Source organism: Magnolia sinica, chromosome 4, assembly GCF_029962835.1.
Source record: "Magnolia sinica isolate HGM2019 chromosome 4, MsV1, whole genome shotgun sequence".
Lineage (NCBI taxonomy): Eukaryota > Viridiplantae > Streptophyta > Magnoliopsida > Magnoliales > Magnoliaceae > Magnolia > Magnolia sinica.
In genome coordinates, this window is record NC_080576.1 from 104,964,607 (window position 1) to 105,036,695 (window position 72,089).

The window sequence follows — 72,089 nt, forward strand, 5'->3', positions numbered from 1 at the left end:
TGAATTTTTGAACTATGATATATGATCCCCTATACTCTTACAAATGAGGATTTTAAGAAAAATAAGCAAAAGTGAAGCTGTGAAACTTAAACACTGCCATAATTCTTGTCAAAATCTCCAGATTGGTGTGTGTGCAAAAAGATCTAAACAATCCAGCAAGTGGGTCCCACTACAGATGCCCTGTCCCAAAAATATGACCCACCACTCGTTAGGTTGGCAATAGTGTTTAAAATAAATGCATCGCCAATGGAAACCTGGCCAGGATTTTGAAGCCCTTCATCTTCTTTTCTTATTTCTGTTTTAAAAAAAAAAAAAAAAAAAAAAATTATTTTTGTTGACACTAGCATACCTGATAAGTCTCACTGGTCTGATTTTGGGACAGTTCATATCTGTAGTGGGACCCAGCTGATGGACGGATAACATAGTGCATGGGTGTTCACACATTGTGGCTTGCAGATGACCTACCTTGTATACTTAGGTGGACTAAGCAAAGCTAATACAAACACATCTACATTATTTTAAACAGATGCTTTTTATATTTTTGGCAAATTAAGCCAAGAAACACTCTGCAAAGCTTCAAATGGCCTCACAGGTGAAAATTGGACACACGTGCAAAACTTGATCAATGGTTCAAATTCCAGTACCATGTGTGGCCCAGATAATTACTGCGATTACCTGTGTATTTGATGCATGGAATTGACACAGCTACGAATACCCATGCAGTCCAATCTTACATACCGTGTGACTCCATTTCAACCTAGGTTTTTATGCCCACGGGCGCAAGAGTCGGAATTGAACCCTTACTCGGCTAATTAAGTCAAAAGTCGACTCTGGACTGGACCTTGGTCCGAGTTGCTGAGCCTTAAAAGCCATGGTTTCGATGCCTGTGAGGCGCTCTACAAGGGCACTCGCACAAGGTGTCCATGACAAATGAAACATGCATATGAGGTATGCAAGGCCATTTGCATGGCATAAGATAGCATTTAGTAGGAAATCATCCATGATGTGATATCAAATGCTAGATTGAAAATCCTGAGGTATGAAAACATGGAAATCATCCATGATGTGATATCAAATGCTAGATTAAAAATCCTGAGGTCTGAAAACATGGAAACATAAACCGCTCCATTCCTCAGAGATCATAAACCATATTGCCGGGGGGGGGGGTTTGCGAAAATTTGAATATGATAAGAAGGAAACCCCTTCGATGCTAGATTTCTCTTAATTGCCAGTCTTTCTAGAACCACAATATTCAAAGAGAGATGATATTACAGCAGGACTCCTCATCGCTCCTCGTCAATGTGTTCCGTATCCATTACGATACGCCCGTAAAGGCTGATATGTATAGGTAACGGCCATGACCGTTATGTGATACAGAGATGAAATAGGGCAGTTAATATTTTGGAACCACATCTGCCATTACAGTGGCCGTACAGGCCGTTACAAGGCATAACGACCGTTACCCCTATCACGGTTGAAAAACAACCACTTTTTTATTTCTATTTAAATCCATTTTTCTCTTCTTCTTCTTCTTCTTCTTTTCCACTTTTCTCATTCCAAAAACTCGCCTAGATCATTTTATAATAGATTTCGATCACTCTTACTATATTTTTTAAGATCAAAACTATAAATTGAAGTAATTTGAGTGAATAGAAGCTCTGAGGGGCCTTTTTTAAAATTTAAAAAAAAAAATTGAAAAAGTAGTATTTATGACTTTTTTTATGATTTATAGTTCTAATGCTTGATTGTGATTTGTAAACATTAGAGACAAAATCATATTCACAAATTCACTAGATAGCTCGATACAACACTCTCACCAAAGAGTGGACCATTACACTACAATAAACACATCCAAAATAAAAAAAATAAAAAAAAATGAATACAATATTTGAAATATTTACATTATTTTAAATTTTCTAGATATTTTTCAAAATTTTTCGAGCGAAAGAAATTTTTCAACACTTACGGAGGTCATAACGGTTGTTACACCTCCATATCGGCTGTTACAGTCGATACCCATATCAGTAATGGTAGTGACCGTTATGGCCACCGTTACCGATACAGAATACCTTGCTCCTTGTAGACGTTCTACAAAGTATGTGATAATCGTGGCAAACGTATATTGTGATTGGGACCATCGAGATAGTGGCCAACATGTGGATGGGCCATAGGCTAACAATTGTAGTGACCAGATAAATCCGACCATCTGATTGTGGCAAGTTTTTTCCTGCTGAATGTGGACAGTTACACACTTCTTGAATTAACCATCCATCATTGAAAGCCAATGATACATTTGGTTTTCTTGCTTTTTGAGCCTCAGTCCATCCCCATTGTGGCTCATGAAATCAACAGCTCCATTTGGTTGGGACACAAGTTGTGGACCATCATAAAGCACATGAATCATATTAACAACTCCTCGGAGTTTGCACATGGAATGTCTGCTAAATACAGCTCAAACACCAAATAGTAAACAAGGACTGGAAACAGTGTAGCATGGGCACCAACGGTGGAGATTTCATGAACCTGCATCGTTATTATTTAGAATGATTTATGTACCTTAATGAATGGTATCAATACGGGAACTTGATAGGATTGCGTTGCATCGCCTTCTGAATGAGCTCACTGTGTTCTTGAATGTGAACTTGATAGAATCCGGTGGCCGTGGCAGCAGATGGGGCCCGCCCAACATACTTGATATCCTCCCAGGTCCCTCTGCCCAGTGCCTTCATGGCAGTGCAAAGACGAGGCAAGATGTAATTGTATGCTCCCATGTTCATTGGCTCTTCCTGGCACCATACAATCTCTGCATCTGAAACACAAGCAACAGCAAAAGATCAACATTGAATTCGGTGCAGCTACAGGAATACTGGCAGAAAATTACTAATGAAGTATTCTATTGTGCTTGATCTGCAGAAACAGGCTAGACTTTTTACTCGAACCTGCAAGGGTTGGGGCTCGCCTTTTGGTAACCTAAGCCATTGATCTGATGGGCCCTATCATGGAATGGGTCATGTCCTAATATACCCCCTACTAAACAATCCTACCCATCTCATAAAAAAATGGGCAACTACAACCAAGATCCATATTTAGGCCCGGAACAAGTCAGACAGGATAATCTACCATGAGGCCCACCACATTAACGATTTGGATTGCCAAAATGTGGGCCACTAATTTAGAGTTTTTTGGCCCGAGAAAATACCCAATCAAACAATGTATATTTCCCCATTACTAACGCTGTGTAAGGAGGATTTATGGGGTCCTCGGCAGCAAAGACACAGCAGACATGGAAGGTTTTGTTCATTTGGGGACAAGTTTAAATGACCCAAAGTGTTTATATTATGTGCCGCAACGTGGATATGGGATATCCAAAGAATCTCCACAATAGAATATTTCAACCCTTTTATCATGGACTATATTTTCCTTAGAATGTGGACAACCTCGTTAACCTTCTTTTTTTGGGGGTCAATGATCGAAAGGTCAGGATCTGCTGATCTGAAGAATTTTGAGGGCAACCCTCTCACCTCTACATCTCATTGCATCTCATCAGATCAACAACCTGGATCACAGAACCATGGCCTCACATGTACTGACTCATCTACATTAGAAACTGTACACCTGCTGATGAGCAGGACCATATAATTCCTCCTGTAAAAAGAGTGGGTTGAGCCTAACATCCTAGCCGTTGAACCATAAGGGCCATAACGGCAAGAACACAGGTCCAACCCAGACCACATAACACCAATAAAATAAGGCTGAGGTTTAGAAGTGGGGTCCCCCAAGGTAACAGGTGGATGTGTTAGTGGTTGAATGATCAATGTTATTAGACATTCAGAACAATAAAAGCTTCTTTATTTTGACATACTTGGATACCGCTTCAGCTCTCTCTGGATAAGATCATACGGGAAAGGGCAAAGTTGTTCGACTCTGCAGAGAGCAATGTCCCTGCCATCAACTTTCTTCCGTTCTTCATCAAGCTCATAATAAATCTGCAAGACGATAGATGAAAATAACATGGCCAGTTCATTCGGAATTTAAATCAAACAGGTGGGGAAAAAAGAAAATTCCAAGATATGTTTTATGTGAGTTGTGCATTGAGTACTCACTAGAGTAGGATTCCGTATCCTGCTCCTCCAATGCTTGCAAATTTAGGCAAGATCCGGTCCATTCATCAGGTGGCCTCACCGTGCACATGTCATGCCAATGTGTGAAAACCAGGCCTGTCCAGTCATCAGGTGGCCAAGTGTTTTTTTTAAAAAAATTAAACATGGGCCAATGGTCAATTATTTAACCATCCATTTTCCATTACGTGTGGCTCTTTGGCTATCCAATGATCACACCGACCTATTTTTGTGCCATGACACACAATGGGCTGCAACCAATAAACAGGCCACAGTTCTAGACTAAACACCACACTGGCAAATGTAGGGAGAGCAGGACTTGAAATCCTACTCTTGAGAGGAGCTCATTGCATTACTCATTCAATACAAGAAACTTAGATATTCACAATCATACAACAAAAGAGACACTTTACCTTCCCAGAGCACAGAACCAGGCGTCTGATACCCTCCTCGAGATCAGAGTGGAGATTCTGATCCTTGATTAGCCGTTTGAAACGGGTCCCTTGCTTGTCGAATCCTGGGTGGCCTTTGACATCATCAAATTCAGATAGATTTGACTTACAGTCCTTGTGCCGAAGCAGATTCTTAGGGGATATCACAATCAGTGGTTTACGGAATTCTCTGTGTATCTAAAAACATTACAGTACAATGAGAAGAACAAAATTCATCCAAAATTCAAACAGATCAAAGCATGACTAGCACTCAACCTGGCGCCGCAGCATGTGGAAGTAATTCGCTGGGGTTGTGACGTTCACGACCTGCCAATTGCACTCTTGGATCTGTTTTCGCTGTGTTGGTTCCATCTCAGGTATAACATATGGATTGTCATCACTCATCTGCATTTCAGTTTTCAAGCATATTGGAGCCTAGATTCAATTGCTTATGCATAATAACATTTTCATACTGCTTACAAACCAATGACATGGGCAGTATCAAAAAGGCACAATAAAAAATAAAACCAAGAAAGCAATGCTGGGCAACTGATAGTGTTTAAACTAAAGAGACTGCATTGTGGAAGAAATGAAGTGGAAGAAAGGAGAGAAGAGAAGAGAGACCATTTGTTATATAAATAATAAGCTCAATCAAAGATACTACCAAATCTTAAATGATATACACCAACATATGGTGCATTACAGAGCATGAAAACACTGTGCATGTGCACTTTCATATGTACTCACAAGTTTGTGTAATCTAGCATTGCCCCTCGAGCTGGAGCATGTATATCACACACGCCAAGGTTGCTGATGATTCCAGAGACTAGGGGAGAGGCTGACTGTACTTCCAATGACGGTGGGGGCTGATTTTTTAATTGAAAGCACCTATGAGGGCTTGAACACATTCCAACAGCAATTCCGGTGGCTGGATGACATTCTGCAAGCACTTTAATGGTTGGATGATGATCCGACAGGACCTCTGGTTGCTGGATGACATTCCGGCAGCACTTTTGGTGGCTGGATGACTTTCCAACAACGCTTCTGATGGCTGGCGACACTGACAGGACCCTTTTTTTTTCCCAGACAGATCTAAAGAGGCCATTAGATCTGCTGGTGAGGGACAGTCATTTACAGCTTCATGACAGGGTGAGAAAGGAAAACGGGGGAAGGGAAAACGACAGAGATTGGAAGGAAGAATGGGTGAAGTAATGAAGCTATCAGGGCTCTGATACCATGTTAAACTGAAGTGACTGCATTGTCAGAGACATGGAGCGAAAGAAAGAAAAAAGAGGAGAGTATTTTTCTTCATCTCTCTCCCTCTACAAGCTCTTATTTATAGACCATTTGTCACAACTGATAAGCCCAATCAAAGATACTACCAAATCTTAAAAGATATACGCCAACAGAATTGATGGACAACTGAAAGCATAGACCATTTGTGAATGGCACATAAACCAAATATCTCCAATGAGAAATTCCCAAATCTTGAAATGATGGCCAGTAAATGGATAGATAACAAGAAGAAAAAGAGCATATCATTTAGTGCATATGGTGCCCATCAGTGTGAAGTTTGACTGATTTAGAGTCATTTACCACGTATAAAAGAGCATATCATATTCTTCGGGCCAGAGATCAATACTTCTCAGGCAATGCATATTGTCTTAGGCTATTTAGAACTAGGATATGAAAACTCATACTCATACCTTTTGAATCCGGGTGGTGGGATTTGAGACCTTCACAACTATTCTCAAACCTTGCAAGTTAAAGCAAAGTCTGAGGATGCCCACTATCAGATTTATGATCTCAAACCTCGCGAGTTAAAGCAAATTCTTAGGACGCCCATTATAAGATTTATGATTACTGCACATCAGAATTTGTAGAACATTGTCCAATAAGCTTATTTGATTGATATGGGATATAACAATCTAATGATATTTGTTGCTCATGATGGTTTTAAGTTAGGGTTCATAACTCAACATTCCAGTCCAGAAAAAGTTTATTTGATTGACGTGGGATATAACAATCTAATGATATCTGTTGCCCATCATGGTTTTAAGTTAGGGTTCATAACTCAACATTCAAGTCCAGAGAAAGTCTTATCTTCAAGGCATGGGTTCTGGTTGTATAAAAAATCCAAAGTATGCCAACCCTTGAACCCTAGACGTTGTGGACACACCAGCAAGTGTGCACCCACATGTGCGTGCATATGAGAGAGAGAGAGAGAGAGAGAGAGAGAGAGAGAGAGAGAGAGACTGACTGTGTGGAGGCTGAAATTCTTAAGGGAGCATCATCTATGACTATTTTTATTTTTATGGCATTTGCCTTCATCTCTATAAGAAGTGGAATTTCTCAAATCTTAAAGTTGAAAGCTTCTCTGAACATAGTTCGTCTTTTATCTTCTGCATGTAAGTCCTCGGAAATTATGTTATTATTGGGCTCAAGTGAAAGATCTTCTTTCTCAGCTACATTGTGGTGTAAGTCATGTATATCAAGAAAGCAATCAAACATCAGATAGATGTGGGATTGGATACTAATTTTTCCACAATATCTAGCATTCCTTCCAGGGTTGGAGTTGCGATATGATGGGGACATCACAGGCACGCACACGCACGTTGCCCCCCCTACGCAGGAAGAAGGAGAGCTCCACTGTCGATCTAGATCGATGACGACGTCCAGAGAGAGCTCCCTAGCTAGAAGACGGAGTTTTGGTTCCTTGGAGTGGGCCCGATAATCAAGTAAAGCCCATCATGGGATCTCATGATTGGGGCCCACTAGTCGGATTAAGTTCATATTTTAGGTTTTGCTTATTTATGTTGTTTAGAACATCATGAACGCTTTAGATTTCATTGTACGCTTTAGATTTACTTCATCGCCAAGTAATAGGTTACGCACATGGCGTGAGTTTAGGGGTATAGGGTTTTCCCTATAAATAGGCACCCCTTATAATTCTTTTGAATTCAATGAAGATTAATAAAAATTCTTGCATGGTTTTTCTACTCTCTGAGTTGTGAAGCCTAATTGGGTGCGAAGCCCTCCCTTCATCGAAAGGTTAACTACCGTGGTGCGAAGCCACATCAATCCTGATTCGCCCCCATCCATCGTCATCTCTACTACCCATCTTCTACCATCCCTTCTTCTCATCTCACCCCATCATCTACACTTCGAATCAATCATCTATTGCAACAATTCTCCTCCCCACAGCAGAATTTCAAAATCTAGCCCTACAGGAGGGCTAAAACTTCGGCGAAGCACCACGCACAAACCGTACATTAGATCGAGTTAAGATTTGGGGGTTTTGGAGCCCATCCCTGGCCAGCCAGGGCCAAGGTGGTCTTTTTCTGAATAGTGGGCCCCACACATGTGCGGCCGGGATCACATGCACGTGCGTTTGGGCCATTATTGTTGTCCACGCGTACGGTACTTCTCTGGTTCGTCTCTCTCCTCTCTTTCACTTCGCTTTCATTGAAAATCCCTAAACCTAACCCTAAATTACTCAAATCTCCAATTTTATGCCCCTTTTCTTACCCTAGGATTCCCCGAATTGGAATTTCTAAATCCCTTGGATTAAGGACTGATTACTATGCATGTGTGGATGATTATTTCTTATCTTTGAGTATCGTTTGGTTCATAATTTTTATTGATCCAGCCCTATCATGTATATGCCTGGACCCGCATAGATTCCCCTTAATTGAATGTTTGGACATTCATGTGGGACATGGAATTTGTGTAATTGTTTCTGAACTAACGTGATCTTAAGCCTAAAATCTCACATATCATATTTAATTTTCATGTCCTACATCACGATATTTACGAATAAAGCAAGTCTGCCTCAGCTGAGAATTAGATAACTGTGGAATTTAGTCGCGGGGAGAGGGGAATTGAGTTTTACTACTCATCACAGTACAAAATTAATGCACTCCATGGCAATTCTTAACATATTACAAAGAGACAGAGACGGAGACGGAGACGGAGAAGGAGACGGTGACCGGGGGGTGATGCAATACAACTAACCACATGCTTTAAAAGCTCGAACTAATAAAGCATGGCAAATAAATCCATTTATCTCATAGCCCCGGCTCGACTTCCCATGGGTTAGGTCCTCGGCCAAACCCCCCTTGTGGGCCTCACATCACATGGGTTCCGCCTCACACGAGCCACCTTACTCGAGCCCGGTGTGAAAATGTCCATACATTAATCACCTCCGGTGAGGAGTCTCGAATACGAGACCTCCCGCTCTGATACCACTTTGATGCAGGACAACTAAACACTTACTCTAAAAGCTCAAATTGATAGAGCGTGGCAAATCAATCCCTTTATCTCATAACTTAGGCCTCACTTCCCCTGGGTTAGGTCCTTGGCCAAACCCCCTTCGTGGGCCCCACATCACATGAGTTCTGCCTCATACGAGCCACCCGGCTCACAAAGGTGGGGCCCACCTCACATGGGCCACCCACCTCGAGTGTGCCCCTGCATCCCACAGGCCACCCTACTTGAGCCCAGTGTGAAAATGCCCCTACATGGGGGGGGGCCAGAGAGAGGGTGTAAGTACATATCTGAATTTTACTACTTATCACACTGAAAAAATAACATACTCCATGGCAATTCTTAACATCTTAACTGAGAAAACAAATACCTGAAGGAATCGCTCCAAGCGTGCACTTGAATGCTCGGGACCCTGACCATCATAACCATGAGGAAGCAACACAACAAGCCCAGTTTGGCGAAGCCACTTCGACTCTCCACTGCTCAAAAACTGATCAAATATCACTTGGGCACCATTTGCAAAATCTCCAAACTGAGCTTCCCACAAAACCAATGAATTCGGATTTTCCATGGAATAACCCAACTCAAATCCAAGGACACCAAATTCTGAAAGAGAGCTGCAAAACAAAAACAATCACATTTTTACATATCATAGTCATAGTTGTACCAAACCATAAAGCTCTATTTCTAAAAAGCAAACTACACAGAATGCGTCCAAAACAATAATTGAACAACTCATGGAAACAAAAAGAAAGTATAGACATTAATTGTTTCTTGGTGTAACTTAGATTGGATTTTAATAGGAAACAGAGGTCCCAAAAAAATCTACAATAATATATTTCTTACAACCATTGTGAGAAAATGCTCAAGGGAAACAAATTGACAGAAACATAACTAGGGATATATTAATTCAACACAAGCATTCATAAAAGGCATGTGCTTGAATAATATTCAAGCATAGAAATAACTTGAATAGTCAAACTTCAAGGACGTTAAAAAAGATACCAATACATACTTTGAAATAAATTAAAAAAACATCACAGAAAACAAATGCACATAATAGGTTTCCTTTGTATAGGGTGGCAATATATGGACTGCCTGACGTTTCAATATAAGCCAACCATAAATAGTTGGGGCATGGCTATGATGACGGTGATGATATATGAGACCAAAGGAATAGAGCAAATTTCAGTGTTCCAAAACCTCATGTTCTCTGTTCAATGCCAACACTATTGCCTAAATATAAAAACGGAATGACGGATCAACAAGAATACAGGGTAACCAAGTCAAACAGAGATCAGCAAACAAGTAAGCATTCAAGTTCCACATGCGCCTAATGCTGGATGTATGCATTAAGGACAACATTTTTATTTTTATTTTAAAAGTTCTTTACGTGGTAGGCAAACATGTTTCATAATTTACCAAAAGCATAAAAAAGAATCTTGTAGTAAAGAACAAAGAAGACAAAGAAAATAAGAATTGCATATCTAGGAAAAGATCAAAATGTACCATGCAGAAACATTACTGAATTCACCTGTTGCTTACAGTAAACATCTCCTCATTTTGGTTCAGCATAACATGGTCCAGAGGGCAGTACTTCTCCCCAGTTTCCTGGTCATGAATTACAGCATGCCGATGACTAAAGGTGCCTCTTTCAACATCCTGACCACTCAACCTAACATGGTTACCTTCCACTAGCAGTGTCGCAAAAGCAAGTGCTTCACCAACTGCCCAGTCAATGCCCTCCCCAGTTTCAATCATTTGAGCACGCTGCTCAAAAATTTTCTTCACAGCTCTATGGGGCTTGAAATTTTCAGGAAGAGCATTGATAGCTTTGCCAACATTTTTCAGTATATCCGGTTTTACCCTATGAAATAGCATACTATTGTCAGAAAGAAGTTCAAAAAACACAGAAAAATGAAATCAAACAAACAGGCCTGTCATACCCAGTGTTCCGAATACGTGAAAGCTGTTCTGGAGATTTAAATCCAGACCAATAATTAGCAAGCCAATCCCTTTTTGTCGGAACATAATCTTTGCTGTTCACAAATTCTTCATTCAGAATGGAGTTAACTTTAATGAGTATCTTCTCAATATCTTCTTTTGAGACCTGCCCTGATTCTAGAAGTTGGTTTTGGTAAATGTCGAGAGCCCGTGGATGATTTCGAATAACCTGTCCGTATTTGATACCATTTGCACAATGGTGAAGAAACATATCCAAGTAATATTGTTGAAAACAACATGATAACAATGAAATTAACCATTGGACAAAAAAACGGAAGATAATTTTAGTGTTGGCAGCTATGGAACAGTAATTTCCAACAGCAGGATTTAGAAAGACTGCCGAATCGGGATGGGTTCAGCGATTTGAGCTGAACCCATCTGCTTGTGTTTGGGGTGGCATGGAAAGTGGAAACCGCTTTAAGTGGAACTTGATTTTCCCACTTTTCATCCCCAAATCTAAATTTAGTCCTCTTTCTTGTCCCTATTGGGATTTGGTCAGAGGGCACCCCATCCTCAACTAGAAGCAAGGCCCAAACCATAAATGAGGGTACGACAGAACCAGACAACAATTGCATTGTATCCTCAAGAGGATTAGAACAAAATAAACAGATGGCACAGAAGACCAGCTTTCAACTACATGTGATAATCATAAGGGACGTATACTTCACACTTAGTTTCTTCTTAACAATACAGACAAGAAAGCTAAAATCCCACATGGAGGAGAGGGGCACGCACCTGATACATTTTAGGTTGTGTGAAAGATGGCTCATCAATCTCGTTGTGCCCAAATCGACGGTAACAGACAATGTCAACAACCACATCAGAATGGAACGTCTGGCGCCACTCAGCTGCAAGCTCACAAACATGAACAACAGCTTCCACATCATCACCGTTTACATGGAAAATAGGAGCATTCAAAGCTTTGGACACATCAGTACAATACTGAGAAGATCTCCCAGACTTTGGATCAGTCGTGAAGGCAACTTGGTTGTTCACAACAATGTGAATGGTTCCCCCTGTCATATAGTTGGGAAGAGCACTCAGATGCAAAGTCTCATATACCACACCCTGACCCGCAAAGCTTCCATCCCCATGAATCAAAACACCCAAATTTCTTGTCCTTCCCACGTCATTAGAGTAGTACTGTTTAGCTCGAGCTTTTCCAACCACAACCGGATCAACAGCTTCTAAATGACTCGGGTTTGCAACTAAAGAAAGATGGATTCTCTTGCCCCCTCTGGTCGGCCGATCATAAGAAGTACCCAAATGGTATTTGACGTCACCTGTTCCTGTATACAACCCATCCTCCCCATCAACAGGCTTCGTACCGCCGCTAAACTCGTTGAAAATCTGTCGCAGCGGTTTCCTAACAACGTTACCCAGCACATTCAATCTCCCTCTATGGGACATCCCAATCACAATGCTCTCAACCCCAAGATCTGCTGCTCGATCAAACATCTCCTTCATGCCAGGAATCAATGTCTCCCCGCCTTCGAGACCGAACCGCTTTGCGGCGGTCCACTTTGTGGCCAAGAAGTTTTCAAACTGCGTGCTCCAAATGAGCCTATCCAAGATAACTTTTCTTCGGTCGTGATCATACTTCCTGGGCTCCACAGTCTCAATTTTGTCCCTCAACCAATTACACTTCTCGCGGTCTGGAATATGCATGTACTCATACCCAATGGTCCCACAATAGGCCTGCTCAAGGCGTGTCAGGATCGAACGGAGGGTCTGAACAGGCCGATTCTCAGATAGAAATCCAGACATCCGCCACACCCCAATAAAGAATTCCCGATCCAGATCAGCTTCTGTGAATCCATAGAGACCTGGGTCCAGTTCATCAGGAATCTCATGTTCCTCTAATCCTAATGGATCAAGCTTTGCTTTCATATGCCCATTGACTTGGTAAGCCCGCACAAGCAGCAAGAGACGCATGCTTTCTTGGATTGTCTGCCCAGAAACTCCAGGGGAAGTTGCAGCCTGCCCAACAAAGTTTCGAAAGAAGTTGTCCCAGGACTCATCAACACTGCTGGGGTCCACCTCCCAGGCCCGCTGTAGCTCTTCAAGATAGACACTGCTAGTGCCATCAAGGAAGTTATCTGTGAGTTTCGAGAGGGGCACGGGACGAGGTACCGGAGCCGCTGCCTGCGCCTTCTGGCAAAGGACCGTGGAATGCAAATGACGGTACTGCAAAGGAAATGGGCGAACTCTCTGTGTCGAGTAGGACGAAAACTGAGCTAGATTTCGCCGAATGGCCAACTTTGCTACACTGGAAGCAGACCGAAACCAGGCCATCATGACTGATGATTGATCTTAAAGAAATGATATAGTTTCTCAGATTTCTGGCTTCTTCAGATCAAATTCAAACTGCAGACATTTTTAGGATGTGGATATCTTTTTCCCCGCCAAAATTCTTTTGAAAGCTTCAAATACTAATCCTAGCAAGCAAAAAAAGAAAAGAAAAGGGAAACTAATCTTATTTCGAACAAAGTCAGAAGATTTTTCTTAATAAAATAAAACAATCAAATATCAATAAATAGGAGATCTAAACGTTGGACATCTAAATGGACATTTAGAAAACATTGGTAAGTCACTTGTTTGTAATCCTTACATTTGTGGCCCACCCAAGGTTCGGAATTTCCTCATTTTTGACCAAAGTGTATAGTTCAATAGACGTATTACAATCATTCTATCAAATATCGCCCGCGCGCACGCACCCATGCATGCCCGCATGTACACACACACACACATACAAAAATTCATGAGCATTTTTTGACACGTGACGTGTGCACAAAATCCGAATGGTCCATTGGATGAATCACCTCATAAAACCTCTAGAGCCCAAAAGTTAGCCTGATCTAAAAACCTGGTGGACCATAGCAAAGCGAGAGGTAATTTCCTCCTTCGATTTGCCTCTCACTTCATTGTGGCCCACTAGATTTTTGGATCAGGCTAAGTTTTGGGCAAGTAGGGGTTTCATGAGGTGACTCATCTAGTGGACCGTTTGTATTGCATATACACATCATGTGAGATGAGTTATCAAAAAGTGCTCACGAGTTCCCGTGAGAGACTCTTCTCAGGTACACAGTAATTTGAGATATAAAAGCTGATTTAGTTAATCATCCAGCTCCTGTGAATATACTGAAAAATTCCAGTGCATTCCAAACGGAAGATTTGGATTCCAGTGCATTCCAACCAAACACAACTGAGGATTCGAAATAACCTTGATTCTAATTAATTGTGGTTTGGATTCCAATGCATTCCAAATCCAAACTCCCAAACGGGCCATAAGAGAATCCGCTTCATTCAACCACATGAGACCCTATAGCTAGAAATTTTCATAAATAGGAGAACTTTTCTTTTCACTGAAATTTCTTGCTGATAGAACATTTGAAATTAATTGCTTCTTATTTCTATAATCATCAAAAAGCTGGATTTTTTTAAATCCAGCAATACTTCCAAAAAGTAATCAAATACATAAAACCCCAGCTGTAGAATTTCCAGGAAAAAAATAATAATAATAAAATCTGAGGGCCTTTCCCACCAAATTTCTTTCCATGCAATTGGTTGTTACTTTCATTGATATCATCATCGAACCGCTGAGATTCTTTTCCAAAAATAATAATAACAACAATAAAGAAATCAAAGAAATTAAACCCTTACCCTAGAAATTTCAGAAAACTGAGAAGTTTTCCATCAAAACTTCTCTCTGACGGAAATAATCATTTATTTCCTTCCCCACCGATTTTCTTTTTTATTAAAAAAATGTAATTAATTGAAAAAAAAAAAAACAGAACATGAAACCCTAACCCTGGAAATTTGATATTTTCCATCGAATTTCTTTCTTGAATAAAAAATAAAAATAAAAATAAAAAAAAGAACTAATTGCCATTTTCATTTCTATAATCATTAAGCAGCCGAAATTTTTCTAAAAATTATTATTTATTATTATTTGTAAAACGTTCGTTTGCTGCACCAAATATCATGAATCTTCACGATTAATTAGTCGAATTTGATCCAAAATTTCATCAAATTTCATGATATTGTGCAACCAAACGCCCCCGAAAATTAAGTACAAAAAAGAAGGAAATTCAAAAACCCTCTACTTCCATTTTCCGATGCGTACCTGAAACTCGAGAGCGTTCGATAAATTTCTCCGGCAGAGATTCGTCAGCACTCAGCATTTTCACCTACACTGCTGTATTAATGCGAGCTTTTTGGAAGATGCAGAAAGCATGGGTCCCACCGGTCACGTGGAATACGTATGGTTTGACACGTGCTGTTTCCGCTGCGATTGAATGAAAAGGAACTTGTAATCTCAGCCGTTGAAAATCTGCTCTCTGACCAAAACATAGACCCACGTACATAAGATCGCGGGAACACTTTTTGGCAAGATAAGTGGCGTACTAGTTCTAGAAGGAGTTCGTAATGCTGTCGCGACAAAACTTCAGTGTCTGTTGCCGGCCAGGGGCCTACAGTATGAGTAGTTTGATGATCGGAACCGTCCATATTGCAAGATCTACGGTTTAATAAGATCTCTAAGAAATTTACTCTAAATGGATTTTTTTAGCCTTCACTTTTTGGAGATGATCTTAGAACAATGAAAAGAACTTTCAGTGGATCTCATTCACTCTAAAAATCAAAGGATAGGATCACTGATGAAGAGTAACTGTGGGAAAGCAACATAGTTGTAGCAGTAAAGAGAACATGGACGGTTCAAAACGTCCGATCATCTCAGCAAGTTGGACCGAATGGCGACAGACTGTGGATTCCAAGTCACGATGTATCCCCGTTTGTACTTTGCAATTGCCCATATTTTTACCAAAATAGCCCTCGCAAGGAATACCTTTTTAAGCCGGATAGGAGGTTCTGGGTTGAGGAGGTTTGGATGAAATTGCACTTCTGCAGCATCTGTCCCATCGTACTACGTTGCTTTCAACGAAAGTTTGGAACAATGGATGGTGTAACCCACAAAAATGATGCTCGGACTTATCTATTAGATGATCTGATCCGTTCGTTCAATTCAGGGCATTCTTGGACAGTGGAGGGCATTGATTTCATGTTCATCCTTTCCTCTATCGCCCCGATACAAAAAATGGTAACCTTTCTCTGTTTGACTTTTTTTCTGGTGTGGTACGTCTCAGATACCTTCTTCCCTGATTCCCGGGCCTATGCATTAAAATTATTTTCCAGGTGATGGTTGGATGGAATTTCAATTGAAATGCACAGTGAGCCTCACATTATCAATCCATGAACGTACATGTGGGTTAGACCCACATTCCAACCTATCTCAAGGTTTTCATACATGTTTTGATGGGAGTAGAAGGCCACCAACGTTTCTACCAAATAGAGGGAGAAGGATCCTTGCTCTTGCTCCGGTGGCAGACTCTCAGGAGTTTCAACACCAGGTCAAGGGTTCGAGTATCCATAGCTGGTGAAAGCCCACTATGGCGTGTGTGGGGGTGTGTGTGTTAAAAAAATAAAAAATAGAGAGAGAAGGAAACCACAGGTGCCATCAAATAAAGAGAGAGAGAAGACCACCACCACCACCACTATTGAACAAGGTAGTTAAAGCCTTTACTTACACCTTCGTGGAATCCACTATGACAATCCTTTGGTGATATTTTGAAGTTTTTGGTAACATATTAAAGCTTTTATGCATTTCTAGGATTGATATGGAGGATAGAGATAAGAATACTTAAGAGGATCCATGGTGCCCATGGGGGATCCATCTCACTGGTGAGGATCCATGGTGCATGAGAAAATGGAAGTGCACGTGAATGTGCATGTGCATGTCAAAGTAAATTTAGATGCATGTGAGGGGGTAGAGGGGGTCTAATGAGGGGTGGAGTCCCATGTGCGACCCACGGTGCTTAGAGAGGATCTACCGCACTAGGTGAGATCCACACTACCCAAGGGAAATCCATATCCATCCACCCTCACATCTTCATCCACATCAACATCTTCAATTCAACATTCATTTTTACCTCCACAACTATATTAACATAGATATCCACACCCACGTTTACATTTTTTTAATTCGCATCCGCATCTCCATCATCATTTTCATATATTTATATTCAACATTCACATTTGCAAGTGCAAGTGAATGTGCATGTGCATGTGTATGTGTAAGTTTGGATATGAATGTGGGTGTCATAGGTGCGATTCACAGTACTTAGGGGATCCACCACTCCCAAGTAGAGCTAGGCAGGACCTGATTCGATCCAGCAGATCCGACTCGTCCGACTCAATCGGATCCGACTCTACCCAAACAAAATGCCAGGGTCACGTTCAGATCGAGTAGACTCACCATAATCTGAATCCTGACCAAGTCGAGTTCGGGTTACGCAGTAATCCGATCCGACCCAATCCGAAATCCGATCCAGTCAGATCTAATCCGATCCGAAACTCGACTGGGACCGAAATTAAGTAGTATAAATTAAACTTTTTATTATTTTTTACCTTTACCATTTCATCTACCCTAACCCTACACACGCCGGTGCCGCACCGAACCCGATCGAAATCCAAGCCAGCCAACCAGCAGCCTAGCACCCGATCTTTACCGGTCATCCTCGTCCATTCATCAGATATATTTATTTTTTAAGCTTTTTTCTTGCGTTTTTCAGCCTCGAGAGCTCGGTTGCAGGCCGCTAGTGGCTCGCCCTAGCTCGGGACCTCGAGTACAAGCCGCTAGTGGTCCGGCCTAGCTCGGGAGCTCAGGTACAGGCCGCTGGTGGTCCGACCAAGATTGGTACCTAGGTCGTGGCCCGCCCTGGCTCTAGACGGACGCGGATTAGCTACTCAAGTGACATTATCATGTTCTTTGGGCCCCACTATGATGTATGTGTTGTATCCACACTATCCATCCATTTAATGAGATCGCTTTAGGGCATAGTGGTCCCCCTAGCTTGACCTCGCTGGTGGACCGCCTGGCCCGTTCCAAATTATACCTAAATCGATCTGACTCAGTTTCTCTGACCGAGTCAAACTCGGTTCGGGTTAGCCCAACCAAGTTTCGGTTTAGGTCCAACTTAACTTGATCCAGTTTTGCTAACTCCTTGCCCGAACTGTATCTGACTCGAGACCGAGTCCAGCAGGCCTGACTCGATCCGAACCTAGTTCGACACAGTCAAAGCAACCTAGTTAGATTGAGTTGGGTACGATTGGGATCAGGCCACCAGCGAGGTTAAGCCAGGGTGGACCACCATGCCCTAAAATGATCTCTCCAAATGGATGGATGGTGTGGATACAACACATACATCATAGTGGGGCCCAAAGAACATGATGACGTCACTTGAGTAGCTAATTTGCGTCCGTCCAAAGCCAGGGCGGGCCACGACGGACGTCCCGATCTTAGTCGAACCACCAATGGCCTGCACCCGAGCTCCCAAGCCTGGCCGGACCACTAGCAACTTGCACCTAAGATCCTGAGACCAAAAAAACACAGGAAAAAAAACCTTAAAAAATGAACATACCTGATGAATGGACGAAGATGACCAATAAAGATCGAGTGTTGGGCTGTTAGCTGGACTGGATTCCGATCAGGTTCAATGCGATGCTGGCGCGGGTAGGGTTAAGGTAGATGAAATGGTAAAGGTAAAATAAAATAAAAAGTTTAATTTATACTACCTGATTCTGGTCCGAGTCGGGTTTCGGATCGGATCCAGCCGAATCGGGTCAGATCGAATTACTATGTAACTCGAACTCGACTCAATCGGGATTTAGATCAGGGTGAGTCTACTCGATCGAACCCAACCCTGGCATTCGGGTCGAGTCGGATCCGATCGAGTTAGATCCGCCAAATCGAGTCAGGTCCTACCTAGCTCTACTCCCAGGTATGATCCACAGTGCTCAAGTGGAATCCACCCCTCATAGGTGAGATCCAAAGTGTCTCAAGTGGGATCCATCCCTCTGAAATGAGTTCTAAAGTGTCCCAAGTGGTATCCACACCCACATTCATATATTCAATCAATCCACTTTTACATTCACATCTTTATCTAGATCCACATCTTAAATTCAACATTCACAATCACCTTTACATTCACATCCGCATCCACACTCATATTTTCATTCATTTAATTCTCAATCCACATCCACATTTTCATTCGTCCATATTCAACATTCATATCCACTGTTGTATTTCATATGCATTTTCATATTTTCATTCACACGATTCAAAATCTTCATCCACATTCACGTTTTCATTAGTACTTCTTATGCATTTTATAAGTGTACTTTTATATGAATATTCATGCATAACCCCAGTCATTGATATCAAATCAGGAGACTCATCTCCAAAGAAACAAAGAAGTCTATCTCAAAACCACCCATAAGGAAGTCGAGGATAAGGAGATTCTATTTGAAAAAGAAAAAAAAAATCTTTGTATATGAATTTCAGTTTTATATTTTTAGGAGTAATGTAATTATTTATATGTATCATTCGTGTGGTCAGTTATTTGTAAAAGTATTGTGAATTCTTTATAATGAATAATAAAATTAATGAACATACTCATCATTTTTTTTAACGATTGTTAAATTGAATGAATATAGAAGATAAGGTACAGTTGATGGCAATTAAACTGGGATGCTCAACGTCAAAGAAGATAAAGAAGTCTATATCGAAGTAAACCACATGAAAGATAGGGATGGAGACATTTTATTTGAGAAATAAGAATTCATTTTAGTATAGGAATTTTAGTTTTCAATTTTCACAGGATATGTAATTAAATGTATATGCCATTCAAGTGGTCACTTTTTTTATCAGTGCTGTGAAATTTTTTATAATGGATATTGAATTAAATGAACATACTCATCATTTTTATATGCTTATTAAATAAAATGCAGATATATATGAATGTACATATGAATGATGAATTGAATGAATTTAGATGTAGATGTGCTTGTGATTATAAATTTTGAATTGAATGGATGAAAATATAAAACTATATGAATGGATGTGGATTTGGTTGTGAATTTTGAATTTAATGAATATGGATATGGATGTGAATGTTAAACTGCATGATTGAAAATAGAAAAGTAAATGTAGATGTAAAAATGGATGTGAATGTTAAACTATACGGATAAAAATGTGAATGTGATTGTCGATGTTAGATCTAATGTGAATGATGAATATGTAAGTTTATGTGGATGTAAAACTAGGTGTAAATGATGAATTGAATGAATGAAAATGTGAATGTAGATGTGGATATGGAATTGAATGAATGCAAATTTGGATGAGGATATGGTTATGGATGTGAATACAGATGTGAATGTTGAATTGAATGAATGAAGATGTGAATATAAATGTAGAATTTGAATTGAATGAATAAAGATGTGGATGTGAATATTAAATTGAATGAATGAAAATGTGTTTATAAAAGTAGATGTGATTTTAGATGTTGAATTGAATGAATGAATATGTGGATATAAAAATGGTTGTGGATATAAATGTGGATATGAATGTGAATGTTAAATTTAATAAATGAATATGTGAATGTGGATGTGAATGTTAAATGTTAAATTAAATTAATAAAAATGAAAATTTTAGGCCCAATTTTTTGCTATCAATTGATATACAAATAAGAAGATTCTAAATATATTTTAAAGTTCATCAAATTATCTTTCTAATAAGTTGAAGATCACCCCAATCAGACTTGTAATGAGAGAGTTATTACCATTTTTTATCACACTCGCCTTCTTTTTTTTCAGGCATGTTCTATGGTATAATGAACTTTTGGCCCCACTTTTGAATAATTAAATGACATTTAAATGAGGTGATTCCAAATCTATTTGAAAGTTCATCAAATTATCTTTTCAATGAGTATAATATCACTTAAATCGAACTTGTAATGAGGGAATTATAATTGCTTTCATGAAAAGTATCATAAGTGGGATCCCGGTGTTCCATGAGCGACCCATAGTCGTGTTCGGTCAATTGAAAGCTCAATCAATTGAGACCCATTGTGGATCTCACCTGTCACGCTTTCCACAAAAACAATCATAACTCCCTCATTACAGAATCGATTTGAGTAATCTTATACTCATTAGAAAGATCATTTGAAGAACCTTTAAATAACTCTATAATCATCTCATTTGCATACTATTTGATTGCTCAAAAGTAGGATCCGAGGTCCATCATGGCATATATCATATCTGTAAAAGAAAATGAGAGTAATAAAAAAAAAGAAGGTCATAACAATCTCGTTCCAAGTCTGATTTGAGTGATCTTATGCTCATTAGAAAGATAATTTGATGAACTTTAAAATAATCTCATTTGGATATCATTTAATTACCAAAAAGTATGCCTAAAATTTACATTTTTATTTATTTAATTCAACATTCACATCCGCATATTCATTAATTCAATTTAACATCCACATCCACCTCGACCTCCACATCCATATCCAGATCTTTATTCATTCAATTCAACATTTACAGTCACATCTACTTTCACAATCATATTTTCATTCATTCAATTCAACATTCACATGTACACCTTTATTCATTCAATTCAAGTTCCACATTCACATTCACATCTTCATTCATTCAATTCAACATTCACATTCGCATTCGCATCCGCATCCACATTTACATTTATTCAATTTCATATCCACATACATATTCACATTTTTATTCATTCAATTCATCATTCACATCCACTTTTTATATCCACATGCACTTACACATTTATTATTCATCCATTTCATCATTTATATCAAATCCAATATAGACATTCAATCAATATTTTTATTCATATAATTTAACATTCACATCTATTTTCATATCTACATTCACTTTTATATTTTCATTCATGCAAATTCAACATTTACATCCATTTCCACATCCACGTGTACATCCATTTAATTCAACATTCGCAACCGCATCCACATCCATTCATACGGTTCTACATCCACATCAATTCAATTCAAAATTTACAAACACAACAACATAAATCTAAATTCATTCAATTCATTGTTCACACATACATACACATCCACCTACATTTTATTCAACAAGCAAAAAATAAAATAAATGATAAGTACATTCATTCAACTCAATATCTATTTAAAAAATTCACAACACTCATACAAAAAAGTGGCCGCTCGAATGATATATACATTTAATTATATATCTCGTGAAAATCGAAAACTGAAATTCCCACAGTAAGATGAATTCTTCTTTCTCAAATAAATTCTCTTTGTCATCAGCTTCCGTGCAGTTTATTTCGATACGTATTTATTTGTCTTCTTTGACGATAAGCCTCCCAATTTACTTGCCACTACTTATACCTTAACTTTCACATTTTTATATTCAATTGTATATGGACATTTACATTGTTGAAGACAGTCGAAAGACATATTAATATACAAGGTAATATTAACATATTAACATATTAATATATTAACATATTGAAATCTGGGAACTTCTTCCTACATATTAACATACAAGGTAATATACTTAATTAAATGATAAATAAAAAATATTGAATCCACAACTACATCCACCTTCATTCAATTTAGCGACCATTAAAAAATAATTAGTATACTAATTTAGTTCATTATTCATTCTAAAACCAATCACAACATCTTATAACTAATTAGTTGTACGAACGACATATACAAATAATTACATAACTCTCGAAAACATAAAACTGAAATTCTTATACTAAGATGAATTCAACATCCACTACTGCATTCCACATGCACTTTTATATTTTTGTTCACACAATTCAAAATTCATGACCACATTTACATGCACTTCCACATTCCATTCATACAATTCAACATTCACAACTCACAATCACATTCACATGCACTTTTACATTTGCATTCATGCAATTCAATATTCACAACTCACAACCACATTCACATGCACTTCCATATTTGCATTCATACAATTTAACATTTACAACCACATCCACATACACACCATATAATTTAACATTTGCATCCACATGCACTTTTACATTTGCACTCATACAATTCAATATTCACAACTCAAAACTACATCCACATGCACTTCCATATTTACATTCATACAAGTTAACATTCACAATCACATCCACATACACACCATACAATTCAACATTCACATCTACATGCACTTCCACCAACTCAATATTCACTTCCAATTCCACATTCACATGTATTTCCACATTTACATTCGTGTAACTCAACATTTACATCCACATACACTTTCATATTTTCATTCATACAATTCAAAATTCACAACTACTTACACTTCCACATTCACATTCATATAATTGAATTTGAATTAATAAAGATATAAATGTGTGTGTGGAGGGGGTCTGAGGGGAATGGATCCCCCTGAGTAGTGTGACTCATACCTAGTAGGGTGGATCCCCTGAGCACTGTGGATTGCAACTAGGTCCTAGGTATGATCCACAATGCTCATGGGGATCCACTCCATTAGGTGGGATCCACACTGCCCAGGAGGGATCAACCTCCCCTTAAACCCCCTTCACACCCGCATTCACTTCAACATGCATATGCACATCCACATCCACTTACACTTACACATCCACTTACAAATATGAATGTTGAATATAAATAGATGAAAATGTTAATGTTAATGTGGATGTGAGTTGACAAAATACAAATGTCGATGTTAATATGGTTGCAGAGGTGAAAATAAATATTGAATTGAAGATGTAGATGTAGATATATATCAATATGTGAGGATTGATGGATGTGGATCCCCTTGGGTGATTGGGCTCTCACCGGTGAGGTGGATCTCCTACCCACCAAGTGAGATCCACACTACCCAGGGGGATCTCCCCTCTCAAACCCCCTCCACAACCAATTTCATTTCCACATGCACATCCACTTATACTTGCAAACGTAAATGTTGAATATAAATGGATAAAAATGTTTATGTGGATGCGCATGTGAATTGACAAAATACAAATATAGGTCTGGATATCGATGTGAATATGGTTATGGAGATGATAAGGAATGTTGAATTGAGGATGTGGATGTGGAAGAAGATGTGAGGGTGGATGGATGTGAAATCCCCTGGGTGGTTTGGATCTCACCTGGTGGGGTGGATCCCCCTTGAGCATTGTGGATCGCACCTAACACGGTGCTCATAGGGGATCCACCCCACCGGGTGAGATCCACATTGCCCAGGGAGGAACCCCTCCTTAGACCCCTTCCACACCCACACACATATTCAAATTCACTTACACACGCACATGCATATGCGCATTCATGTGCACTTCTACCTCCACATGCACTGTGGATCTCATTTGGGGGTGGATCTCCTGTGGGCACTGTAGACTCCATACATATTCTTACATTTACTCACCACATCAGTCACCGGAATAAAGAAAAGCTTCAATGGTGGTGGTCCCTGTTGGGGATTTGTGCTGCGGAATCACATAGATCTAAATCTAGAATAACAATCCAATGGGACCAAACAATCACAAGAGAACACAAAGATTTAACGTGAAAAATCCTTTCGAAAAAAAAACTATAATACAAAGCGATATAATTCCACTATGCAAGCATAAATTACAAAGAGAGGACTTACCCGATTCGAACAACCTCGAATTTCAGCCTTGCTACACCCTTTGATAACCTTATAAGCATTTAAAATACCTCTAGGAAGCCTTAGAATAGCCATAAGGACCCATATTTATATTTTAGGAAACTCCACTTATACATTGTAACGTTCTGGATTTTCACTGTTTTGGATTTCCAAAAAAATCCTTGAATTTTTTTATAATTTACTTATATTATCACTTACTGGCCATTAGCACTCAATGTTAGTTTATACACAGGTGGTACCAGTAAAGAACTGCACAAGTCTGATTAATCAAACGTAAGAATCCAACGAGTCCGCCCGATCACTTAAACACCGAATTTAGCCACATGATTTGCTCACACAGAGCCTAAATCTAACCGACCTACCACTAATTAATCAAGACAATCATAACTAAATTAAAGGATCTACTCGAAGCCGAGTTAGTTAAGGCCCAGATCTTGACTAATAGACCAAATCAACCCCGTTATAAATAGTTAGCCTAAAACCGATGGTTTCGAGTAATCATGACAAAATCTCTACTTTCACTAGTTATAAATAGGCCACACTATGAATATAATTAATTCTAATTCTAATAATTGCTTACAAGAAATCTCAATACCTAATTCATTCTAAAAATACCCAATTTTTTGAACAATCTATAGACCGCTCGTTAGTGGGCCACTAGTTCCAAAACTATAAGATAATATCTATCTTACTGGGCTCAACGTCCATCGCGAGAGTCGGACCTAGGTAGTGTCAAGAACTGCTCAAATTGAGCCAAAGGACGAGTGGATGAGAAGTGCAAATACCCTAAAAGAAGAAGCTGAAACTTAAGTGAATTGGGTTGTCCACTCTTATGCAAAGTTGAGAATTTCAGACCGTTAGTTTATGACCAAACTTCACACGTAGAGTAAGGATATTTTCCTGCTCTTATCCATATAGCCGCTGCCCCGATTGAACATCAATGACCGTTGAACAGACTTCTAATCATATCTGTCGATCGGCGCATCCAAATGGCAGGTCGATCATGCCTATACGTACATCATCATTAGGGCTAACTATCATACAATGTATATTGACATGTACACCCCATAATGGGCCCTAGAGATTAGAAAAACCCTCCCATAGGGCTAGTATAGTAAAAACCCAACCATTGGGGTCATTTACACCAAATATAGCACTATATAAGGGCTTCATTTGGGCACCCCATCTCTCTATACGAATTTACATCCTCCAAGGGGGAGAAAGAGAGAAAGAGAAAGAGAAAGAAGAAGAGTAAGAGTAGGGTGGGGAAGCTTTAGTGCTTCCCTTCATCGGTTTCCTCCAATCAAAGCGCTATCCTCGATCACTTTCCTCTGCCGAATATACCTTATTTGCGATTTAGAGGTAAGAAACAAACCTACTTCCTAACCTAGGTTCTTTCTAAAATGGATTACATGAATCTAATATAGTTTTTGGTGTTTATATAAAAATTTGTAATTTTCTCCAAATTCCTAACCATAGGAACCTTGCATCCACCACCATAAGAGTAAGATTCCCAGGTAATCACTATTCCTCTCCATATATGCGTTTTGTAAGCTAGGCCCTTGCATGTATCTTAACATGCAGGTGCATTTGACTCAGGACCTCGGCAAACCCTCCCATGAGTCCAACACCCCTAGGAAGATTCCGTAAGCCATCGGTGACCTAAAGGTGCGGACGAATATCCCTAGGTAGCCAAGTACCAATTTTAGAATAAATTTAATGATTTTGAATGCTAGAGTGATGTGCATGAGTGATTTGGGGAAAAACCTAGCTAGAAACCTATATATTAGGTCCACCAACATCCAAACAACGATAAATTGCTATTTTTTGGTTTTCAACATGTTTGAGCATAGAATTGGTGTTGCATGATCATCCCATATTTGATTCTTACATGATTTTTCCTATAACATGTATGATTGTAGGTCTCTTCGATAATCCAGTACCATATGCACACACGTCTAACTCATGTTATTAAGAGTAGTTGCATTTATATTAACAACCTGAAACTTCATGCTCGACGTATTGTGCGCATGATTTCACTTGTGATAGAAGATGAACTTTTAATTGTTGAAGTGTTATTGAATACAACCTATTCTCTGGGTTGGTCAGGAACTGAGAATTGTGAGGGTGGACCTATTGGTTGGACCGCCCTGTGACCAGATTGACTAATTTGGGCGGGCACGAATGGGCGACAATAGTGGGACTACATGGGTTGCTTACACCCGATGTCGTACGTTATGTGCTCGTCTGAACTTGGGCAGTCTAGTCCATCGACTGACCAACTATGCTTGTTAACCATGTTTGCTCACGTCTGTTTGGAACCTGGAACACCCCTCGCCCACTAACGCCTACTGATAACAGCTAGAAACTGATCCACAGTCTCATGAGCCGGGCATGGTGGAATGGGATATTATGTCCGAGCTGTCGGCCTACGTTGGGGTGATGAGCCTCCCCATAGTAACCATGAGCAATCCCACTTCCCAGCACTTCCCACGTGCTTGTAATCGGGGGTGAGGACTGCGATGGGATCAAAGATTACGGGGTCTTGGCTTCGCACATTGAGGGGTCCTGGCCTCGCAAATGGATGAGGGCATTGATATCGTCGGGGTATACCAATTTTTCTAACCTACTGGATGAACAAAATTAACTAAAAACTTGGCTAATACATTATTCACGCATCGCATTAGCTAGGATTTGGAGACTCGGCAGTTGAGGTCGCAATAAGGGAGTATTGGTCATACGCGACCGTGAGACGAAGTCGCTCGAGGGAGTGTTGTGGGTGAGGTCATGCATCATACATAACTCATGCATACATATTAGCAAAGGCTAGTTAGTGATTTACGAATGTGTGCTTTTCATTAAATTCATCATGGAATGTTATTTGATGTAACTTATGGCTGATGGCACCCATTGAGTTAGTTACTCACTCCCACTCTGGGACGATATTTTAAAACACCAACCAGACCCTTTACCAGATGCAGGTGAGGCGGAGCTCGATGAGCTGAGCGGGGTGAGCATGGATGAGGAAGAGGAGCTTCCTACTTCCAGCTTATGAGCGGATCACCGTAGACTGTGCAAGTTGATTATAGGTTGTTGAGCTGTCGATCTAGCACACCATTTCTTTTAGACATTTATTTTATAAATTTTTGGGCGACACCTTGTGCGACCAATTTGCTATTCTTATATACTTGTAGTTCTTAGTCGCATTTATTTCAGCAGATTAGTTGTGGTTATGGTTTATGTTCCAGTTGATTCCTTTATTACTCATTTAAACTGATTTATGTACAAATCACCATAATTAGGATAAAAGCGACACCCGAAAATTTAGAGGCCGAGTTCCTACACGGCTCCTGAAAACTCGGGGTGTTACATGCACTGACCTGGAATAGTCCGAAAACCGCCTCAAATTTACGCAGTCCGCACACCAGCTACGTAACCCTCAACTAGTCGAGCCAAGGCCTCGACTGGTCGAAGGGCACCCTCGACCAGTCGAGCTAGCCCCTCGACTGGTCGAGCAACCCGGAACTCCAAAAAAACAACGTTGTTGGACTTCAAGTCGAGCTGACCTCGACTGATCGAACAGCCCCCTTGACCGGTCGAGCAGCGCAGTAAAATACAAGATCTAAGACATCTGTTTACAACAATCTCTACCATGTCTTCAATCTTCAACTGTGTAGCTCCTTGACCTCTTCTCTTATCTCTATATAACATCATAGCTTCTTATACACACTCCTTCCTTCTTTTCCTTCATTGCCAAGCCCAGAAAAGTTGCACATAACTTGAACTTCTTTGCAGGAACGACCTTGGAGATCATGTCTTCCGGATTCACACAGGTATGAATCTCCTCCGGAGTTACGCCTCCTTCCTCAAGAACCTGTCGGATAACATAGACATTCAACTAATTGCTCCACCCATTAGTACAAACGAGTAACCTGAAGCTGACTTTCTGAAATCCACACTGCCTGCATGATCTAAATTCACATACCCTTTCAACTTTGTTCTTGTCTTCCCAAAAGTAAAGACGTAGTCTTCTTACCATCTCACCGCTACCCAATATTGCTTGCCGGGGTACTTGCTCACAACACTGATGGCATGTGAAATAACTAGTCTAATTCAAACCATGGTATACACTGTCAACTACATTCGAATAAAGCTTATAAGATATATCTTACTTTATCTCATCTGTTTTGGAACATGTCTTGAGGAAAACTTTGAGGAGAAATGCGTAGGGAACGCTCTCCGGCTTTGTTTGGTCTATCACATCCTTGGTCAATACCTACCCAAGGTATTCTGCCTAAGATAACCAAAGCCTACTCCTCTTCCAGTTTCAACATTAAGAACCATCTTTGCAGCCCCCCGATTCTTCATCCTAAATGCCCCACTTAACCAAGTCTTCAGTATATTGATATTAGACATATCATAATTGGCGAGCTATATATCATCAACATACAATACCTGACCCACCATAAAGGAATCAAACTTTATAGCACTGCCTAGACGACAGGCCGTACCACAACCTCCTGCAAATTCTTTTTCTCAGCCCCTTTATCTTCGCAACCGCTCTGGTTTCTTCATGTACATCTGCTCTTCTAATTTCTCATATAGAAGTGCAGACTTCACATCCATCCTTCTAACTCGCGATCGCATTGGCCAATCAACTTTAATCACGAATCTAATTGACACTTACTATGCCGTTGGTGCAAATATCTCTGAGAAGTCGATCCTTTCTCTTTGAGTATTACCCTTCGCTACCAACCTCGCTCTGTATCTATGTTGTATCCTCCCGAAGATCCACTTGCATCCCACCACTTCTCGGCCCAATAGAAGCTCCACCAACTCCCATGTGTCGATGTGGTACAACGAGTCTATCACATCACCCATAGTTACCTTCCACTTCTCAGCACCAAGCTCACCTAAAGCCATCTGAATAGAAAACGAATCCCTTACGATATTGGAGTTGTCCATGTACATCGTCGATATCCTGCGATTATGCCGTGTGATTCTTTTCACAGGTGGCTACTCCACCTGCTGTATCCCTGTCCGCGCATCTCAGCCTTCCTGCCTTGCCCGCTCATGTGGTCATGCCCAACATGTCACACATGTGCAGAGGTGGTGTCACGCCCCAAACCCGAAAATCGGATTCACAGGAATCTCGATCGCCAAATTCGGTGCCGACAGCTTCCGTAGTATCCCATTCTCGGCTCCTAGTATCCAAACGCTAGATTTCCGATCCTGGGATCCTACAAGGAGGATTTTTTTTTTTTTCAAAGTACATTTAACTCATAATAAGCATAACTATAAAATTACCCAATTCACAAAGGCAACATTATCATCACATATCCACTAATATAATCATTTGAGTACAATGCTAAAAGGAAATACATAAATCAAAAATCAAGCTCCAGAAGGTCGCTGCACGCTTCCAAGCTCAACACTGCGGCAACCTAACATCACCTGCACGCATCTATCGTGCATAAGCTTATAGAAAGCTTAGAGGGTGGTGTAAGTGTGTGCATAAGGTAAGTGTCAAGTAAGCAATATCAGAGTAATCAGAGTAAGAGAAAGTACTGATAAACCCATAATCATACTATATCAGAAACACTAGCAAGATCATAAATCATACGAAATCAGAGGAATGCGAAAACATGCTGATAGGCTCATGAATACCATCAATCTTATCCAGGCTATGCGACGCAGAAATATAATAAAAACAATATCATATACTGATGAAGCAATGTAGATCAACTATGCAATGCGAGATAATACGCCAGATGTCGGCGATGCAATGCAATATACAAATCCTGATGAGTCCACGAATACCGTCAGTTGTATCTAGGTCATATAAATGCATAAACATAGTAACCCGAAATGCCACTTGCGTCAGATGTAATGCGATATGTGGTGCGAATGGAATGACCATGCTGGAGTGTGAAGTCGGGATGATAGTACGTAGTATCGCAGGTCACGGGGTCCATCACAAGGGACTTCTATCCAAACCAGTCCCATACCTAAATTTGGATAGTCAGACTCAATGTGATAAACTCCTGATCTCAGGTTAGTCGCGCGCCCAACCGAAATCCTGGTCATGCGAATGTACACGTAACAAATAGTTGCGCACCATCCGCCCGAGTGGATAGTGAATGAATGAATGAATGAGTATGCAATGCCTACTCAATAAGTCCACATATCAGTACGGTTCCTCTCTGGAAAATCACCGGGGTCTATTACACTCCAAACCAGATTGCCGCCCCATCGCGCGCAACAAGGTGAGTGGAAGAGACCTCACTATCCGCCTGCCAATATCGGGCCCGGCTCGTCGATAGCGGACCCATTCCTCGAGCTGGTCAGACTCAGCCTAGCATTGCCCCCTCCTCTCGGGCAGGTAAGGCCGTACCCCCTTCCAACCGACCACGACACAGTGGGAGACGCGGCCTAACGGTATACGGCCCTCATGCGCTCATGCATCCACTCGGTCTAGACGTTGGAGCAACCTCTGGAACCAAGAGGGTTTAGGGACTTTCACCCAGGGATATCTATAGCACCCCATGTAGAACAGATTTTTGGTGTCCCATCTGGCCATCCACAAAATACCTGTGGAGGCTATGGCCCTGATGTCGCTAGGGCGTACGGTGGTCATGTCACATAAATGCGAGATGCATGAGTCACACAGTCCAATCATGCATCAATCTTGCACATGTCGTGCTCTCATGTCGGGCACTCCGCCTATCAGGAAGCCTCATGAACAACTTACTATACAGGATATGCAATGGTCAATCACATCTCATAACAAACATGCAGATGATGCATATGGGCATGTATCATGATACTATGTTGTCATATACTCATAATCGGTATCAAGAACCGGTATCAACAATCGATCTCGACAATGTGGACAATTAACCAGCATTACCCTCAAGGAATGACCCACATAAAGCCTAATATATAGTAGACTCATGGCTTCACACAAGGACCTAATATATAACACCATGGGCCTTACTAGGGCCACATACACAACAGGTAGGCCCTGCTCATGGGCTTCAAATACATGAAATGTGAGCCCTACACATGGGTCACGAATACATCAAATGCGTCACACATCATGGGCCTAATACATATCACAATGGCCTTGCCCATAGGCCACAAATACACCACAATGGGCCTTGCCCATGGGCCATGAATACATCGCAGTAGGCCTCGACTACGGTTTGCATATACATCATATAGGTCTCGACAATCGAAATTGACACTTGGAATCGGCCTCAACAATCGGAGTTGGCCTAAACAATTGACCTTGACAATCGAAATCGGCTATAAAACTTGGCCTCAACAATCGGGATCGATCGATAATCAAAATCGGTAAATCGGTCACGATAATCAGCCTCGATCGCTAATCAGAATCGGTAAATCGGTCACGATAATCGGATCGATCGATAATCAGAATCAGCAAATCGATCACGACAATCGGATCGATTGATAATCAGAATCGGTCACGACAATCGGATCAATCGATAATCAGAATCGGCAAATCGGTCACGACAATCGGGTCGATCGATAATCAGAATCGGCAAATCGGTCACGACAATCGGGATCGATTGATAATCAGAGTCGGCAAATCAGTCACGACAATCGGATCGATCGATAATCAGAATCGGCAAATCGGTCACGACAATCGGATCGATCGATAATCAGAATCGGCAAATCGGCCACGACAATTGGGTCGATCGATAATCAGAATCGGCAAATCGGTCACGACAATCGGGATCGATTGATAATCAGAGTCGGCAAATCAGTCACGACAATCGGATCGATCGATAATCAGAATCGGCAAATCGGTCACGACAATCGGATCGATCGATAATCAGAATCGGCAAATCGGCCATGACAATCGGGATCGATCGATAATCAGGGTCGGCAAATCAGTCACGACAATCGGATCGATCGATAATCGGGATCGGCAAATCGGTCACGACAATCGGATCGATCGATAATCAGAATCGATAAATCGGTCACGAGAGTCGAATCGATCGATAGTTAGAGTCGGCAAATCGGTCATGATAAACGGCCTCGATCGTTAATCGGCAATCGGTCAAGATAATTGACCTCGATCGCTAATCGACAATCGGTTAAGTCAATCCGAATCGGCAATCGGTCTCGACAATCAAAATCGGTAATCAGCGTCGATAATCGGCACCGATAATCAGGGTCGATAATCGGCGTCGGCCTCGATAACTGGCACCGGTAAATAAAGCGGGGTCCATAAATAATCAGCCGATCAACCATAGTAAAAGATCGACACTCAACCGTGGTTATATCAAATCCGATAGCACGGAGTCATCCGTCTATGGTGAATGGGGCCCACTGATTAGGGTTAACACACTAAGAAAATGATGAGAATGGACCTAACAAAACCTAAGGAAATGTCACGATGTGGACATCCAACCATCCTTGCTTATCAATGTGGATATCTAACCAACATTGCTCCCAAGGAGTGGCCCACATAGAGCCATACGCATAGTGGCCCTTGGCATTACGTACAATCACGATGGGCCTCATTTACGTTACATAGGCCTCGTCATATGAGCTAACATACATCTCATCGGGCCTCGAATACACAACAGGTGGACCTCGCACCTAGGCCTCATATGTTAAGTGGGCCACCTCACATGGGCTGCATTATATGGGTCACACCATCGGCTTCATGTATATCAAATAGGTCCATCGATGGGTCTCATATATATCAAGTCGGGCCCGCCCTTATGTATTTTAAGACCCAATCTATTCATAAGATAACATAGGGATAAATGGAGTGAAAATAATATCAGCTTAATTGGAAACTACCATGGCCCTTAAAAGTTTGAAGGGTGGATGTCACTATTTACTATTTAAATAGTGGGGTCCACTTGAACTTTAGATCTGACTCACCACTATCTTCCCATGCTGTAAAATGATCTCACAATTGGTTGGACGGCATGGATACAACACTTACATCATGGTGGGCCCCACCGTTCAAATAGTAGGCAGTGTCGATATACATAATGTTGGGCCTGCTGCCAGTAAAGGAGCAGCTAGATGGCTGCTGCACCATAACTGGCTGCACTAGGAGGGCAAAGGTGGGTCCCACGTGGGCCCACCACCGTACATATATTATAAAATATATAATATATAATATATATGGTATATAATATATAATATATACTATAATGTATATAGTGGTGGGACCCACATAATTCGCCGTCGCCAGATGACAGTGGCCCCCACCAACGAAACAGATGGACGGCGTCCCAAAACACAAACATCATGTGGGGCCTACAGCCGGCTGAAGTTCAAAGAGAGAGAAAGAGAAAGAGAGAGAGAGAGAGAGAGCAGCACGTGGCTGCCTCTCCTCTTTTCTTTCCTTTTTATTTTCTTTTTCTTTTTCTTTTTCTTTTTTCTTCTCTGGCACAACCACCGACACAGCAGAGGTGGGTTCATGCACGGCCCACCACATATATATATAGGAAAAGGTTTAGCGTGCTCATCGAGCTTGTGGGCCCCACCGTTGATGTTTGCCAAACATCTAACCCATCGGTCAGATGCACCATTCCAGCATGGGCCTAGGTCTCAAAAATCAAGTCAGTCTGTGACTTGTGTGGGCCGCACCAGATACAACAGTTAAGAGGGCTATCCTCCATTGAAAACATTCATAATCATTATCAGGCCCACTGAGATGGGGTTTACAAATCCAGCCCACCCATTGCGGGTGTCCCACTTGAATGAAGGGTCCGGACCAAGTTTCAGCCGTATCCAAATTTCAGGTAGGCCCCCACCAGGTATTTTTATATGTTTTAGGCTTGTCTTCACATGATTTTAGATTCTGTGGCCCACCTAAGTTCCGTATACGGCTGATTTTTGGGTTATCCCATAATTTAAAGGGGACGTGCCAAATGCACGGTGTTGATGCCCGAAACGCTTCACAGTGGGGCCCACAGCTGGGCCGTGATGTCCAGCCTGTTCTTCACGCCAGCACAGCTGCTGACAGTAGCAGCGCCTGCTGCAGCAGCCTCCCTTCTTTGTTTGTATTTTTATTTTTTTTTGATCGTTTTCTTAAGGTCTTTCACATCCGGGACCCACGTTAGGGAAATCCGTCCCAGCTGTTAGATCCCATGGATCAAGACAGACCCATCAAGCCCAATATCCATGATATTTTGGTGTATAAGACATTATATTAGTTTTTAACGATAAAACCACTGTTTTCCCTATGGCATGGCCCGCCCAATAATCGGATTGGTCTCATATTTTGGCTCAACGACTAAATTAAACTAGGGAACGGAATGGACAGCGTGGATTAGACCGATACATCAAGGTGGAGCCTGCATGAGGGGTCCACCCAAATTTATTTTTATTATTTTATTTTTTTAAAACTGATATCCTTTTTGCTTTGACGGACAGGACACCACACTGTCCGTTCACCCTTCACTGAAGACGCTGGATGGGTTCTGAATACAACATATATATAGGTGGGCCTTGCTCAGGTGGGCCACCAATGTATGGGATGGTGTGGATGAGACATACACCAAGGTGGGGTCCATCCAAGTGGGCCACACAGCCACACCATTACAAAGAAATAAGGAAAGAGAGAGAGAAAGAAGCACCCACCTCTAAATCGACTCATTCTTTAATCCTTCGGGTCTTCAAGCCTTCTAAGATCCTTTTCAACGGTGGAGATGGGCTTCTAATGGCAGGATTGAAGGGGATCTAAGGTGTAAGAGGGCTAGCCATGGAGATGGGTTGGGACGTCCATAGCTCTAGCAAAGGTTGGAGAATAAGGAAGAAAGAGGGAGGGAGAGAGAGATAAGAGAGAGAGAGGTTATTATGGCTTGTCATAATGGTGTAAGGCCATCATTAATGCCTAGGAAAGGGTAGATGTTGACTTTTGGGAAAAGGTGAGGGAATGATTACCTAGCACATCACCCCATAAAAGCTTAGAAAATTGTGTCATTGCAATAGGTGGGTCCCGCAACGTGCAGTCAACAGTCATTACAATGCGTAGGCCATCACTAGTCATCCGAGCGTTGCATTGACGCACGAGACGCGACATTGGAACCGTGGCGATAATGCGGTCATGACAGTACAAGTTTCGACTCGAGCCGACTCAGATATATTTGACACAACTTAAGATCGCGCGCATATGCCAATAACAGATAGCGGGTCGCTGGAATTCGACCGGAAGGACCACGGAAGCCTACGGAACGATACAGTCTAGGACACGGGCCTTACAGGTGGAATCCGCTACAGCCATTGCAGTTTCACCTTTTGAAGTGCTCTCGATCAACCTATAAACATTATCGAGTCGTTGCGCTTTCATAATTACCCGTGCCCCCTTAGATACTTTAAGAGCACCATCAAACCTGTGAACTTGCAGCCCATTACCTCAAGTACACCAAGAGAAATCAGATTCTTCTCTAAATCAGAAACGTGCCTGATATCAATCAAGGTACGCTCTGCCCCATCAAACATCTTGATGCGCACTGAACCAACAACTATAACATTACAGGCAATGTCATTGCCCATAAATACCTGTCCACCATCGCACTCCCTGTAACTGGTGAACCACTCTGATGAGGAGTCATGTGAAAAGATGCCCCTGTGTCTAGAATTCATTCATCCTTACGATCGTCATATGACCATCTGATCGTAGACACAAATAAAACATAACCATCACATCCACTCGATCCATCTGACGAGGCAGCATTGACCTCCCTGTACGAAGCCTCAGAATCTTCTCTCTTAGATTTAGGATTTCTACAATCCTTCTTCACATATCCTTTCATCTCATAATTCCAACACTTTACATTTCCTTTGCCCTTTGCCCTTAGATTTGGATCCAAAACCTGTACTTTGTTCAGAATTTCTACCCCTTACAAGCAGTGCATTAGAAGATATTCCTATGTCGACATTAAACTTTCTCATAGCCTTCCCTTGAAGGGCTGAGATAACAGTGTCGATACTCAGGGTTCTATTCATGGAGCACATTGTGTCCTTGAAGGATTCATAAGACGCCGGAAGAGAATTCAGTAACATACATGTTTGTTCATCATTTTTCATCACTGCTTCCATATCTAGCAATTTGCAAACCAATTTATTAAAGTTGCTTATGTGAGCCTCTAGATCTCCACCCTCTGCCATCTTGAAGTTATACCATTGCCACTTCAAGTATAGGCAATTTTCAGAGAATTTTTTCGCATAAACATCCTCTAACTTTGCCCATAACTTAGCCACAGTTTTCTCCCTCATGACATTGTAGATAACCTCATCCGTGAGACATAAATGGATCGATGATAAAGACTTCTTATCAAGAGTATTCAATTCATCATCAATCATAATAGACTTTCACTCCTCAAGAGCACCATCGTTGCCTTGCTTGATTAAGGAACTAATCATCTTGATTTTCCATAACTCAAAATTATTTTTTCCCGAGTACTTCTCAATATTATACCTAGTGCTCGTTATTATTACTAATCCCTCAGATTTAAATCTGTGCCCCAACGATTGCTCTGATACCACTTGTTGAGGATTTGTGCTGTGGAATCACATATATCTAGATCTAGGATAGCAATTCAATGACACCAAGCAATTACAAGAGAACACAAAGATTTAACGCGAAAAACCCTTTCGGAAAAAAATCACGGCACAAAGCGACAGAATTCCACTATGAAAGCATAAATTACAAAGAGAGAGGACTTACTCGATTCGAAAAACCTCGAATCGCACCCTTACTACACCCTTTAATAACCCTAGAACCCTCTAGAATACCTCTAGGAAGCCTTAGAATAGCCCTAAGGATCCCTATTTATAATTTAGGAAACTCCACCTATGCACCGACTTGGAATAGTCCGAAAACTGCCTCAAATTTACGCAATCCGCGCACCAGCTGCGTAACCCTCGACTAGTCGAGCCAGGGTCTCGACTAGTAGAAGGGCACCCGGAACTCCAAAAAAATAACGCTACTGGACTTCGAGTTGAGCGGACCTCGATTGGTCGAGCAGTGCGGTAAGATACAAGATTTAAGACATCTGTTAACAGCAGTCCCCCCTCTCAATTTGGTGGTGGTGGTGGTTCCCCCTGTCTCTCTCGATTTAATAGTGGTGGCAATCCCCTTCTCTCTCTCTATTCAATGGTGGTGGTGGTCCTCTCTCTTTCAAGATTAGGTGGTGGTGGTTGCAAAAGAAAAAAAGTATAAAATCTTAAAATGAGTTGAAACGTGGGTCCAGCTCTACATATATGCTTATGGAATGATATTGTGGGGCTCATCGGGCATCTCCATTGAAATCCTATCTGACCATTATCTTGAAAAAATAATTTTAGGGTATAAGCTCAAAAATCAAGAAGAATACATCTAGGATATATCACACTTAGAAGAAATACTCTAACAGAAAAAATAAAATAAAACAAGTCACCGTTCTCCCTATTACCGATCACAAAAGCTCTGGGTAAAGATGAAATAAATGCCCTCTAAATGTTCAAGCATACTCTAAATCTAAGCAACGATCAAATCGGCCAAGAGATGAACCAAAGCATTGTTTTTGTGAGTCCTACATCCCCTTTTTCTAAATTTCCGTTGCAAGTAATGCTGTAGGATGCAGCGGGTGTACAGAGGAGCAAGTTCATCCGAAAGAAGGGTCGAAATCTTATCTCGGGCTAAAAGTATCCCCTTGGAACTATTTTTACATGACGTCGGAACATTACGGAAAAAATCCCAACTGCCCGCAGCACCAGTCCGAAGCAGGCTGCCTGATGAATGGAGAAGCGGATTGCGTCCGGCCCCGCTGTACGGACTCGTTCCAGGCAAGGGGCTCTGTGGGACCCACCGGGATGTATGAATATTATCCACACCGTCCAACCAATTTCCATACCATTTTAGGATCCTAAACTAAAAATTAGGAAGATTAAAAGCTCAACTAGACCACACCACATGAAGCAGCATTGCTAATGACGGCCACCGATTGAAACCTTACTAGGGCCCACCGTTATGTTTATTTTCCATCCAACCGGTTCATGAGGTCACATAAATCTTAATGAATTTACAAAACAAATAACAGCTTTATCAAAACTCCTGCCAATCCCAAGAAGTTTTAATGGTAGGCGTTCAATCCCCACCATATTGTCCACTTCAGTCATCGGTCTGCCTTTTTTTTTTGTTCGTATCATAAAATGATGTGAAAAAATGAATGGACGGCGTAGATAAAACTCACACATCCATGTGGGCCCCACGGAGCCACTGCTTGGGTTGAGTCCGTCCACGCGGGGGCACGACGAAATCCGCTTCCCCATTCATCAGGCACGAGCGATGGATGGCGTTCCTGCCCTTTGAAATACAACGAACGGTCTACATTAAACGGATTTATGTAGCATGCCTTATAATATTTTTGGACTGATTTTTAGTAGAATATATATTCATTGTGGAGCCCAATTATTGTGCGTTCTGGATATTACACACGTGTCGTACGTAGACAAACTTGAGGCGCTTGTGTTCGGTGCAGAGCATGTGGTGCTGCATAAAGGGTTCGAACATTGGATCGACTGGACTTGCACGTCGAGTAAAGTACATATTCGTATTCGATAGTGACCGTCGGTGCCGAGCTCGGTACTGGTCGGAAAGGGATCGGATACTCCCTGCAACGCCAATGGCCAGTGGTCAGTGCTCCGTAGACCCTAACATAACATGATGTAATGTGTCTCGTCCATGCCGTCCATCCATTTTTTCGGATAATTTTTTAGTATGAGCCCAAAACCAAGGTAGATCAAAATCTTAAGTAGGTCAAAAGGGATTGATTGAAGTCTCACTATTAAAATTTTCATGGGATACAAAAGTTTTGGATGAAGTATATATTTGTTTTTTTGCATTCATCCATATCTATATGGCTCAATCTACAAGTTTGGATGTCAAATAAACATTATAGCGGGCCTTAGGAGATTTTTAATCGTATACATTCAATTACTACTATTTTCCAATCGTGTAATCCACCGGAGATTTTGATCTACCTCATTTATGGGAAATATTATTAAAATGATACGTAAAAATGGATGTACTGTGTTGATAAAACACAAAAATCATGGTGGCCCACATAGCACCGATCACTAGCCACCTGGCTATTGCTGCGTCACTCGCAAGTCCCTGTCCGTACTAGTCGACAATGGAAAAACTCTATCAACCTCACGATGTGTGTGTGTGTATGAAATGGTTCTATGCGGTCGAGTTCATGGGAACTTCCTAGGAGGTCGAGTTATGTGGGCCCCACGTGATGCATGTCGAACATCTACCCTATCCGTCAGATGCAACATTCTATGGTGGGCCTCCGGCTTAAAAATCAAGTCAATCTATGACTTTTGTGGGCCACACCACGTACAAAAGTTGAGAGGGGTTACCCTCCCATTAAAACATTCATAATCATTTGTTGGACCCCCACCAAGGTGTGGTTCACAAATCCAACCCAAGCATTATGTGTGTCACACTTTGATGAGGTGTTAGACCAAGTTTTAGAAGCATCCAAAACTCAAGTGGGCCCCACCAAGTGCTTTTATATGTTTTAGGCATGTCTTCACATCGTTTTAGATGGTATGACCCACATGAGTTTCATACACGGCTGATTTTTGGGGTATCCCATAAACTGAAGGGGACCCATAAAATGCACGGTGGAGACCACACAGCTTGGCCTTATACTACCCTTTTCCATATATGTGCGTGTGTGTGTGTGTGTGTGTGTGTGTGTGTGTGGGGGTGAGTTTTATGCCTCCAGCTCATGAGAACTTCCTGTGAGGTTAAGTTGTGGGCCCCACCATGATGCGTGTCGAACGTCTATCCCAGCAGTCAAATGCACCATTCCATGGTGGGCTTAGGGCTTAAAAATCAAGTCAATCTGTCACTTTCGTTGGCCACACCATGTACAAAAGTTAAGAGGGGTTACTCTTCGTTAAAACATTCATAATCATTTGTTGGGCCCAATGAGAACTGGTTCACAAATCCAGCCCATCCATTATGTGTGTCCCACTTGGATGAGGGGTTAGACCAAGTTTTAGAGGCATCCAAGTTTCAGGTGGCCCCCACCAAGTGCTTTTATATGTTTTAGACATGTCTTCACATGATTTTATATGATATGGCCCACCTGTGTTCCGTTTATGGCAGATTTTTGAGATATATATATTTATATATACACACACACTCAACCTCATGGGAAGTTCCCTCATGGGATGTTTATTTGCTATACGCGATCATGAAGTCAAGTAAAGCCATGCGAAGAGAAATATAAAAATCAATATAAAAATTTCCCACAGGACTCTTGCTCCATTTTCTGTGTTATAGGTGATATGCTCCGGTGGTAGACTCACGGGAGTTGCAACACCTTGTCAAGGGTTCGAGTACCCATAGGAGAAGGTTTTATCCATAGGTGGTGTTATTCCACCAGCGTGCCGGGGGGGAGGGGGTAAAATCAGCTTTATCAAGAACTTTCGTGGCTCACAAGCAGTTTTCAACGGTAAGCATTCAATCCCCCATTTCTACCTATGGTGTGGTGTGTGGTCCCATTAAGTTGTAGGTCTGCTTCATTCTTAGGCTTGTATCCTAAAATGTTCCTAACATGAATGGACGGGGTGTTTTAGCTCGCCAGTTATTTCTTATTTGGATGCGTACATGTGTCTAATCACATTTTGGGAAGGGGGTTATTTGAGGCTGATAGGCAGACACCCAGTAATAGTGCATGTACATGCATCAGCTCAAATTAAACCCTCCAAACTGAGGGACGCTCTATAGATAGTTGATAATCCTAAAATCAGATGGGACTGATCAATGAACATTTGTTAGTTGGAATCTGACCGTCAATTCCTTTTCATTCCAACCATTCCTTGAATATCCACCAACGGTCAATTGGGAAATCAAATGAGTGTAAGTTTAGATATATATAATATAATACATAAAATCAGGCCAGCAATTTGGAGGTTTTGATTGAGCACCGGAATCCTCTGCAACACCTATTGTAAAAAGCAGGTAAGAAGCCGGAGCCATGTGGGGCCCACCTTTGTGCGAGTAACATTCTCTCCGTCCAACCAACGTGACTTCTCATGTTCACTAGACGGCCTTAAAATCAGGCCATTGAAAAGTTGAGTGGGCCATACCGCAGGAGACAAGCTATACCTAAAACCTCTTAAATTCAAGCTGTGTGGCCCTCTTGAGCTTTGGATCAGAAATATTTTTGTAGTGTCTCTTCATCCTAGTGAGGCACACCTGATGAATGGGCTGGATGGAATATACATGCCATGATGGCCCCACGCACAAACCTACAATTGGTGTTACCTTTCCAATCTCTCTCTCTCTCTCTCTCTCTCTCTCTATCTCTCTCTCTCTCTCTCTCGCTCGTGGTGTGGCCCACCTGTGTTGCGGATAGAGCAGTTTTTCAACCCAAAAATCTGAAAAAGAGGGAGGGGCGGAGCCGATATGTGGATCGGATGTCCCACATAACACGGTGGGATTCACGTTAGCTGGCCCATTTTAAGAGAGAAACCAAGAATCGAAATTCCTGGCTATAGCTCTCTTTCTCAACCGTTGTTTCATTGGCAGCCTATTGAAAATGCTCCAGTATTTCGGCATTTAATTTGGGAGACTTTTCGTGCAAGGAATAGCAACATTTTGGATCACATGAAAGTCTATACGATCTCCGGCCTAGGGCCTGGCTTCAGATCCATAGCCCAATCAAATTCCCATGTCAGGCCACGAGGGATATCCCTAGTGATTCAGTCACCAGGCAGCTTGCTTCCCTCCCTTTTCCAAGTCTATCTCAAGCAGAAGCAGATTGCCCTTCACTGAAGATATCCTTCCCTGGTGAACAAAGGTGGGAAGATTTGTTAAAAATGAGGGCAATTTAATATGCATACTCGACCGAACAGCTTTTATACATGCTTTGCTTTGGACGGGTCACCAAAAATATCAGGCAACAGTTATTGAAATCTCTCATATTTCACTTCCTCAGCTGGTTTCCATCGTCATAGTCGGACTCGGACCCTTTGCTTGGTGATTAAGGATGTTAGAGAATATTAGGATATGCAATTATAACTATTCATAGGCATATGGATAGGATGACACCCAACAACACCGCTGAATGCTGATAATCGTCGCTGTTTGTTCACCAGCCACTAGGATGGCCCAAATTGAACCCTTTTAAAAACCTGATTCAGGTCCATTGTATTGATTTTGGAGGTCATATACCTGACTCGAATTTCTGGACCCAAATTTCCTCCACTGCTTTGGACCAAGCTCAATTTAATCTTGGGTCGGGTCCAATAGCCAATCAAGTTATCCAGACTCATGTGCACCTCTAGTTTCAGCTGTACCTGCCATTGAAGGGAAATGAAAAAAGAGACTAGTTTCACCCATCTATGCCGTACACCTTGGGCATCCGCTGTCATATGGGCCACACTATAAATTAGCAATGGTCAATCAGATCTTAGATAGATAAGATGATTTCTAAACATTCGGTATCAATGAAATCTTGAACACTGAAAGCGGACAGTTGTTAGCCTCCTTCTCTCACTGCATGTTTACTAATGCTGCATTTGGTTGAAACAAATATCACAAAATTTCATGATTAATCAGTCTAATTTAGCGCAAGACTGTCAGTTTAAAAAATGAGAAGGGGGTTTTTATTTTCTTTACATCTCCCAAAGCAAGTGTTGGACCCCAAACTGATATGATGCCATGATGGCCAGCAGCTTATACAATCAATGAGTTCTGATCATCATAAAGAGCGTAGTATGCTGACATGAAGGATTCCCAGCATCTGTGGCACCCAGTTTGGTCATCCTTGCTGGTCAATCGACAGGGCTCACTATGGTGGGGTTTGACAAAAAACTTCCAGACCTTAAGCTCCAAATTCTTACTTTTGTACGAATACTACAACTGTAGTATCCACGCAATCTATTTCTAGGCCATTGTGAAGGCTGATCTTCCATTTTGGATGTTTTCAAGAAATCCCCCATTCATCCTAGGGTGCATCAGATCAACGGTTTGGATCACTGAACCACAGTTGCACATGGATATTACCCTCAGCATCAGCATATTTCTGCTGCAGAGCATGAATCTAAAGTTCTCATCTGCTGACCTAGACAGATGGTCTAACTGGCATGTGGAGCCAACAACGAGACTATCCATCCAACTCATCCATGGTGGCTCAATAGACAGCTGAAAAGAATTACAGCAATGTTCAAGGGCAGCACTGGATGGCTGCAACTTCTGTCCGGAAGACTCTCAGCACATTGCACATCCACACCAAATCCGCCTTCTGGATCAGATGAATGTGGGCCCTGGCTAAAGATTATAGTCTTTCTAGCAATAAAGGGTCAGGCACTTCCAACATTCTACATAAAAGGTAGCATTTTCATCATCATATTTAATGGCCATCCCAACTCTAACATTTCTAGGGTTTTTGTTATCCCAATCCAAAGAAAAAAGAGTGTCATCATATAATAAATTCCTCAAAGACCGAGAGGGACTACATTCCACACTAGACAAAGGTAGTTGAAAAGAATGATAGGGAGAAAAATACAAGCACCCATCATCACATCGTTTTATCTGTATCAAACAATTAGTCTCCAAAAGAGAGTCAATCTCCAGAAACTGCTCCCCTCCCTTGTTTGCAATTACCCGCAGCAAGCCGACTTCTCAGGCAATTTACCGTCACCAGTCGCCTGGTCCGGTTTGTTGATCTTGATCGTGGGAGCCTGCAATCATAAATGACAGAATTCATCGATGCTTAGGATTAGAAAGGAAAAGATGGTTAGCCAAAATTTCAATGAGATGATATTCGGAGATGAATAATATTTCGTTGCGATTCTATTCTGGGTGGGGAATCGGCTAGATGACATGCTACAGCTGAGCAGTCCCGAATGGGTCCCACTGACTGTGATGAAAAGATACCATGGTATCTTACCAAACAAACCCTTAACAAGGATATATGGGGGCCCAAAGCCCAGTGAAAGATGGGAGTTCTCTCAACTCTACCACTATCTCCACCGAAGCACTCAACAGCGTTTACAACCATCAATCAGGGGAGAGGTAGTCCAAAAATCATGATGACTTATACTGCCTGCCAAATTGGTGCTTGGTGGAATTTTTCACCCATTAAATTCGGACCATTGCTCATTTTTCAGTCAATTTTTTTCTCGCGGTAAATTTGGAAAGGGCCCATTTGGAAGTAGTATCCTGAAATTGAGATTGCTACCATACTCTTGTGGTACACATGCCAATGTGCCACAAGTGATATGGCCCAGCTTCGGCTGCAAATATGCTACATTTCAACCTATTGTGCCCTTTATGATCCACAATAGCAACATGTGTCCAGCTGAGTATGTGCCACACGTGCAGCATGGAACATCATGAGCCCCATATGTGCCACATGTGCCTCATACATATTAAAAAAGCTTGCATGAACCATTTATGCCGCTGTGCATTTTCAAAAACTAAACATACATCACGTGTTAAGTTTTCAATGTGCATATGAACCCGCGCCAAATAATCCTTCCTTACTCTAGGTGTTTGACAAACAACATGAGAATAACTAATCCAAGACAGCATGACCACACCAAACAATACCCAGACGAGACCATGACTAAACTTTTGCTGCTGCCTAATGAGACCTAGGAAAGTTTGGGCAGTTTGGGTACCCAAAGTCATTTTAGGCAGGCACCCTTTCCCATTCCCAATTGCAAGTGAGATAAGAATGGTATCTAGCCCACTTGCTCCTTGGGTGGATCACATCCAAACTGTCTCAAAGCACAAAACTTCCAAACAGTCCCTGAGTATGATTGCAGTGATTTTTAGGCTATAGCTTGTTCATGTAGATCAAGAGGTCCAATCATAATGTTAGAGATGGGTGAAGCACCCGCATAGATAGGCTGGCAAGCCTTGCTAGAAGAACTCCAAAAGCAACAAACATCAAGAAAAAACAACACTTACCTCAGCTTTGGAGTCTGTTTCTGCAAGCCTTTGCTTAATATCCCTTGCTATCGAAAAGAAAACCTGCTCCACATTTAAGTTCGTCTTTGCGCTCTGTATCGGAGGATTTTTTTATTTTTATTTTTCTCAGTACAAAGCAAAAGCCACCGATTTGAAAAAATAATAATAAGAAAGAAATACAAAATCACATGGATGTTCACTACTTACAGTCTCAAAAAACTTGATGCCATACTCATCAGCAAGTGCTTGGCCCTTTGAGGTAGGCACAGCCTTGAAAAGGGGAATGAGAAGGAGATAATCTTCAGTCGTTGGTAATGGAATATAGATTCAGCAAACAATTGACAGAAGGTAGGGGGTCCATTTGTGTGTCCGATCACAGCATTGAGATCATGAGTAGGGTGCAACTGGGCTAGACTGGCCGACTGGCCCAGTGCAAGTGCAGCCCATTTTGGGTTGGGTTCTCAGGCTGAGGCTATAGGCCATGAAACCCAACATGAGTTTCATCACCGAATAACTAATCAGTCTGTACCAGGAATTGAGTCTGACTGAAAGCATGTCAGCCAGCCCTAGTTATTTAACATGTGGCTCAGCATTTGGCTGCTAGATGCGGCCTGGGCTGATTCCTTACCTCACAGGCCAGGGCTGGGCTGGGAATTGGAACCTTACCTGTGGATTAAACCTGAAAACTGATGCCTTACCCTCTATGCTAGGCTGGACTGGGCCTAGGTTCAAATCATTTGTACATGGATTAGACCAGAACATGCTCTGGCCTGGCCCAGGTGCAACCATAGTCATGTGTCATGAGAAATTGTAGGATCCTAATCATCACTCAGCCCATATGCAGTTTCCACCAGGCCATAAATCCTTATTTGTGTGGAGCATTTAGTTCAGTGATCCAGACCCTTGATCTGACGGGCCTGCCCGACCATGGATGGCCAATGGCTCAAACGCCTCCCAGACTGGGATATCGTAGTTATGACTCATAAGTTGTAGGGTCCTGAATCTCAGCCTATATATATGTTTTCACTGGTTCCCGATTTTGTACGTGTGGAACCCATGGTTCAGTGACCAGTTGATCTGATGGACCTCCCCCCCGGGTATTTCCCCAAAGCCCCTGAGACTGTGAGATCCTAGCCATTCAATAAGAGGTCTATAAGTAGACATCTCCTAAAATAACACAGCAAGATCCACATTCAATGGAGAAGGGCCAAAGATCAAAGTGTCAGGATTTCCAACAAGGGAAACTTTGGGGCATTCCCTATCCAGGGTGGGGCCATCAGTTCAATGATCTGGATCACCGAATCATAGGTGCCCCACATGTAAAGAACTAGGAGGCCATTAAATTGTACATTTTCTGAGGCTCAGGACGCTGTTCTTTGTGATCACTGAGACAGAGAGATACAGAGGGTGGCGAGGTGGAGCCGAGCTGAATATACCCTTTTGCTTTCATCCATATCAGCCTTGTTCCCCACCAGAATCTTGTTGACGTTGTCAGAGGCATGCTGTTCAATGTTCCTGATCCAGTTCCTGATGTCTGCGTATGTAGGACGAATGTTGATGAGAATCAGGAGAGAAGGAGAAAATAAATCATGCCATATGAAATTCAAAGTAATGAGAGAAGTCGATACTGTTAAAGGACGACTCATCAGTAACATCGTAAACCAGCAGGATACCCATGGCTCCCCGGTAGTATGCTGCAGTTAAGAAAGTTCCACAAATAAAGGTCAGCCCCATAAGCTCCCCAAAACACCAAAATGTAGATTGCATCAGACACAGAGAGATTGGTTATCCTCGAGAACTATAAATCCTCTCTACTATGGGTAGAAAGCACGGGGTCAGGGCCACAACTTGGAAAGTGATAGTACCCTCCATGTTTCATGTGTCCCATATATCAGCAAACAGAAAGGAGCTATAGAAAGCTACTGTTGTTCTCTCGGATAAGTAAACCAGACCTCTACATCAAAAGACCAACATACATAAATGTGGGTAATCTACCTGTTGTGATTGTCCTGAAACGCTCCTGACCAGCTGTATCCCAAATTTGCAGTTTGATCCGCTTGCCATCAAGCTCAATGGTTCTTATCTTAAAATCAATGCTGCATGAGAAAGCATGACTTTGTAGTATCAGAAAACAATAAACAAACTGGGGCCCATTTGGATGACCCTCACCAAATGGAGCAGCTTGGATACTCCTGCCCAAGTTAATATCAGTTAAGTTTCAGGTCAGGCCTGAAAAGCAACTGATACTGATTTGGAGTGGAAAGAGGGGAAACCAATTCCAGCATTAACCATGTGTCAGGCAATGATTATCAGTTCGATCAGAATAACTAAACCACTTGCAATTTGGAACCACAACATAGAACTGTGATTATCAGATCACAGATCACGCACCCGATGGTAGTAATAAAACTGGTGGTGAATGAACCATCTGAGAAGCGCAGAAGAAGGCAACTCTTACCAACACCTGCAAAAGTCAACCATATGAGAAGCCAAAGTTTTTTTTTTTTTTTTTTTTAAAGGTAAGAAACTTTATTGAAAGAGTAGGAAAAAACCAAAGAGCAAACCTTCAAAGACGAGACACAGAAATATGAGAAGCCAAAGTTGGCATGATCAATTCTCTTACAATTTACTGCAACCATATTGAATTGCCATTGCAAATTGTTAGTTGTGTGAAGTGTATGGCATTTTGTCAGAACTTCTCTTAGAGTTGTTGATGTTGTTGGCAGGGAATTACTGGGAAAGGATAGAACCCTTGGGACACGGGTTTTCCCTAGAAAATGTTTAGGAAGGCCAATCTAAGACAAGTCTTTGAAAAGCTTCGGTAGCGTCAAGACATCAGGTCTGAAAAATCAGCTTCGAAGACACAGGGACGAATAGGTTGACATGGAAGCATGAATACAGACCCAGGTGAAGAAGACACCAAGAGCTTTTTAATTATCAATGGCCGAATAACAAAGTTTTATGATTCCTTAGCTCATTATCCAGGAAAGATAGTGGGTCCCCATCCCTTTTCTTCTTTTTCTATGCGTGCAGGTATATATGTATTAGGAGGTGGGTCCCATTTAATTTCTTAAAGGTCTTTTTTTAAAAAGATATTGCACTTCACAAAAGACCAAATGGCCAAAAAGAGAACAACAAAACAAAAAAAGGAAAGAGAAAAACACCCACTGTCCCTCAGGGCACCCAATCCTGGATATACAAAATAACCCGACTGATAACCCCCTCTACAGAGCCACTCCTATTACGGAAACAACGATTGTTCCTTTCATCCCAAATCGACCACAAAACAAGGAGGAGCAACCATCCACCTGCAACTGCCCTTCCTTCCAACCCCACCACCATGCCAAATAAGGAAGTAGCCCTCGATGAAACTCGCCATCACCTAGGAAACACAAAGGAGTACAGAGCAGTGGACCAAACTTCCGTAGCGAAGGGGCAATGAAGGAACTAGTGATAGACCAAATTCACATCTCTAAGGCAGAGAAGACAAATATCTGGCAAACCCATTGCTCTTTTTGCAAAGGTTGTCAATGGTGAGGATCATATTCCTTAAGCAAGCCATGCAAAAGCCGCCACTTTAAAAGGAGCACCATGGGACCAGACAGGACCAGTATGACAATAGGAGACAGAATTCCCATGCAGCACAATGAGTGAGTAGAAAGGCCTCACTGAAAAAAATCCCTTATTCATCCTTTAGCTACACCATCAAATCATTTACTTGTAGAGAAGGTTGGAACCCCTGAAAGTGAGAGAGAAGCAACACCATGTCATCGAACTAAGAATCAGACAAGTTCTGATGACAAGGAGGAACTCAAACACCCGAATTCCCTGAAACTGAAAACCAGCAGCCAATCAAAATATCAGCATAGGCAGGCCAGGGAAGGGAAATCATCTCGAAGTGAGGATTCCCCGCACTGGACATCTTCCCAGAATCTGACCCTCGACCCATTCCTTACTTGAAAGCCCAAGCCAGAAAACACTTTACTCGCAATATGAGCGACCACTTTCCAGATGAAAGACACTCAACACAAAGATGATTCCTTAATCCACTGGCCCGTGGCAGAAGAGCCATATTTTCCAGCAACAATGGATCTCCAACTGCCCTCCGTGACAACAAATCTCCAGACTCATCGACCCGAGAGGGCAGAATTCACCTCATCAAGCAGATGAAATGCAAACCCAGAAGAGATTCCAACAACATTTCTTTTCCTTTTTTCTTTTATGGCATGTGATCATGGGTTGGTGGGAGGTGAGTAGACATTCATTGCAAGTCTCAAAAAATAGGAAGAAACAGCCACTTACAAGAAAGAGAACACTATCTAGTGTTGTTGTTTCTTGTTGGCTTGGCTGGATTCCTAGAAGTTATGTGAGAAATGAGAGTGGGTTGGAATGAAAGGGGGAGTGTGCAAATAGAAGTTTGCCTCTGTTCATTATGATATACTACACCTATCCCTACTCTTGTGTTTCAAATTTCACTATCTTGGTTTGATTCTTAGAAGCCAGGAGAAAAGTGAGAACAAGAGTACGCACTAGCGGGGAAGTGTATGAAATTCTCAATTTCATCTTGCAGTTCCAGGACCCTAGTCCTAAAGGTTACCCGGTGTGGGTCGTTCGATACATGGTACGGGAACAGGTTCACGGGAAGCTACTTCCTCCTCTACATGGTATGCTGGTTTGGGATCAGAGTTGCTCTAGTACATACAAAAAGTGTATGCACTTTATACATGCAATAACAAATGTTATTATTACATATCCGGCATGCATAGTATCATATTATATACATGCTACCGATCAATCAAAGCATAAACCGCTATGTTATAAATATAAATTCACATTAATTTACCAAAAAATTATAATTCATATTACAACCTAATATACACTATGACTAGAGTACAGAACCATGATTTCAGGGACACGGATTGCGTCCTACCCCCGCCCATCTCCAGCTGGGAGCGGGCAAGGGCTCCGAGTGGCCACTGTGATGTATGGGTTTTATCCACACTGTTCATCCATTTTCCCCATCATTTCAGGAATTAGACCCAAAACTCCGGCAGATTCAAGACACTGGTGGACCACGCAGTGAGAATTAAACTCTTGCCAAATTTCTTGGGGGCCACAGAAGTTATGGATCGTGCTGATATTTGTGTTTTCCCTTCATCCAGGTCTATGTAACTTTATGAGTAGTTTGGATGGCAAATAAACATCACAGTGGGCCATAGGAGAGTTTCAACGGCGAGCATCCTTATCACCGCTGCTTCCTGTGGTGTGGTCCACTTGAGACTTGGATCTTCCTAAACTTTGGTCCTATTCCATAAAATTCCACGGAGAAATGGATGAACAGTGTGGATAAAACCCATACATCACGGTGGCCACTCGGAGCCCCTGCCCGTTCCCAGCTGGAGACGGGCAGGGGTAGGACACAATCTGCCTTCTGATTTCAGGTTGGCACTCGGTACCAACAGAGAGGCAGATTGCAAATAACCCATAATCCAGATCGCATGTTCGGAACGGAAAATATGGGTTTGGTGATTTAGGTACATTGGTTTTACCCACCAATTCAATAAGGGCAATTATACAATAGCATTTTCCATACAGAAAATTCTCATGCTTGTCCTGTCCCTAAGTCTCGGTTTGTTCTTAGAAGCTAGGAGAAAACTCTCATGTTGAATGACAAATGAGGTCCAGTCAGGCAAAAAGGATGACAAGAAGCCTTAAAATATTTAGAAGATCAAATTAATGCAGCTCCTGCTGCACTGGGATGCTCGACCACATGAGCACTTGGATGGAAATCTTGGATTTAATGAGCCAAAAATGAGGATCTTTGAACAGACCTTCAACCCCCACAATGATGTCAGACAGTCTGGTGTCATCAAAGTTGACAGTAATCAGTGGATCTTAACGACCAACAGTTTGAAGATCTTATCCGGGCCCTTGAGGGCAGTTGAGCTGGATGTGTCAATGTTGCGGATTTTCACAGCCAATGACAACTGGACGAGTTTCTAGGTTGGATGATGAAGGAAAAACAAAATTTCAGACTGAAGGTAGTTCGGACGAGAAAAAAAGTTCTAAGTTTAACAGTTGTGGGGAATAAAATCCTCACAGTCATCTGAAGACTAGAGAATTAAGTTTGGTGAATATGTGCTTACATTATTTGTCACAAGCAGTGTTCGAAATATCGATACTATCGGCCGATATTATCGGTATCGCACCCCTGCGAGATGATACACTTGCGATAACCCCCAGAAGATACCCAAAATCCAGAAATCGGCCAATATATCGTCGATATCGCATGATATTTCGACGATATCGCGCGATTTCCTCTCCATTATTGTCGGACATCGACGTCGTCATCCGAAAAAATCGGGAAAAAAAAATAAAAATTAGAGGGTGGATTTCGGTACCTGTAGAAGAGATCACCATGATCGAAAGCTTCCATTTGGTGGGCCATTCAAATTGAAGCGTCGTTCCTAGGTTACCGCAAATAAAATCTCCAATTTTGGAGAGAAATCCGTAGACATCTTCGCCGAGACGATGAGAGTCGGGAGAAATTTTAGGGTTCCTGCTTCCGAAACCCTCTCTTCTTAAAAACTAAAGGTCGTTCGAGCCTTTTTTATCCAAAACGAGTGACGCACACCACCGAGCTAACTGTGTTGACGTCACTAAGTTATGTGGGTCCCATCATGAGGTATGTGTTATATCCAGACCGTTCGTCCATTTGGCGAGCTCTTTGTAAGGCTTTAGCCGAAAAATAAGAGATCAACTGGACCACACTGCAAGCAGTGGTAGATTGAACGTCTACCATTGAAACCCTTTTGGGGGTCACGAAAGTTTTGGATCAATATGATATTTATTTTTCCTCTTCATCTAGGTCTGTGTGACCTAATTAACAGATTGGATGGAAAATAAACATTATGGTGGACCCTTCGAATGTATTAATGGTGAGAATTAGTCCCCCACTGCTATTTGTAGTGTGGTCCACTTGAGCTTTGGATATGACTCATTTTTGGGTTCATGATCTAAAATGATCTCTCCAAATGCATGAACGGTGTAGATATAATAAATACATTATTGTGGGGCCATGTAACTTTGAAATTTTTGTACAACTTAAGCTTGAGGAGCGTCAACGCCGTACACGAATTTCCTGCCAAAGCCTTCCGCAGGAAGTCCTTGCGCTTGAAACCTTAGTGGGCCCTACTATGATATTTGTGAGGAATCCACTCTATCCATCCATTTGGTGAGATCATTTTAGGACATGGAGTAAAAAATGAGTAGGATCTAATACTCAAGTGTGCCAAAAATGTGATGATTGAACATCCACACTTGAAATATTCATGGGGCCACATAAGTTTTGAATGAGACTAATATTTGTATTTTCAATTCATCCGTGTAGGAATAACGTTATGAACGGTATGGATGGCATGTTAACATCACTATTGACCCAGGGAGGTTTCAACGGTAGGAATTTTCCTACCCACCTTTTCCTTTAGTGCAGCCTACTTTAGTCTTGCATCCTGCTCATTTTTGCTCTCAAGTGCTAAAATGATCTCAAAAAACGAATGGATGAGGTGGATTTCTTACAAACATCACAATGGGCCCCCACCTAGGTTTCGAGCAAAGGAACTGGGCAGGAAATCTGCGTACGATTAGCGCCCCACCCCCAACGTGGTGGGAAGTGGATCCTCTAGTTAGCAGTGTACTTTGTAAACTTTGTGGGCCCACTATCCACAATTTTATGGTTTGAATGAAGAGAAAAAACTATTATTAGCTTGATCCAAAACTTTTGTGGCCCACTAATGGTCAATCACCATTGTTTCCTATGGTATGGTCTACCTAATTATTGGATCTGTTTTATTTTTTGGATAATGTCTTGAAATGATATGGAAAAACGGATGTACAGGGTTGATACTGAATATAGTTATCTTAGTTCAATCGGACAGCGCATAGCTTAGGACCCTATACAAAGGAAATCTATTATGTACACTTCTTTTATGAAACTTTATGATTTAAAAGTGTGTATTAAAGGCCTTTTTAACAATCCCCAAAGTTTCATTAAAAAATTCAACCATTTTTCCCATGTTTCCCAAAAAGTGCGATAAACTATGCGATACAAACAATATATCTAGTGCGATAACCGATACGTATCTGTATCCCAAGGGTGCGATACATTGTGCGATACCGATATTTCGAACACTGGTCACAAGGATGAAGAGACAGCAGATCATCTTCCTCTTCATTGCTCAAAGGAATCTTCTGCTAGGCATGTTTTTCCTTGACTTTTCAAAAAAAGTTTGGGTGTGCCTACAATCGGTCAAGGATGTGTTTTATCAAGTATTGTTGTGCCTTTGGAACTAAGGGTAAGATTCTTTGATGAAGGGCTTTTTAGACCGCTCTTTGGAGCATTTAGCTTGACAGAACGAGTAGAACTTTATCAGAATTTGGTCTCTTTGACTTCTCATATTGTGGAGAACTTCAAATTTTCCTTCTTCCATTGGACACTTCTCTAGGAGTTCAGCAGAAGCGGTCAACATCATCAGAGAAGGGTGCCTGCATACTCCCCACGGGTGTACTTCATTAATTTTGACAGTAGCTTGTTGATAATACTGGTTAAATTGACTGTATATTTTGTATTTTTTTAGGCATGGCCTTTTTTAAAAAAATAATATTATTGCTGATTAAAAACGAGATTCCTCAAAGAGATTTTGTTTAAATGCTTTGGATTTAAGGCTTTCTTATGGCAACCAAATTCCTGGTCATCTAATCAGTGACACGCATGCATGGATTAACAACTACAACCGTTGTGGGCATGATGCAAGTTGGATGAGAAACAAGAAAAATTGAGGAAAGGATTAGATTTTTGCACACATACACACATTTGATTGTTTTAGGATTCTCCCTCTGTAAGATTATTTCTCCCCAAACTCACACTTTTCTATTCCCATCTGCTTGCCATAAGGCATCTACAAGAACAAATATGGAAAAACTCATTTATTCTAAATTAAGAAAAGAATACTAAACCCTAAAACAGCACACAAAGATTGATGCAAACGCTTGCATTGAACCTTGATTCAAAAAACCAAAGATTGATGCAAACCCCAAAGGGGATGCGGACGTTCAAAGTTTTTTTTTTTTTTTTTTCTTGTGAAAGCTAAGGATCGAAGGAAGACAAACAAGAATATAGAGAAGAACCCTAACAATCCTCTAATCAAGTGCTAGAAATAGTGAAAACTCCTCAAATCTTCATTAGAGATACAGAAAAACAAAAGAACTCAATAACTTTTTATTTCAAAGATATCATCCTCCTTTACAACTCCAAACATAGCCTTATATAGGTTTCCACAAAAGTAAAAAGCCCTAATTATGAAAAAACTAAATTACCCCTAGAAATTACTCACCAACCTATGGGCCTTCCCTAACCTGGCCATTACTCTTTTAAGGAGCATCAAAACATGTGATATCCAGTTCATTTGAAAGCTTACTCAACTGAATATCAAATAGGACTGATTTCGTGTCATTTTGACATTTTATGATGCCCCAAAAGTGGCACACTAAAAGATTGACAAAATTACAAAAGAAATTAAATACTAAATCTAACCCTAGAATAAGGAAAGCAAATAAATCTTATGAATTTGAAAGCCATCTGATTGACCTCACCAGCTGTAGAACGAAATTTGACCCTTGATCTCATCAAACCATGGATATGGCCCAGATCATCAACCCAATCTGAACGGTCAGATTCTTTAGATCTTCAATCAATCAGCTTGTGTGCCCTTTTTTCTGTTTTTTTTTTCTTTCTTTCTTTTTTAAAGGCTGTGTGGCCATTTTGTTGCATCATATATGGACACAAATCTCTCCCTTTCTTCTATTCTCTTATGCTTATCACTTTCTTATCCCAAAAGATATTAATGTATCTGTTAAAGATCTTCTAAGATACAAATCTCTCGTAACAGAAAACCATCAATATGACTTAATATCCCCTTGAAGATCCCTCAAGACACAAATCTCCTAAAATGGAAGGCTATAAATGAAAAATAAGATCCTTTACTTGGAAATGATTACTGAAGGCAATGAAAGGGACTTAATTTTGGACTCCTAAATCCTAATAAAATCCATCATAATCCTTACTAACAAACACTCCAACGAATCACGCAACAAGCAGAAAAAAGGATCCCAATCTCTTAAAAATATCTAAACACAACTCAATACATGGGTCCCACCAACAGGCCATGGTACCCAAAAAGTTGGGCTTTTAGGGCCCACATCTTCATTCAGCACTGCTTCGTATGATCATTGCAGCTTGGATTATCCCCCATTGTGTTGCAATCCAATTATTGAATTGATAAGATCCAAATACCTGACTTGCAATAATCGACAAAGAACACACCCGCAAGAATATTTGAATAGAAAGGGATAAACAACTTTACGGAAATTGAAACTAATTCACTTCTTACCAACACTTAAATAAAACATCACAAAACACCACCCCCCCACCCCAACACCTTAAAATCCCTATGAATCAACAATTAAGATTTTCTAATTATTAGATTGATTTTAAAAACAATCTAAGATATCTAAGATACCAACAAGTCTACCTACAAGGATGCCAATTGGTGTAACCTTAAATAGTAAAAGTGAATATAGGAACTTGTTAACTGTAATTGACCTATGTAATAGACTATTAGTTAGAAAGTGCTTCATTTGTAATCAACATACATAATAGTCTATTACATTGCGCTTGTGAGAGTTTTATGCTCAAGTTCGCCTACATGGATAAAGAAGGGTTGCGTCAGGTCAGCAACCAACATCAAAACTTATGCCAAATTTTCCAGCATGAATCCAAATTTCTTTTGGAAAAGGATTCATGTAGCTAACCCCAGTTAGTTGGGATAAGGTTTAGGTGAAAATGATGTCCCAAAATCTTTAGAGATTCATGAAAATCAACAACCATATCTTCAAAATTAGCACCCCTATCTTCCAAAATTTGTTAATGTTAATCTCTGAAATTTAGCCCCCAAAAGCTAGTAGTGAACAGCCCAAAATTCAGCACATGTTCGACCCATTTTGGGCCTTGGCCTACATCACACCAGTTGGAAGGAATATGATCCTGTATACCTACTTATGCAGTGGGAAGGAATTAATTGCCTTCAACAGCTTAATTTTTTTGTCTTGCTTCAAGATTAGCCATGATATTCAATCCATCTAGCCGGATGGCTTAGGACACGATAATGCAAATATCTTTCAATCACGTAGGATTTTTCTTTCCAACATGTCCTAGGGACACGAAGGTAATTCCACGACCTTCCAAGAAATACATGGCATGCATTCATCAAAGCCACATCACACCAAACCTCATCATACCCATCTTCAATGGAAAAGGAAATCAAGCATGTTATATTGATTTCATTCCTATTCCGAGATACGCCACTCAAGGAGGTTAGCTAAGCCTCAACATCTTTTATTTTTCCACCATCAGCTTTGGCTCGAAAATGCAACTGTCATTGGTGATCACCAAGTTCCAGGCTATCCCTTGCACTGTGCACATTATCATGAAGGCATTGGTAGTGCTCCAATCTCCTTCTGCTGAAGATTTTGTAAACAAAAAAATGTCTTCCAAGGATATTTGACATTCCATCTGTGTAAAAATTCCTCCATAATTGTCTCTCCAACACTACCACCATCAGGGTTTCTTTCACCACATTCATCATCTTTCTTATTCTCTATTAACTAAAATTAATCTTCTTCTTTTTTTTCAAAAAAGAATTTTACTCATATTGGCAAGATTTACAGGAGCCTGAACAGCTATTTCGGGCACCCCACAAAGGGGGCCTATTCTATGATAAAGAAAAACCCCCCAAAAAAAAGAGGAAAATTAGGACCTCTTCCTAATGGAACCCAACTAAAATTAATCTTTGAATTACATTTTCGGACACTCAAAGAACCGGTGCCCAAATTTGAAACACTTGTAGCACCTTGTTTGATCTCTGTTTATGTCCAAAAGGTGGCTTTTGATCTTGCATGGGGCCCAGCACGCCTATCTCTGAATTGATAGAGCATCCTTGGGACGTCGATTGTATAGTTAAAGAGATTAAGCTCCTGGTAGGGGCTATAAACATTTTGTTCATCTCCTCTATCAGGTTGCCCAACCCTCACATTATTGATCTTTCATGGGGCCCAGCGCGCCTATCTCTGTATCAATAGATCAACCAACCCTCATCATCATGAATGAATAGATCAGCCAACCCTCATCGTCACTTTAAAAATTGGGCCCCCAATTACTTTATTTGGACAAGAAAATGAGGAAAATTGGATTTTCCCAATTTCCCCAAAAATTTTCCATTTTGATTCTCCAGTCTTTCGATTTTCTACTCAAATCTTTATTGATGCATGAGAATCATGCATAGACATGGATTTGGGAAGAAATCTATGCAAAAACAACAACAAAAAAAACACAAATTCTCACACATTGGGGGTTCTGGCCTACGAACCTTTGTATCTTTGATTTCTCCCCCAATAATCTGTTTGATTCAAACGACTTCAAAATGAATGATTGAAATAAAGTCCCAAACAAGATTTTTTTTTTTTTTAAAAAAAAAATCCAAAATCCACTTTTTCTATTTTTATTTTTTCACCCTTTTCACTATTTAAACACCTCCACCCAACCCAATATTGGCAATAATATCGTCAACTAAACATGACAAATATCAATAAATCAATTAGTGTTCGAGTCGTTGGTATCGCTACAAAATTCGCTAGCCAGAGATAAAGATACAATATCGTTATCGCCAATAACCAAAAATGCGGGAGATACATGGGAAAACGATTGAATTTTATAGTGAAACTTAAGGAAATGTCTAAATATAAATATTTGCATATATATTTATTAATAAAAAAATTTGCAAATGGAGTGCATACACAATAAGTTTTTATTTAATAGGGGCTTAAAACCATGTGTTGTCGTAAGAAATCAATCTAATAAGAACACAACAATGGCTTAAATCCCATTAAATCAATGAATAAGCAAACAAACATGCATAATGTATGCATACATTACACATCAATGCATAAACAAACATAAACCACAACACAAATGCATGATGATCCAACCATCACATCCCATCCCATCCATCCGACCATCCCATCTCATCCATCCATCGAACCATCTCATCCATCCATCCATATCATCTATCCATCCAAACAACTATCCCATCCAACCATCCATCCCATCGATCAATCTATCCATCTGCCCATCTAACCATCCAACCATCCCATCATCCAAACATCCATCCATCCCATCCAACCATCTCATCGATCAATCTATCCATCTATCCATCCAACCATCCAACCATTAGATCCGTCCATCTAACCATCTAACCATCCATCCATCCATCCATCCCATCCATCCATCCATCCAACCGCTCTTCTAACCATCCCATCCTATCCATCCATCCAAACATACATACATCCATCCATCCCATTTATCCATCCAACTAACCATCCATCCATCCCATTTATCCATCCAACTAACCATCCATCCAATCATACAACCATCTTTTCCATCCAACCATTCATCCAAACATCCATTCATCCCAACGATCCATCCAACCATCCAACATATTTTTTATTTTATTTTAAAAAATATTTAAACAGATTTTTTTAGCAAGTGTCCACCAATCAAGAGGTGCCAAGCGTACAATTTCTGTCTACCCGTGTATCAAGCATCACACATTGCCCGAGTAACATATAAGCCTCTTTAAAGACAACACCCCTTTTCATGCTCATTTATTAAAAGGTCAAAAAACAGCCTTTTCCTGGCTCATTTATTAAAATGTCATAAAACAGCTTTTCTAGGCTCGTTTATTGAGAGGGGAGAGAGCATTTTTAGCTCACTTTCCAAATGAGAGAGAAAGAGTTGCAGCAGCTAAAGAAGAAGAAGAAGAAGAAGAAGACGAAGAAGACGAAGCAGCGGAGCTTCCGATGAAATTCCCTCCCCCTTTCTCATTTTTTCTATTATTTTTTATTTTTAGGTTGTTTATTCAAACAACAGTTTGTTTTCGAGCTGGTGCGATAACCAGCGAGGAAATGTCAATTTCTCCACCAAATCGAAACTCTAATCTAACGTGCTTTCGTAAGAAGTCTTGAAAATTTCTGCTTAACTAAGATCCACAGAAAAGAAAAAAAAAAAAAGATGTTTCGATTTTTTTTCATAATTTCAGAGGTATTTACGGTCCTTGTTGTCTTGCGGGTGTCAACATCCGCCGAAAATATCGCCCATTTTATCAACAACTCTCGACTTTTGTGGTAGATAAGCACAAATATCGGCGATAAAATGATGTTTTATTGATACTAGCGATAATATCGCGATAATATTGACGACATTTGGAAGAGAAAAGATATAAGCGGTATTCGGTGTCGCAAGTCCTTCGACAACGATATTATCGGCGATAAAACGATATTATCGCCAACAATTAAAACACTGGAATCAATGATATATTGCCAATACCTACAAATCCTACGATTAAAGTGAGTTTCGATATCACCAACCTGGCAACATCTATATTATCACCAAAAACAAGGACACTAACAATAATTATAAAAATACCTATCCAATGTCTATACAAACTTGGAAAAAATAGCTTTGAAAATGAAAAGAACTACAAAGAACACAAACTCAATAAAGTAAAAGATGGCCCTAGCAGATTAGGACAGCAATGATTGGTGGTAAGAGCAATAGGAAGTAGGAGCAAGATTCCAAAGCAGGCGTAACACCTAGGGTAGAAGGCACCTACAACCAAGATATGAACGGAAAGTGAAAAGAGACGGGTGGTCATCCTTTCAGCCACTGCTCAACAACAAAGTGTGTAGAACTTTCTTAATGTGTCCAAAAGGGCATTCTTGGCTAAGATAGTGGGCATAATCAGAGGGTTGGTCTAAAGGTCCCTTCAATAATAGAGAGAATATTTTATAGATAAATCTCGCAATGTCTGTCGTGCAATGCATTTGGCAGGAGTAGATTGACATTATATTTAAAGAGGAAATCATCAAAGCCATTGAAAAAAATCATGAACTTTGTCACTCGTTGGAATGGTTGTAAAGTAATCTTGGAGTAGGAATGCTAGATTTGAATCACATTGTAAGTTGAATGCCCAAGGATATTGTCATCATCATCGTAGCATTTCTCCCAGCAATTTGGGGTCGGCTTTTAAATGGTGGATTAGCAAAGGTTTTACAAGAGGCTACTCATCAGACAACCTTCCTTTTAGCTGGGCTCTTGGAAATCATGCAGAAGCTCACCCAATATTGACCCCCAGCACAACTATTACATGCACACCACAAGGCCATGCAAGTAATTTGGGGCATGTTTGGCTTTCCAATTCCGGTGTAATTCAAAGTAAATAAGCCATCATAACATTTCAAGTTGTTTGTTTAAGAGAGAATTACGGGTTATGGCACAAAAAAAGAAAGTCAAATACACCTGTAAAGTAAACAGGTAAAGGAAATTGTAATCATTACATTTTTTCCGTTATAAAATTACTATTTTTACAATAACTCTCATGTAAAACAAACAATGATAGAATATAATCATTGCAATCAAATGTAAGTGATGTCATCACACAAGTACAGGGTAAGTAATCATTACCCATTTCTAGCCATTACCATTGTAATTGGAAAACCAAACGCCCCCCTTAGGGTCATAGAGGAGCAATTTCCAAGCAAGCCACTAAGCATGAAGCACCCACACATTAAAAGTCCTCTAGTGGTGGTTGCTCATAATATTGACCCCATGCACGGCTAGGCCCCACTGTTTTCAAGGGAACCCACAGATAAAATAATTACCAACATGACTCGCATGCACAGTTAGGTCCCACATTATACCTTAGAACAACTATTGTACCCTTACCTAGAAAAAGGGATTTGCACAATGTTGATGACTAGGGCATCAAGTATCAAACAAGCCTACTGAGCATGAATGGCACATACACACCACCATAGGACCAAAAGTGGAAAGGGGATTTACAAGCAGTTGATATCTAGAGCATGTGGTGCTAGACGGGGGATTTACAAACAGTTGATGACAGCAGCATGGTGACAATGCCTAACGAGCCCGTAAAGCATGAAATGCATAAATGTACTTCCATTGGACCAAAAGTCAGGAGGAGATTGGCAAATGGTTGATGCCTAGAGCATGTAGTCCCAAACAAGCCCACTAAGCATAATTATGCACAACTGTAACACAATTGGAGCAAAAGTGTAAGGAACATGCTCAAATAGTTGGTTATAGGAAATAATATGAAGCCAACTGACAAATGTTTACCACACAACTCACATGTTAACACAATCATACCTAACATTGCAGTTTAGCTTGATTATTGCACAATATCAGGGAAGCAAATTCGCAAACATTTAATGTCTTATCAAAAAGAAAAACAATTAAAGCCACTAGCATACAAAATGTTAGACATACTCACAACTGCAGGGAATAAAAAAAATTGAACAGTGATTGCATAGCCAAAATTGATGGCAAGGTTACCAAAAAAACAAATAATAAGAAGAATGATAGCAACCAGGAGAAATATCGTAGGCCCTCCATGGCTAAATTCCATGGGAACCTAGGATCAATGTGAATGATAGAGGTGAGTGAAATCAAACTTTCCATCTCAAGCACCATTGGAACCCGGCTTCAAATGCAATCAAATCTAATTTGTTATCATAACGATTGAAGATCTTTTCGCATGCTTTTGTCGGGAATGTTCATTCAAGATGACTCCTCCAGCATAATCATGCTTGCAACGATCAGCTCATCCATGATGATTAGCATGAATATCAATGAGATTTTGGATTTTATAGTGGTTTTGGGGAACCCTTCAGTCATATTTTAGGGTAGGGAAAGAGAGCCGAATCTCTTGCAAAAAGAGGGTCCTTATATTGGGCAATCTCTATAATCTTGCAGTTATGCCTTTCATGAATTAATGAAATTTTAAGTTACCAAAGAAGGTTAAAAAACCACCAAACTGTGACTACTTTCTTTTTACTAATAAAACTTCACTTTGTTTTAATGAATGAGTGCTTTATTTCACAAAAATAAATAAAAATAAAATAAAAAATAAAAATAACAAGTTCACTGATAAAGGCAGAGAAATCAACTAAAGGGGCAAGGCAAAGTAAACAAGTCAAGTTGAGATCTGGCTCTTTCATCAAAATGTAAAGTCGACTGATCCATGCAGCGAGATAATAACCAATAGTGTGAATTGAAAGAAGGGACCAAGGTGAGAAATTGAATAAAATTAAAGCAGAGAGTTAACAGAGAGAAAACCTCAAGACAAATAAGCAACATATGTTCAGCTAAAGTAGATAAATTAAATGAAGCATAGCTTGTTTCCTCTCAAAGAATAAGCCACTTAAATCTGCTCAATGTCAGTTGACTCAAGTAGCTATTCAAACATTACCTCAGATATATTGTCTACTTCAGAAGTGAGACCTCAGTGGATTTTAAGACTCCATATCTAGAAAGACTGAATTACCCAAACATCACAGGATGATGTTGGATCCCTAGTTTGGTAAAATAGTTCCCATGCTAAAGGAAAGCAGGGATCCCATGAAAGATGCGCCCCACTACCGAACGAGCTACGTCATAATTTATGTCCGAAGTCCCAACTGGACCACTTAGTGACCAGATTTTTCCTTCATTCATGTTCTTTCAAAATGCACATGGGCTAAGATGGTCATAAACCAAATTGTCATTCAAATTATTTAGTATCATAAATTTGGATTCATCTAGAGAAGTCCTGCTACTTAACTGTCCCAAGAAAACATAAATGTTCCCAAAGTTCCAGTCAAAAATTTCAAATTTGAACTCTGCAATTTCATAATATAATTGAACTATTTTCTTAATGACCTGTTGTGTATGCTTATCTTAATTACTTTGCACCTTAATCAATGCCTTGGGATGGAAATTGGTCAGGCAATGATGATTAAATATTGCTTGCATCTTATGAGCTACGAATGACAAACATTCATATATAATCCCCAAAATCTTCGGAAACAAAGTCATATGCCAGCAGTCACTGATAATCATGTGGCTTCTACATTCTTTTGAAAGACAGAGAACCAAAATGAGGCTTTTGTTGGCTGTCTCAGAGAATATTTTGTAGGATCAAGGGGTGCAAGTCTAGGTTTCTAGAAGTTGGCAATCACTCATCATCCCTTCTTTCTCATTTTTTGTTTCCGGAGTGTTTCTTTCCTTTGCCTTGTCTCCAATGACATTGCCGCTGCCATTCAGAGAGAGATTCTTGTTTTGCTTGGTACTAATAAAATTACCATTGCCATTCAAAGAGAGAGAGAGAGAGTCAGCGCTTTTTTAATATAAAGAGTGTTTGTGCGTGCGCACGTGTGTTTGTGTGTGTGTGTGTGTGTGTGTGTGTGTGAGAGAGAGAGAGAGAGAGAGAGAGAGATTGGGCAAGAATCAACAGTTCTAAACCTCCTTAGTCCCAAAAACCCATGAAGCGTACTTCACCATAACCAAGTTTTTTAAAATAATATTTATTAAAAACACGTGCAAAGAAAATTGGCTCCATTTACAATGACCGGCAACTCACAAAAAATAAAAAAAAAAAAAAAAGGGGAGACTAGATGGCAAAAGATCATCAGTCCGTAAACAATGCAGAGTCCTCCCTCCAAAACTACCCTCCAATGATTCTTAACAACACACTTGGAAAACGCTTAGGGCCTGTTTGGCCGGTGGTATTAAGTTGTATTAAATGGGATTGCATTGCTAATCCCACCTCGAGATTGGGAATGGCATGTTTGGAAGGAGTGTGAGATGGGATTAAAATTAATTTTATAGGCTTTGAAAAATGAGCCTTGTGTTGGAAAGTGTGAGATGGGATTTCCAAATCCCATGGATGATGAATTTTCCTTTACCCAAGTGTAATTTGAAAGGAAATTCTGAGATTTACTTTTAATTGCATACATTCCAAACATGGTATTGGAAAACATGGGATACACCCAATCCAGGGACAATACCTTACACATGCATTTATTATTACTTTTACAATTCCATCCACCTTAATCCCACCTAATGCAGTTGGCCAAACGGGCCCTTAATTCATTGGCCCAAGCTACAACTTTACCCAATGGCAAACAAAACGCTTCTTCTACCTAGGTAGCTTTGTTGCAAAAGATTCTATTATTGTGCTCTTCAAGTGAGCCTCTATGCCCTCCACAGTTTTGATTTTAAGGTCCTAACTCCTAACCCCCACCCCCACCTCTGTAAATTGTATTTGTGCCGGGCATCACCCAAGCCATCACAAAAAGACTCCTGGCATTGCAAACCTGAAGTATCTAACAGATGGCTAACCAACTTCGCAATTAGAAGGTGGAGGATGCAAGTGTGTTTGATTGTCATCTTCCTATTCCTCAAATGATCAAGAAAAGCACTTTATCCTTTCCGACAAGCCAACAAGTGCTAACCCTGTTAAGACCACATTGATGCTATCAGAGCCACCTTTCTCATTTCGTCGATTCCTATCAACAACGAAGAGCAGTTTACGGGTAATTTCTCTCATCTCCAGCTGACCCCCCCACCCATGATCATCTTCTATCTGTCCAGCCACTCTGTAGGACTCAGGAACTCGCCCATTTTGACCTCAGTTATGTCTATCCAAAAACCCAGCCCTCATATCAGTGGGTCTCCACAGACATGGTAGCATAAAAAAAATAAAACCCAAGAATTTTCACCCTCGCTGCCTAGTACGTACGAGAACAAACTTGTGAAAGGGGACAACACACCACACCCTCCCAGAACCTCATCGTGGATCCACCACCATTGCAATAACAGCCGCCTTGTTGAATTTATGTCCCCCCCTAAATATCACTTTCCAAAGGCTCGACTCTCCATATTCAGATGTAACCTTAGTACATGAACCACATTCTCGAATGTGGTACTAACACGTGACACCTTCTCGAATTAGGTACTTACACGTGAACGTGATCACTCTCTGCCATAGGCTACCTTCCTAAGTCGCAAATTTCCATTACTTCCTAACAAAGCAGTATTCACAACAAACTTAGTTAATGTTCAAATCGGAGCAATGCATGGTTTTTTCTCAATCTACCCATGTTGGAATTCAGATGATCCCCAAATCATCTAGAAGGTCTTCAAACCCTATAATGGAGCTGCATGAATGAACATGTAAAATTTGAAAATCCTGTATTATAACACATGTAAAATGTGAAACACTTTTGCTATAAAATCCCAACTGATCAGGTAATGGGGGCTGCACAACTGAGGAGGCTACCTTTCATACATCTGGGGGATATTCTTCTTCCTCTTTTTTTTTTTTTTTTGAAAGATGAAAATATCATTAAAAAGAAAGGGAACTACAAGGAGAAAGTCTATTGAGAAGGCAGACAGCTATAGCACTCCTAAAAAGAAATAGGTGAAATTCCAAAACCTTGCAAAATCGTCCGTTCCAATTTCACATACTCATATCCATTTTGTTTATATCGCCAAACCAAGGTGACGAAAGAGGAATTCTAACGAGAGATCCCCAATTACCCATCATCTTTGCCCCTTTGAGGGGCAATTTTGAGAAAATATCAAGTGGAGAAGTAACCTCACAGAACAGTATTGGACATGATACATACATGCATACACTGGATGTGCTATGAATAGCTTTCTACAATCTCTCTCTCTCTCTCTTTCTCTCTGAGAATTCAAATGCATGATTGTGAAATTTACAAGACAATACAACTTTACTACCATCTCTGCAATTAGCACCTCAAACCACAAAACAAGGGTCAAGATGGAACAAGATTTCTTTTCGGACACTACAAAATAATTTCCAATGCAATGATATGTAAATAAAAGGAACAATAAGCATCCACAAGCCACAATACTATCCTCAATGAAGGTGCAATAGGAATGATATTGGAAGGGAAGAAATCTTGATATAAACCTTCAGGTGAAGTTCCTCCAGCACATTAACCAAAATAGAAACTATAAAACAATGTCGGTGATCAATTGAACTCTTGATAAAGGAAAGCCAAGCAAAATCCAACAACCAGCTCCAGTTGGCTAAGAAATTCATGATAATGAAGATGGGTCAGATGGAATCATATTAAGAATCCTTGATCATTGATCAATAGGAGACAGGGTCTGAAGAAGGTCCATGATACACAAAAACTGATAAGAAGAAAAGAAATGAAAAAGATCTAAATCAAATTGACTTTCTCCTTGAACCATAAAATGCATTTGGAGGCTACATTAGATCATCATTGTCATGGTCATCATCGTCATATCCTTGTCGTGCTTTACCTAATATTTGGGACAGGCTTTAGATATGAGATGTTAACCTTTTATGACAAGGCCTTTTTACTATCTCTTAGTCGTCATGCAATATGTTTATGTTGACTTCTTGTCATAATGACCAGCTAGTCTGCTACAAATATTTCCTTCTACTGAAAACAAGGATTCCTTCATTTTCTACATTCTGTCTTCTTCTTCTTCTTCTTTATTTTTCTTGACTTGATCGTCATGACCTGTCATATTGTGATATCAAACAAACGATGGCATCATCTCTCTCGTTTCTTTACATGCATGCACAAACAATGGAATCACCCCTCTTCTTTGTTCCATTCACATATTTTTTTATACATTATAATGTATAACGTATATTTTTCCATAGGGTCAGGATGAATGCAACACAACCATGATTTGCCGAATGCATGCTGAATCAATTCAATGGTGAAGTTCGGCCAAAACAATTGATTTTCTAGTGTTCTCCTAATTTAAAAATACCAGCATTAATAGGAACGTATTCTTCGAAACTCCAATTCATACAAGTAGATGTGTGGCTTAACAGGAGCATATTCTTCACAATTCCCATTCACAGAAGTAAAAGCGCAGCTGATAAGCCCCTAAGTATGAAATGAACTCTGTATCTGCTATACATGGTCAAAAAAACAAACAGAAGCAATGGAAATGTGATAGGTGAGCTAATCCGGAGACCTAATTCTCTCTTCATGTATCCAATCCGTTACTTACTAATTTGAGAAAAATCTAAGAAAGCAGACACTAATGCTAAGAAAATGCTCATGTAACATAGTATGGACCATATTGATTGCTGTAAATCAATTCTAGAACCTATATATATATGTATATATAGATATAGATATAGATATATATATATATATAGATATAGATATAGATATATATATATATAAAAGCCAAAACAAGGTTGAAACTAACAATTCAATTGCAATTCAGCGAAGTAAAACAACAAAATGTAAGCAACTGAAAGTTGCACAACCATTTGGCTCTTCAAAACCTATTATAATCGATAAGAACAGGCACCAAAGCAACAAAAAATGTCGAAAAAATCACACAAAGGCACACAAGTCATCTAATAAAACCAATAATGAAGTCATAAAAAATTAAAATAGGAAGACAACAATATATAATATAAGAAAATCGACATGACATGGATCTATACCAGATCAAGTGGACATGAAGTATATAAAAAATCAAGAGAAAGTGACAAAAAAGAAAGACAAGCTAATGCATAAAAATGCACCATGCACTCAAATAGATGTGAGGATAAAAATTAACACAACTGGAAACCTTTCTGTAGCTTACAATGGAACCTAGAGGTCCAGAGGAACTAACAAACACAGACTTAGACCAACATAAAGCAACACTACCTAAATGATGATGAATAACCTAAGGGCCCGTTTGGCCAACTGCATTAGGTGGAATTAAGGTGGATGGAATTGTAAAAGTAACAATAAATGCATGTGTAAGGTATTGTCCCTGGATTGGGAGTATCCCATGTTTTCTAATACCATGTTTGGATCGTATGCATTAAAAAGTAAATCCTGGGATTTACTTTCAAATTACACTTGGATTGAACTTGATAAAGGAAAAATTCATCATCCACGGGATTTGTAATCCCATCTCACACTTTCCAACACAAGGCTCATTTTCCAAAGCCTATACAGTTAATTTTAATCCCATCTCACACTCCTTCCAAACATGCCATTCTCAATTTCAAAGTCGGATTAGCAATGTAATCCCATTTAATACAACTTAGTACCACTGGCCAAACAGGCCCTAAATGATGATAAACTCAAACATCGAGCGCAAGACCGATTTGATGGATATAAATAAATACCACCATCATCATCGCCTGTATAGCCTTGTCCCAACTTTTTGGGGTTGCCTTATCAACAAAAACTATAAATAAATGAACAACAAAAATTATACTCCAAACATTTGGGGTGTCTTCACTCTTCAGCCATTTGATGAATGGGTTGAAGCCTATATTCAAGTAGAAATGAGATAACTGACAGTTGCCGATTTTCCATCCCTTATACCAGAAAAATGGAAATGAGAGAAGATGGCTACTGCGAAAAGTTGAGGAATGTCCCTTGCCAAAATTAATACTTCCCATGGGCTAAGATCAATAAATAAAGGGAAAAGCAAACCAATTTCCTTATCTGGTGTGCTGCACTGAAATTGGACATGTTGGGAACAGAGGCTCATGACACAGACCACACCTCAAGTGGCTCCCACAGTGGAACAGCCACATATGAGAAATCTCACTGAAGAAAAACCTTTAAATGTCCAAATTTCAATGAACAACAAATGGACGTTAGGAAACAATATTGGCAACAAGCTGCTGCGTAAGGCCTATCCGGTGAGAGAGAGAAATTGCATTCGGGAGCCTTCTAATTAAGCTGTTCACTGCTCACTACCAAGCCACAGCATTGGCGATCACCCAAATCCATGCCAAACAGAGGCATCTAAGGTGGGGCCTACCCAAGGAATGGTGCAGCTCTAGGAACGGAGTGCCACATGCCCAATTCGATTGCAGCACAACAAACAAGGAAAATGGTGTGATACGCTCGGTTATATGTCCCCAAAAAACACACAATGAAACAGAAATTCATCACTTGGTCAGGTCTGGACAAAGGGAATGTGGAAATGGCCGAGAGGAATACTACCTTATGCCCCACAAGGGCGCATGATCTTGAAACATGCCCAGTGAAAATCCAATCACGGACCATTATGTCTAAAGAATCATCCACCCTTTTCAGTGAACAGATTGAACCCATAAGATCTAATGCCTGTAGAAGCTTTATCCATCAAGACACACCCCATACCCACGTCCAGATCCCTCGAAAATGACACTCCAGATTTGATATTTCAACCATTCTAATGAAACTAGATCGAGGCCGTAAATTCTCCAAATCCAAGCAACACATTCCGTTTCCTTCTCTCGCCATCCAAACGAGTCAAATCAACACATTTAACCATCAGATCAACCGAACGCATATCGCAGCGGAAGAACATTGAATCGAAAGAACCGTGGACGCACGATCTGGTAGCAAATTTGGGAGGGAAAACAAAAGGAGATCGAAATCACGTACCGCTGTCGCCGATTAGGAGGAGCTTGATGAGGTAGTCGTAATCGGCTCGAGCCCTTGCAGGTGGAGCGGCCATCGAACCCTAGGAGAGAGAGAGAGAGAGAGAGAGAGAGAGATCAGTCCGATGAAATGAAAGAATGATGGAAGCGAGGGAAAAAGAAGAAAATTAGAAAAATACCTGAAATATGACAGAGAGAGAGAGAGAGAGAGAGAGAGAGAGAGAGAGAGAGAGAGCCTGGGGCGTCAGCAAGGGTCGGCCGTTGAAGATTTGGAGAGAGAGAGAGAGAGAGAGAGAGGGGGGTTTTGATCGGTTCTCCGTCCGTCCTAGCCAGGAGTCCTTAGTAGGGAAGTGGCTAGATGCGCACTGTCGTGATGGCGCCGTTTAGTAATCGTGCGCACCGAAGTCTCGCCGATGATTGGTCGAGCCTTGCTCAGGGCACTAACGTTCCGGGAGTGCACTTTTCTGGGAGGACTTGCATGATACTAAGATACTCAGGCTTTTATGCTGCTTGATACACAGGCACTCAGAAATTGTACAACCGGATAATGTTAACTCAAATAAAAACGACTACATTGTATAGCCATTGTCGTCAAGTCACAATCCGTTGAACAATTCTCATTTCTCTTACGTCGACACTTGTTTGCGGAAATAGGACGGTTGGATTTTTTTATTTTTTAACCATGCAATAAATGTCCACCAATCTGACGTCAGATATTTAAACAAGATTGACTTTCGGGTCTTCGTAAATCTACACTCGGTGCAATGATTGAACGGTTTTGTTTGACTAATTGTTGCCACGTGTGCAATTTCTAAGTGCCAGCATATAATCCATCACACTCTGCTAGAGTAAGTTTTTGTCCCCGTGAGTTATTAGATACTCGGATTGAGTGTGATACTTGATATGCACGTACTTAAAAATTGTATAGGTGCTATTTGACTAAATAAAACTGACCAAATTGCATATCCCACCGTATCTAAGGCTCCAAAAATCTGATCAGTTAAACAATCATAACGTCTGATTCTTGGACACTTGTTCAATGAAAGATGAGCATCGATAATTTTTATTTTAACCGTCCAATAAATACGCACTAATCTGATAGCCGGATAATTCATATGAAGTAAATTTTGGTTCATGTTACATCTAATCCGCTACCCATAATTTGGAAGGTTTATTGTAATTTTTTTAATGCCATGCAAGCAATTTTTAGCAAATGTCTAAGTGCCTGTGTATCATCCATCGCACTCTACCACAGCATCAAAGTTTTTCTCACCGGGTTCAACTGTTTGTGTCTGGCCCTGCACGCGGGTTGGCTGATGACCCGACACCAGCCAGCTAGATTGTGTCAAAGTCACGTACCTCAACATGATGTGTGTGTTTTATCCGCACCATCCATGCATTTTACTAGCCATTTTACTAGCTGATTTAAGGACATGATAAAAAATAAAAATAAGGTGGATTGAAACCTCAAGTGGACCACACCACGTGAAAACAGTGGGGATTGAACTTTTATGGTTGAAAATATTTTGAAAGTTAAAAGAAGTTAAAGATCAAGTTGGTACCACAGTAGGGTAACATGATCTACATGTTGTATGGTAAATATACATTACAGAAGAGTTCAATCACTGCTTTTTCCTGCGGTGTGGTCCATTTGAGATTTGGAACTGCCTCGCTTTTGGGCTCATACCCTAAAATGAGCTCGAAAAATGGATGGACGGTGTGGATAAAACACATACATCATAGTGGGTCTACATAGCTTTGACATCAGCTAACTGGTTGTGTCGGGGTCACCACCCAAACCGCGTCCTGATTTTCCAGCCCGATTTACTCGTTGGATGGGTCCCACCAGTACCAACAAATGGAAACTCAAAAGAGGTTGAGCAAACTGTCCACTTTCAACTCGCAGGTGGTACACCGGAAAACCCGGCCGGCCTGGGTCCCGCCCGCTGAGCAGATTGGAACCCTCACACGCGTCTCCATGCACGTGCGAGCGTTGATTTGCCAGAAAGAGTGTACTTGCTTAGTACGCAATTTCACGTGATTATGACGATTTGATTTTTGGGCAAGGCATGGGATTGGTTAGTACGCTAGTTGAACGGTCCTGATTGCAGACCAGCACTACTTTACGCGACGAACTCGACCGACGACGGGCATCCCGCTTCTTTAGTGGGATGAGTCAAGATATCACTGATTAGCGTTAATTACACGTGAGTAATTTGACACTCCAGTAGACTGTGACGCATGATACGCGGGACCTCTTAAATTTTACACGAAACATACGATAACTTAGTTAAAACGA

The 72,089-nt window shown here is 40.7% G+C and overlaps 2 protein-coding genes across 2 annotated transcripts; both read right to left on the reverse strand.

Moving 5' to 3' along the window:
• Positions 1–2,389: 2,389 nt before the first annotated feature.
• LOC131243620 (uncharacterized) lies at positions 2,390–15,093 on the reverse strand. The gene is made up of 9 exons (XM_058243107.1): positions 14,946–15,093; positions 11,555–13,257; positions 10,762–10,988; positions 10,350–10,682; positions 9,186–9,432; positions 4,826–4,954; positions 4,532–4,747; positions 3,863–3,986; positions 2,390–2,809 (listed from the first exon to the last, which is right to left on the reverse strand). Exons 2-9 carry the CDS (start codon positions 13,115–13,117, stop codon positions 2,571–2,573), a joined length of 3,078 nt encoding a protein of 1,025 aa, XP_058099090.1. The 5' UTR covers positions 13,118–13,257; positions 14,946–15,093; the 3' UTR covers positions 2,390–2,570.
• A 28,679-nt stretch (positions 15,094–43,772) lies between these two features.
• On the reverse strand, positions 43,773–70,289 carry LOC131243621 (ras-related protein RABE1c-like). Its single transcript, XM_058243108.1, has 9 exons — positions 69,970–70,289; positions 69,795–69,873; positions 47,763–47,835; positions 47,367–47,467; positions 47,000–47,065; positions 46,808–46,905; positions 45,579–45,641; positions 45,372–45,464; positions 43,773–44,137 (listed from the first exon to the last, which is right to left on the reverse strand). The coding sequence occupies exons 2-9, from the start codon at positions 69,865–69,867 to the stop codon at positions 44,057–44,059; spliced, it is 648 nt and encodes a 215-aa protein (XP_058099091.1). The 5' UTR covers positions 69,868–69,873; positions 69,970–70,289; the 3' UTR covers positions 43,773–44,056.
• Positions 70,290–72,089: the final 1,800 nt, after the last annotated feature.

Coding starts and splice junctions, on each gene's coding strand:
- LOC131243620 (XM_058243107.1), bottom strand. CDS start 13,117: ATGATGGCCTGGTTTCGGTCTGCTTCCAGTGTAGCAAAGTTGGCCATT. Junction 9,433..10,349: donor ATGTTTACTGTAAGCAACAG/GTGAATTCAGTA, acceptor TTTGTTTTGCAG/CTCTCTTTCAGAATTTGGTG. Junction 2,810..3,862: donor AGAGCTGAAGCGGTATCCAA/GTATGTCAAAAT, acceptor CTTGTGTTTCAG/ATGCAGAGATTGTATGGTGC.
- LOC131243621 (XM_058243108.1), bottom strand. CDS start 69,867: ATGGCCGCTCCACCTGCAAGGGCTCGAGCCGATTACGACTACCTCATC. Junction 46,906..46,999: donor TGATGAGTCGTCCTTTAACA/GTATCGACTTCT, acceptor CTACATACGCAG/ACATCAGGAACTGGATCAGG. Junction 45,465..45,578: donor GCATCAAGTTTTTTGAGACT/GTAAGTAGTGAA, acceptor CCTCCGATACAG/AGCGCAAAGACGAACTTAAA.